This window comes from Copadichromis virginalis, linkage group LG11 (genome assembly GCF_057382275.1).
Source record: "Copadichromis virginalis isolate Kocher_CV1m ecotype Utaka linkage group LG11, C_Virginalis_male_GT1.1, whole genome shotgun sequence".
NCBI lineage: Eukaryota > Metazoa > Chordata > Actinopteri > Cichliformes > Cichlidae > Copadichromis > Copadichromis virginalis.
In genome coordinates, this window is record NC_140628.1 from 29,128,628 (window position 1) to 29,198,492 (window position 69,865).

Consider the following 69,865-nt stretch of genomic DNA (forward strand, 5'->3'; position numbering starts at 1 on the left):
GGCTGAAAATCAAAAAGAAAGAAAAATTAAAAGTAGGAAGTAAAACCAAAAGCTACCAGACAAATAAATAACATAATGAAACAATAAACAGCCCCCCACAGACTTCAAACCATCATGCAGACTTTTGCTTTAAAACCTACAAATACTAGTGGTATCATTGAAATTGAAAAAATTACAGTCAACAAAAAATATAAATAGATTTTTTCCTATTATAGACAGATAGAGATATCTTTTGCTAGTCTCTTAAACATTTTTGACAATGTCCTATGCAGTCTATAAAATAAATAAATAAATCAGTATATTGACAAATGCAAAAGTAAATGTAAAGACTGTTACCCAAATATTTCCTATTTTTACTTTTAACACATGAGGAGATGTGTCATGGTGGAACAGCAAATGATAAAAAATGAAGAGGAACAAATCCAGTGAGTGGATGATGGCCATACATTCCTAACAACAAAAACTCATCGGTGAAGAGAATCAGGTGCCAGTAGTGACCTGCCAGTTTCTTAACTAAAGGATGTTGGACCCTGTTGGTCAGACATGTAAACATAGGTGATCCAGTGGAGATAATTTTGCCACTGTATGTCCTGTGTCGCACAAAGGAGCAGATGTTGTTCCTGGAGCTGGATTGATGGCCTTTTAAAGCTCCTTTCCACTTTCCTTTTGTAACTCCATGTGTCCTAGTACCTCAAATACACACTTAAGACTGCTCTGAGCTGTGTCTGCTCAGAGACACAGCAAACGTTATTCTAATGGCTTGTATTGATGTGGCATCCTAGAGGAACTACCTGTGAAACCTAAATGGGCTGCAGGTACCAGATCATGCTACCAGTAGTGACAAGACACAACTGGTAATGGGGTGAGAGGGCTTTTTTGCGCAAGACAACAGTCCAGCCGCTGCAAGGTACAGGCATAGGCAAAGCTGTGAAAGGAAGCTACTGGATGCAGAAAAATGACATCGACTGACAGCACACCAGCGAAGGCAGCTGCAGGGGGGTGGCTGCAAGATGTCCCCAGTCTGCTACCAGACCCCCACTGGAAGATGAACTGGTTTAGTGGGCAATTATGATGCCAGCTGACAACCCTGCAGTTGACCTGATCGCCGGTGGAGATGCAACAGGCTAAAAAGCCGAAGCAGGAAACACCACCTCACCTGGACAATGAACTTATTTACATAGAACATCTGCAAAACTACACAAGCACACTTGTATGTTGAAGCTACAGAAGATGAAAAAAAATCTAATTATTATTTAATCTAATCATCTAATTATTCTAGAATTCCAACTCCAAGAATGACTGGTTTTTTTTAAGTTTGTTGTTTCAATGTACAGTAAAAAAAATTCAATATTTGATTTTACTTTTATTTTTGTTTTCTTGCATGTACTTCTCATTTGAAATCCCCTTGCAACACTTTCTGGGGTTCCAGACCTGTGCTTAGACCAAGCCTTTTCAAAACCCTCAGTTTCTTCTTTCAGAGGTTCACTTCCCATTCAACTTTAATGTTGGCCATATTGCCTCACTTTATTGTAAGTCCGTTATTGATCAAATGCAGAATTCATTATTGAGTACGTGAGCGTGAGCTTCCAAGTCAGCAAAGCAGTCCATCATGATGTTGTATGTTCACTGGCAAATGGTAGTTTTGGTTTGCCATCAGTAAATAGGTTGTTAAGTTTAATGAAACAAAACTAATAATTTTGCCAACGAAAATCAAATCAGTGCAATCAGTATTTTACATAACTGGTAGTAAAGAATGCTGAATTCGACTTATCAGGCTGAGTGCAGCAGTAGAATATCACTCTTGTAACAGAGGGCAATATTCAGCATTTCAGTATACACGCTTAGCACAATTACAGCAGTTGTGACTGCAGTTCACTATAGTATTTCACTGTATAGAAGCAGACAGATATGAGATGACGTTTACAGCAGTGTCTAATTTGGGTTAGTCGAATTTTTAATGCGAATGAGAATCTAAGGAGGAGACGGCATTCTGTTAAGCATAGGACAAAAACCGTAATCAAACCTAGCAAAGCTTCATCAGTTCAACTTGGCTTCGGGGCCCTCGGCTAATTTTACCGCTCACTGAAACATAGCGTGTAATACCCAGTGGATGGCAAACGCTTCGTTCATTATTGCTGATTAGGGGAAAAAAAGATCAAGCAAAATATGTCAACTCATGATAACCAGTTAATGTGTTTTTAATTAATGCTTGCTTTTCTTTTCTCCAGGTTGATTCCTACCCTAAAACCTACCAGTGCGTGTATTTAATTCCTCCTCCAGCAGCTTCTTGATTAACAGTTAGCTTCCATTATGCTTTTGAGGGCACGAGAGTGACCGTGCAGGGATGCGGCTGTTAGATTAAAAGTGGAGTGGGTGAGCTTGCTGGGTCTCCTTGCATGCAGTGAAATGAGACCTAAGCCACAGATTCATTTTAGAATTTAATAAGCTAATAATCGTGATATGGCAACTAGTTTCAAGTGTCCTTGAGGGGGGGTTCAAGGCACAGTTTACAATCCCATTTAAGAGCTTGTTCTATTACCATGCTGACAAAGTCTTAGACAGGCTCAGAGAGGGAGATGAGTGCATTTTGAAGCTACTTCAAAGGTCACACAAAACACAGAGGGGTCAGCCTGAGCCAGAATGATCACATTCTTCTTGCGAGAAGACTCCCTGGAGTCCGACTGAAGGACAGTTGACAGCTGCTGTATTAGCATCTTCTGGGAAAGTACTGAAAATTCAATTCAGCTGACATTTAACAGCTATAAGTTGAGCTATAATGATTTTTCTAATTACTCCATTAAGAAAAACTGCATATTATTGTGACAAATTAAACAGCCAAAGCCACCTGTAAAAACTTTTTGCTGAGCTTTTAAAAATGTGAATTTGAGCAATGTGAACTCCCCATTCTTCCTTCCCATAACTGGGCCCCATCAGTCACATGTTTCTTCTTGGAAAATAGCAGTTTCACAAATGCAAAACAAGGATGTTGCTGCCTGTGCTGCTTCTTGGCACACACACACACACACGTCCTCAAATCCGAGCTACTTTGAGCCACGCTGTTTCATCTGGTGCTATCAAGACTGATAAGAGCCTCTTGTCTTTCTGGGTCTGCTGCAGCTGCTGTGTGGTGAGTGGCAAGCCTCTCTGATGGCTCTCCTTTATCTTCACATCAAGCAATTTGCTGCTTCTTTCATTTTGATACTTGTGCCAGATTGAAAAGGAAAACTTTGCTAAACTTGTTTCTGAATGAGGTTAAAGCTAGGTAGTTGCATCCTCATCTACATGTAAGTTATGGACCACTCAACTTATTTAAAAAAATCATCTTTAATCCATGTTTAATCTGATTTTCTGGTCCCTCTGTATTGTAGATGTGACATTTATCATCCTTTGTAGTTTAATACCTAATACACACACACTACACACTCTTAATACATTTAGGATTAAATAAGCAATACTAAGATAAGATGGTGCTTTATAGTACTTGAAGCGTATCGTTTGAAACATTTAAAATAAGTTGTTAGATCGTCGCACAAAGGTGTTTTTACCTAAACCTTTGTTAAATTTAGTACAATACCGCAATGTCGCCCAAGTCATCATTGTCTTAAGAGCTTGAAAAAGGCGACTGGACTTCTTTATGTTTTTTTGAAGTTGTTTCACCTCTCACAACTGAAGAAATGTCTTTGATTAAAGGTGAAATGTCTTTAAAAACCTTAAAGAAATCCAGCCGCCTTCTTTTTCAAGCTCTAAAGACTACAGTATGGCAATGTTTTTAACATGTTTTATGACTGCAGTTTTCTTCTAATCACGGGGGCAACAGTATTTTAGTGTATGGAAAACATCTTCTGACAGTTTAAAAATCGGAAGTTAAAAAGATTGATTCAATCGGTCTGGGATTTTAGATACTGCCCATATAAAAGGTCAGAATGTCTTAACAGCCATGATAAGAAAAAACAAATCATTCTTTAACTCCTTTTAAATCTCTTTTCAAAACACACTGTATAGTGTGAGAAATAAAACCAAAAAGGGGAAATAGCGGTGAGTCTGTCATTACACTTTGCAATGTGTGAGGGATATTGCCAAATCCTTTAAGTGGGCGTTCTGTAACCCTCAACAGCAACAGGAAAGGAAATCTACTGAAGTTGTAGAAAAATATTTCTTTTAACATGGAGACATGACTCACCAAGACACAAAAATAAATTCTACATAATGTATTCTCATCTATATGTTCTGAACATAATTGGCTAAAATGCAAAGAATAGCCAGACTTCATTTATTCTGCCTTTATTTTAAGTATGTCATATTGTGTTGTTGACAAAATACACTCCGAGTCTAATACCCTTTTCTGCTCTCCACCTCGTCTCTCTCGCTCACTCTCTCTGTCTTTCCTTCAATTGCCTTTTGTCAGAGCCACAGGCAATTACCTATTAGTAGTAAGCAGAAATTCTAAAAAGGAAAGCGGAGGGAAATGGGGGCCTTTTTGCACAGTGCTGATAAGAAACGGAGAGAAAATTCCATTTCTCTCTCATTGCAAAACGCAGTCTTCACCAAATAGTTATTTTGGACTGAGGGCAGCGATCTAACAGTTTGAGTGATAGTTACAAATTATACAAATTTTAGGTTATATTTCCTCATCCTATGGAGGTGTTACAATGACACTATGAACATAACATTTCTGCTCAACGGTTGAATGTTATTCTACACCAGAAATGCTTTGGATAGTCAAAATCTAATATGTCATTTGTGTCTTTAGCCTACAGAACAAATTGAACTGGACTCTGAGCAGTCGCCTGGTGTTGTGCGCATGCTACATGTTAAGCTGAGGAACAGTGAGTTTCTCAGCTTATTCTCAGAAACAGGCAGGTTGAGTGTTACAAGACCACAGGAAGTTTCTCAATGCTGTACCACTTACTGGTTCTGGGTAGATGTCTGTATGTTGGTGAGTCATGCACGCACACACATTCAGTACTGTGCAAATGTCTTATTTCTTTCCCCATCACATATTTCTTTTATATTTTTCTAGGAAAATGGCTGCAGTGATTTATCGAAACATGCATGTATAAATTGAAAAACAGTATACGGGGCAAAACCAGATCTGACAAGTGCAGTCAAAGAGCGCAACTCCCATGAAGGTCAAAGGCTATATGAAAACTTTTTATTAGATGCTAACGGCACCCTGTTTTCATATCAACACTGATGTTTGACTTTTGACCTTTGACCTTTTAGCATTACATACTAAAATGGTGTATTTTATTATCTTTACCTGTATGCTCGGAGTAGATCTGGCTGAAATCTTTTACTACTATAAACTGTAAAAACTTTAGATTTTAAGAGATATTCATCCATGTGTGATTTTTGCGAAACTACATGGCATCATCGTGATGCCGTAGGGTGTTGGATTAAAAAAATAAATAAGTAAAAAGACTATTGTGCAGCTCTCTCCGTGCTATGATGTGTTATACTCAATACGGTGTCTTGACATTTGTTTTCAAGGTCAGCTTTGACCTCAGGGGCTAACAGTAGAGGTCAAGGTCAAATGCTTAGCCAATCTAGTTACTCATGTCCCCCAAGGCCTAGTTTATTGTTGAAGTTTAAAGACAACCTGTAAAATATTGTGGGTAATTTAAAGTTTTTTTCTGATTTTCATATTTGTTGTGACCTTGACCTTAACCTAACCTTAACCCAATTTTCACCCAAATTAAAGCTGGAACAGCTCGTGGTGTTATTGATCTCTACCATCACACAAAAAATGGAATATGAGAGCTTTCTGTTGTTAATTCAGTTTAGTTTGACTTAGTTATTTATTAGTTTCATTGTTAGTTTCTTTTTAGTTGTTATTGTATGGAGGGGTGTTACAATAAAAGCTGTGTACACAGTTTCAGTAAACACACCAATGAAAGCCTCAACAGGCAAGTTGTAATAAATTTTTTACCAAAATAATGAATATTGCATGAATTATTTCCTCTGTATTTTTTGTTTTTTAGTCTTTAGTCATTTGAGTTATTTTCCTTTTTTTAAAGTCTACTTTTCATTTTTATTTCAGTTAACAAAAATAGGCTTGATGACCATTTTTCTTTTTAAAACAGCCTGAACTCATGTAGGCATGCTTTCTTGTAATTTAAGTAGTCTTCAGGAATGGGTCTCCAGGCATTTTGAGGGAAATTCAAAACTCTTCTTCAAACCTTGTCTGCCTGTTGTTTCATCCTCTGCAAGGATGATCCAACACTGCTTCAGGAATATTGAGGTTCTGGTTCTGGGGAGGTCAGTCCATGACTGATAGTATTCCACTGTGTCTTTTTTCTATACAGGCGTGCTTTTACTGCATTGGCAGTGTGTCTGTCATCACTGTCAAGCTAAAAAATGAAAACACTGCCACTCAGATGTTTTCCAGATGGTATTACATGGTGGAACAAACTTTGACAGTACTATTCTGTGTTCATAGTTCCATCCGTTTTGACAAGATTCACAACCTCTCTGGTGGAAAACAGCCCCAAACCGTGACAGAACCTCCAGTGTGTTTTACAGATGACTGTAGATGACTGATGTACCTCTCTCCTGAACACCTCTGTACATACTGACAACAATTTGAACCAAAAATTTCACGTTTGAATGCCACACTATTTTCAGTCATTTTCAGTTTGTGTCAGCTTTTTCTACCCATCCCTTTCTTAAGAGTGGCTGTCAAGAAGCCATTCTTTGCTTTGAGATCAATTCTGATGTGGCTTAAACAACAAGAGATGAATCCACAGAACTAAAAATTGATTAAAAAGCAGCCAATGTCCAGAGAATAAACCGGAAAACTGCTGTTCTAGACCACTTTAAAAAATTATAAGAAAGTATGGCTTCAGTGAAGCAAAACCAAAAGAAATGAGAGGTGATTCAAGGTTTTTGCACAGTACTTCACATCAGTGTGAAATGTAGTTCTGATGAAGACATTAATAAGGGAATCAACAATAAATAATCTGGCATAATTTTAGATAATTCCCAAGAGGTTTCCTTACTATTGAGTTGCTTGCAGTGTTTAATGAATTTAAAACTCTACTCTCACATTTTTATGATTCTGCTCCCTCGTAATGCTGTTTATCAGTTGCAAACTTTCATTGCCACCTGGTATTTTATTTTATAATATAAAGTGACACCTGTCCAAAGTTGAAATGTCCAGAAATATATGTTTAAATTTTAGCAAACATTTTTAACAATGCACTGAACACAATTCTAGTAACAAAATCCCTATTCTCATGTGAAATATTATTTTGAATGTTTTTATTGTACATACACTGGTTTTAATGCATTAAAATATGCAAAACACATGATTGTGTGAATAATTTGCACAAAGTTTAAAACTACATGTCTATATGTTGGTGTTCATTATACAATTAAATGTTCTTTTAATACCACTAAAAAACTCGATTCCATTGTTTTCTGTTACTTTAGTAATCAGTTAGTATTTGCTTTAGTACTCTAAACTATTTGTCTTTTCTTCCACACAGTACCTTACAGTTGCAGAGATACTGATATAGGCTGTGATGGCATGTCTGGGTGGTGCTTTGTAAACCAGAACAAAGATTTCTGTGAATTTTAAACTTCTGTGTAATGGTGAGTTCCCTAACTGATTCTCGAACTAAAGAGCAAGGTTGACTTTATAGTGCAGTATGTTTGAGAAATGCTGCCAGAACTTTACCAACTAGTTCTCATTTTGCTATAGTCACACTACGGACCGTGACATAGGAAAATTATTTGTCTCCACAACTGCTTGCCATCAATCTCAGACAGAAAAAAAAGAATCATTGTAATGGCTGGATAACAACTGATTTTTTTGTTTTCTTGGTCATAGGAGTGTTGCTGTCATACTTTGACTCTAGCCATTTTGTTTACGTCAGACCAGTCAGCAACCACCTAGCAAACACAAGTCGTGTGAGAAAAATATGACTGGTTTTGACTGGTGGTTGGAAGATGCTGCCAGTTCTTGTGAAACTGATTGCTAAAACCTTACGAACGCAGGTCTAGCGATTGGTCAATGACTCCTCGGTAACCACTGGCCACTAAAAAACAAAGTGTCTTTGAGCTGCTGGAGTTTGTTGGGGGTTGCACCTGGTGACAGCCAGCAACTATTCACCAACTTGCTGGGGAATGCGTATTTTTCCCTGGTGACCAGAGGTTGCCAGCAGGTTATCAACAGTCTCTAGGCCTATGTGAAAAAAGTCCAGTTACACTGTAACAGGTGATACATTTTAATATATTTTTTATTTTTTATTAAATATTTCTCTCAAAATTTAGAAAGAGTTTCATCCGTTTTATTTAACAGTGTAACAATGGAAACTTGATAGCACCTGTGGATGTCTCTATCTGTTTTGTTTTTCAGCCAGCAGAGCTTTAAATGTCACTTCCCCGGTGAACCCAAGATGCCACGAGTGTTGGCTTTTATTTATGTGCTTAGATTTTTATTTAATTTTTATTTATTTATTTGAGTTTGTCAAGTGTCAGTGCTCAGTTTTTTTCTGTGCTCCACAAACGCAGACAGCACAGCAAATCTTTTTTTTTTTTTTTGCTAGAGATCAGGGAGGCAGGAGATGCACAGTGTGTATACTGAAATATTATGCGTTATGGAAATCACTTCCAGACCCTTGAAACACCATTGTCACCACCACCACTGTCAATTCCTCCCTCCCACAATGCACCTTGTCACTCAAATATTGTTTTGACAGAGCATGAAAGTTGGTAATTTACCAATAATGCATTTCATTTTGGCTGCCTAACAGGTTTTATCATCATGATATCCAAATGGATGTCAGTGATTGTCATGCTGGTGACATTTGTGAACGGAGCAAGAAATGGTGAGTGTAGGTGTCGGAGGAAGATGGAAATACCAATTACAATGACAATTCTTACTATCATTTTGTGTCCTTTGCCTTGGAGATTTTACCAAGTAAAAGACTAAACATTTAGAAAAAACATCTGAACAATCTTCACATTACATCTTTGTTTTTGTTTTTTTGTAATTTTTAGAGGATGGCATACAGCCCTGTGCAAAGGTCCACACATCCAGCTCAGTGGTACCTTTGGGATCCCCTGTGACAGCCACATGTGTCATCAGAGAGGACTGCCCTTTGGTCACCGGACAAGCTGTTCATATAGAGTGGCGCCTTGATGATAGGCTTATTCCCAGCAGTCCAGAAGCCAGTGAGAGCAGCAGGGTTTCCAGAGCTGTTATATCAAGCTTCAATCACACCCGAGCAATCCTCACCTGCTGTATCCAAGCCTCTCCTCCTCAAGTAGTCGCAGGCATGGAGATCCGAGCTGGATGTGAGAAGCATTTGCGATTCTTTTGTACATGGATCAAATTAAATTCCATTTAAAAATGACTTTGTTTTTCTTTTTACCTTTAGATCCACCAGAAGCACCGCAAAACCTCACCTGTCAGACAAACCTCACCAACCCCATCACAATCACCTGTAGCTGGGACCCTGGGCAGAGGGAAACCCACCTGCCCACACAGTATTCCCTCCATACTGAAATGTGGTAAAAATATGTAACAAATGGAATACAAATGCAAATATACAAGATATAGATTACAGTGAAAGACTGGTCAAGCAGTAAATATCATACTGGTATCAGACGTGTTATCTAGGCTTTGTCTTCAAGGCTGAACGACTATATTTCTTAAAATGTAATTTCATCATTTCAGGGCTGAAAATGAAAACTATTCTTATAAACTGCCACAAGGAGTCCATCACTATACCATCCCTCGTTTTGAATTTGTGCTGTTTTATGACATGAAGATATATGTGAAAGCTGTGAATGAACTTGGAGAGACAACCTCAGCACCACTTGTTTTAGAACCTGTTAGTTCGGGTAAGGAAAATATTTTGGGGTTTTCTTTTTTTTTAGCATTCTTCAAGCTCTGTTTGTATTATAAGTACTATATTTCATAGACAATACTAAATTGTACTTAAAATCGGTGGGAAAAAAATTATGCATGCTTTTGTTTTTGTCACTATTTCAGCTAAGTTTGACCCACCCAGTATTCAAGTGATTTCTAAAAGGTATGGCTGCCTGAGGCTGAACTGGAATTTGTCCCCAGACCAGGCCTGGCTCCAGTCTTGCGGGTTATTAAACCTGGAATACCGATTTAAGTCTGTTGACAGCACACAGTGGAATGACCCAGTGAGTGCAAATCAACCCTTTGTTGATATCAACTGAAAATGTATCTTCCCAAACATTTGATCCAGTGGCTATAGACATCCAAATGCTGATATTCCTTCCCTGAAGTTCACATTGGATATGCAAGAACTTATGTTTGTACATTCTGTGTCCCTGAAAAATATGCCAGGTCTTGGTTCAAAATGCTAAAACTCCTGTGGACATGTGTCACCTGCTGCATTGGACTCGGTATTTTGCACAGATCAGAGTCAGATACCAGCAGAGCCCCTGGAGTGAATGGAGCAGCAGCCAGTCTGGTGTCACCTTGGAGAGTGGTAAGATCAATTCAGACTGACACCATCAGTCAGTCAACCATTTCCCAATCTATTGCCTTTTCTTCCATTTCCTGGTCTTTTCAATATATGCTAATGTCATCTTCTGCATCTGCCATTACTTTTTTCTATAGCGCAGGTTGTATTGAGCTTTGTTGCATTGAATCCATAAACCTGTCTTGGATGAAAAAGTTTTTATTTTCAAAGAGTAAAAGGAGATGTGAAGGCTTTTGACATGCAACATGCTGACAGGTGACTCTTTCTTTTTAGCTCCCACTGGACGCCTAGATTCGTGGATGGAGATATCTGAGGATCCCCTGCTAAAACAACTCAACATAAGCTTGTTTTGGAAGGTACACACATCACACACGTTGCTTGACACCTGTCACAAATTGATGCATTTTGTCTTCTAGCTCTGGTGGAGCATGAGAGGTCGTCTTTTAAAATATCTCCTCACATTTTTTCCTTCTGCTTCAGCCATCAAAAAGATTTCGTGCCAATGGCCAAAATGTGTCATATATCGTCTTGGTGCAAAAGAGAGTGGTGTGCTCTACAAGGGAGAACTACTGTACTTTCAGTCTTTCTAGGAGCGTTAAGAAAGTGTATGTAAAGGCTGTAAATGCAGCAGGGAAATCTTCTCCCACTGTAGTACAGATTTACAAACATAAAGGTAACTCACTCACAAAACAAATGAATGCATCATATCATGTGACATGTAGAATATGATATGCATCTTTTTCTGTCTGTAGCTCATCCTGTAGTATTAGATGCCACAGCAGTCCCATATGGAAACAATTCATTTCTTGTTCAGTGGAGAAGCATGGATTCCTCAGGACTCAGCGATTATGTGGTGAAATGGAGACCTTTGTTAAAATCAGGCCTCTCCCACATCCAGTTTGACATTGCTGGCCAAAACCAGTCCAGCATTGTTATAACAGGTATGTTTTACAATATTTGTCTTCCGCTTTCCTAATCGGATGATTATCCTCTACAACAAGAATTCGAACAATCACTCTTGTGTAAGATCTTCCTTTTCCTGTGCTTAACCTGCCTCTACACACTGTTAGACTCCTGTGGGCAATGATCCACCCTAACCTCTTCTCACTCATCAACAGGCAGCTTTGAGCCCTACAAGCCCTATGGGATCTCTGTATATCCAAGGTTTACGGATGGGATAGGCCCTCCTAAGACATTTAATGCCTACTTGAGAGAGAAGGGTAAGTCACCCAAGACACAAAGAGTCTCACACAAGCCAGCAGAGGTGTGAGCCAGACTCCCTCAACTTTGAAGTAGTCAGAAGAGCGTTGACTTACAGAATATATATTTTGTAATCTTTCACAGAACAGCTGATACATGATGAAATAATGCCCTCTTGTGGAAAGAAATGAATAACCTATTGGAGTAAAGACCTGGGCTGTCTAATATAATGTCTAATGGTTAAAAACTCTTTCTAGTTCTACTAATCACTTGTGATGTTGTTCTTTTTAAAGCCCCATCCATGGTTCCAAAATTACATATTCAAAAGACCTGGAATTCAGATATTAAGATTACCTGGGATGAAATACCATTAGACCAACGAAATGGAAAGATCCAAGACTACACAGTCTTCTACTGGAATCAGAAGGGACCCGTTAACGGTAGGTTAAATACCTTATCTCTGCTATGTTGTATAGGGTATTTTAAGTACTTGATCCCCTCTAATGTTTAACTGTTCTTCAGTTGTGAACGTAGATACAGAAAAAAGAAGTGTGATCCTTAAAGACCCCAGTGTGCATGGAGCTGTCTTGATGGTTAGCACATTTGGTGGGAGCTTGAATGGGTCAGCAGTTCATTTTGAATTTCAGCCCTTTGGTTAGTACGATCATTTTTTCTTTGGAGAAAGTCAACACAAACAGAATATGATCAGATGTGACATTACGTGTCTTTTCTTTTCTCAGATGAGGTCGCTAGTGCGATGATTGTAATCGGATCAGTTTTTGGACTTTCATTGCTGATTATTTTCATAGTCCTGACTTGTTTCTCCAAACATGAAAGGTAAGCTCATGCTCATACTGTTTAAGCTGGGAAGCTGTAATGCTGTTTATTCTTAACACACTACCCTAATTCTTTTTTTCTTTAACTTCAAGGTTTAAGGGGATTTTTTGGCCAGTTGTTCCAGACCCAGCTAACAGCTTTGTCCTAAGACTGACATCAGAATCAACACAGGTGTGAAAGCGGACATCCGTTAGAGGACAACAGAAATGTTTTTATACATTTATACGTTCCTTATTACTAATGTTTTTGACTAAAGCTGCAAAAATCTGCAATATGTAGAATGAAGAGATTGAACCCTACAGGGAATGACTGTGAAATTCTGCAGGAACAGTTTAACTTCTTCCTTCTCATTATTTGGTTTAATGCCCTGTTAATTTGTTGTTTTAGCTTACAATGCTTTTCAATGGAATTAAGACAAATTTAACAAATACCCGCTAAACACAGAGGTTCATTTAACAGAGAAAGAGGCTGTTTAAGGTCTCCATCAGGATCTGGTGAAAACTAACAGGAGACTTAATTTAAAGCATTCCAACTGATATTAATTTCTAATGTTAGATATTTAAAGCTTGTTTTGCTGCATGAGTGAAAAAAAGACATGACATGGTGTAAAGCCAAGAAATTGATACTATTGTTGTCTCACTTATTTTTCACTTGCAGTATACCCATCCTTCATGTGACAGCGAGGATCCGATATATTTGTCCCACCTCAGCTTTCCGGACATCCCCATGAAACTAAGCAAAGAGGAGGATGATCTTTGGATAAACAGTTCAGAAGAGACCAGTGACCTTGGAGAGTCTATTTGTGGTTCGCCCTTCATCACCGAATACTCTGGCTCAAACAGTGACTCTGTTCCTTATGCTACTGTGGTGTTCTCTGGTTTTTGTAACAGCCCACCACCCAAAGAGCCTCATGTCTACCTGCGTTCTGAATCTACACAGCCCCTCTTAGAGGCAGAGGAACCTTTCACGCCGAAGTGTTACCAGAATCTAGCACTAGGTGGAATGACAGAGGAGCAGCATTTTTTTGGGCCAAGCCATGATTGTGTACCTGAAGAAGTGGCAGACCCAGAGAGTCTTTGGGATGACTTTCCTTTTCTACGAGCATTAGCCATGAATGATACTGAAAATGACTAAAGCACCATTGGCAATTACAAGTAGAACTGCTTTGTTGGAGGCTTACATAGATCTAAGTATGTGCAATGAATTTAATGTGATAACGTACCCAGCTGTAAATAACATGGCTACTAGCTAGAATTTTTTTAAGCTGATAGAAATCATGTTGATATTTACTGATTATCATTGCAAAGTTTTTGTATACTTTGTAAAACTTCTGCAGCAAATGAAGTTTCTTCTTGTTTTTTGTTTTTTACTTTAACCTCCTAGGACCTGATATCCACTTATGATGACATTATACTGCTACTGTTCTATCAAAATTTTAAACGAATATCCTCATGTGGCTCTTATTTTTCTTAAAAACAAAAATAAGGGGGAAAAAATTCTTTGTTTTTACATTCATCGGGCCCCAATATGCCCAAATATCAAAGACAAACTAAAAATGCATGCCGTGGAAGAGTTTGGGTCTTAGGAGGTTAAACTATATTGTTGAGATTATATTTTTGTGGATTACATGTGAATTCTCTGATTGAATGTTTTACACCTTAAAAGTGTTTTCAATAAAATTATAAGTACTTTTTAAATATTTTAATGCTAAATATAGATATTATTTAAAATAGCACACTAATCTGAGATTAGCAGGACAAATTTGCTGGAAAACTCAGAAATGTCACATAAACTGATTTATAGATCCATTTATAAAAGCTGTATAAAGGATAATTAGTAACAGTAATCATCTGTAACAGACAACTTAACAGAGAACCAATTTTAAACCAGTACGTTCTTTCTAGCAGTAATTTGTTGCAAAACATATAATTTGTTTGACTTTAGTTTTGTTTAGTTAAATATATGAAAATTGTCAAAGAGAACAGTTTGGCAGGCATAAAATAATATTTTTGCACCAACATGATGATTCTCAAAGAATTACTGGATGAAAACTTGGCATATCAGTGTCAGCTTTAAAAGAAATCAGAAGACACTTGACTAGTGGAGGACAAAAAGAAGAAGGGTCAGGCCTAAAAATTATCTACAGCAGACAACCAGCATCTGAAAGTCATGTTCTTAAGAAATAGGGGAAGGGGGGACTCACAAAGACTGGACATATTTCTCGAGTCTCTCTGGGATATAGGGAGAAAAGGGGAGAAAAGTTATATTACAAAAGTAATGTTAAGTTGAATTATACAAGAACTGGACTGAAAAATCAGTGGAAATTGATCTTGTAAAGCGGTGAATCCAAATGTAAAAATTTCAGGTTCAAAGAATCTTTAATAGGAGGTCAGAATAGAGAAAATGGAAGCTGTGTCCAGGTTCAGAGCTGCATTTCTTGTACGAATTAGTGGCAGAAATGTACCATCAGATTTTGATCCACCACACGACTCTGGAAAGTGTCTAATTAGCAAAGCTTCATTTTTCAGTATGACAGTGATCCCAAACACACTGGAAAATGCAATAAAAAGCATACCTGCATAGAAATTAAACACAAAATGGATCATCATGCGTCCTGGATTGATCTCTCCAGAGTCCACATCTCAACATTATTGAATCAGTGTGGGATCATCTTGACAGAGAATGAAAGAAAAGGCAGTCAACATCCAGAGAACATTTGAATATCCTTCTGGAAGCCAGGAAAGTTATTCCTGAAGAATACTTCAAACTACAAGAAAGTTTGCCCAAGAGAGTCCTGGTTATGTTGAAGAATGTGGTCATACCAAATAATTTAGCATTGTACAAACTCTGTTTTTGTCTTATATATTGTATTTCCCCGTTTCAATACACCAATTTCCCCTTTTCCCAGCAAAGAAACGGGTAGTATTTTAGGAGGTTTGCACAGCATTGTATGTCAGCAGTTATAAATTGACAGTTTATTACCATCAGTGCTCTTTTTACTGCTTTTTATTTAAAAGTAACAGTAATAATTTTGGGAGGGGGCACTTCTCATTAACTGTGACTGCTTCAATTATTAAACCAAACAATTGTCACTGAAAATAATAATAATAATGAAATGTAACGATGAAAGATTCCAAAAGTCGTTTTACGCTCGTTTTTATCGACGTGCTCTGGGATTGTTATTTTAGCCTAGTACAGCATCTCGCAATCGCTACTCGGCTAGTTTAGTCTAACCAAAATGGCGATCCTCATGTAGGGGTCGAGTGTGATTATTGGACGAATTTTTCAGCAGTTTTAGACAGTTTATTCTCCGTCCTTGTTATCTATACTGTGAGCCATGTTCACAAACATAGGCCTGAGGGCAGTTCTCAAGGTCCAAGCTAGTGTTTTGCGGGAAAGCTCGGCAGCTCTCTGTTGTGCTGCATCAGTCAAACCGTGGACGAACAGGTCGAGTTTACTGTCAGGACCAAACGTGAGAAGTGGTAAGTGTGAGGAAGACAAAACTTTCTTGTGGGTAAATATCAGTCAAAACATGTGTTTCTGTGAGCAGTTCGTAATTTCGCTAGGTCTTCTTGGGAGGTAACTAACACGAACGGCAGGCGGCACTGTTGGCGGAGCTACATGTTACCCTGATAAGCGGAAAGACCGCATACTTGACGTCTGAAACGATTTTCATCATAACGTACTCCAAAGTGTAGTAATCGGCTTTGCACAGCCTCCCTACGCAATTCATTTTTCTATCACACAGTTCTCTCCACACCACCAAGACAGTGTGAAGTTACTGGCAGGTGTTTCGTCAGCTGCTCAGCTACTTGTCATTGAAAACAGTCTTTCACAAAAACCCATATGTTCATATTTCTTTTGTTGAGTCTATGAAAAATGCCAAGTGTGGGATTTCTCATAGATTCTTACAGATTTGTAGAGTTTCAAATGTGTACAACTATGTGTGGCTGATATATATTTTTTCAGGTAGGAGATGATGCCACACGCAAAACCAAGCAGTGTAAACGCAGGGCAGTTTCACAGTCTGAATTGGCTGTTGTTTTAAGTCCTGCTTCCTTTGTTGCAGATTTGCTCATTTTCCCTTCCAAAAACTTTCTGTGCATACGACAGTCTAAAAATATTAAAGTGCGCAAGGATCTCCTGGTGTGCACAAACCGGGTTACATCTTCATGTGGAGTCTTGATTCTCTTTTCATACTTTTCACACAGTCTCAGCTCCCACACAGATCAATAAATACATGCTGTGTGGAAAACTGGGACATCTGAGTTTTGCTTTTTGGGGGGGTTGATTTGTGTGTAATTTCTAAGTAGACAGGATAGCTTGTCAACTCTCAGATAGAGGGACTTTGAAGAGCCTCTCACAGCTCTTTTCACACACCTCCGTGTGCAAAACTGATGCCTGCTAATCAGAGGGTTGTTGCACACACAGGGTGTGAAACAAACAAAAAGAATATCAGAAATATTTTTGACACGAAGCCTCTAAAAGAGGACTAGGTAACAGTGTAGTGCTTTAGCTACTTGAAACTTTTCTCCCCTAAATGTTTTTGTGGTTATCTCCCCTTCTGCACTTCTTTGCTGCTTAATCTGATGCAATATCTTGCTTTCTTATCATAATATCTGGAGCATCTACAGAAGCTTTTCTTTCATTTTCCCCCTCAAGTCTACTAGAATATGACAGCTTTTTTTTCTTTCTTTTTTTTCTCACTGTTGCAGCCTATGCACTGACAGTCACAGGTTTGCCAGCCCTTCAGTGACAGGCATGAATAAGAGCTGTTTGGCTTGCAGGCCGCTTCTCTCTACAGTGCTATGACTAATACAGCAAATAAATACTTTTTAACCCAAGGTTTGTACGCTGTACACTGCAGTCTATCAGAATTGAAATCACCAGCAGTGTCTCAAGAAAAATGTATGCTACCTTGAAATTTTTTACTTTGGTTTCTGCTGTTGATAACTTTAAAATAAGGTACAGAGAATTTCTATTAAACTATTCTCAACAGCAAAGATTACTGCCAGGTGAAAACTCGGTGAAAAGCTCTTTCCTGATGAGTTTCCTTCAGTGGATTGCAATATTAGTTGCACACGTTGGTGGATTTTTGAAGGAGGGCTGAACTGTCGCATAACATTAGAGAGGAAGTGACATCATTTGCTGTTTTGATATTGAAAACCACTGCTCTTATCGCCATCTGATATGTACATAGTTGCGTTTTAGGGTGAGTGTTTGACAACCGTTTTAGAAAGATTATCTTAGTTTTACTCTACAAGTTTCTCCATCAGTCACGCAAATTAAGCTTCATGAGTCGTTTCATCATCCTGTAGATTTCATTTACGTATTTTTTTTGTTTTGTTACAATAAATCAATGATTTTCTGACAACTCAGCTTGCAGCAGAAATGTTTTTATTATGTATTATCCCAGAGAGGTGTTTCTCTACAAATAGGATAGTCAAGTTATCCCAGAACTTAGGGGTCTGCTTATGCTACCCTATTACCTGGTGTGTTTTTGAATCATTTCCATTCATGCTTATAGGAAGGAAGATCTTAGAGTATTTCGGGATAATATTTAGAGGGACAATACTCCTCATAATTTAAAATAGCTTATTCACAAATAAATGTTAGAGATTATAAGTAACTTTCAGGCTTTGTTGTTTTTCATACAGCTCTCTTACGCTCTTGCTGTGTCTTTGGGCTTATTTGTCACACTCATATTTCAGATCATCAAACAAACTTCAATAGAAGATGAGAACCCAAGTAAATAGAAAAGGCTTTTTTTTTTTTTTTTTTAGTGATTTCATTTATTAAGAGAAAAAAAGTTACCCAAACCTACCCAAACCTACCTCAACCTATGTGGAAAATTAATTCATCTAAATCTAAGAACACTGTGTTACCTTTGGCAGTCATTCATTTGCAATAAGTGGCAATGAGTCCTTCACATCATTGTGGAGGAATTTTTGGCTCACTCTTTGTGGAATTCTTTTAGTCACAATGACATGAAAGGTCATGTCAAAGCATTTCTATCAGATTTAAGTCTGGACTTTGAATAAACCACTCCAAAACTGTCATTGTATTTTTAATTTTCTGTTGTTTGCTTTGTTTTGGGGGGGTTTTTTGTTTTGTTTTTTGTTTTTTGTCTTTTCTGTTGTTGTTTTAAAGCCATTCAGAGGACCTGCTGGCTTGTTTTTGATCATTGTCCTGTTGCATAAGCCAAGTGCGCTTGAGCTTCAGGGTACAAAATGATTGCTGGACATTCTCTTACGGGATTTTCTGGTAGAGCGCAGAATTCATAGTTCCGTCGATTACAGTAAATCATTCACCTCGAGAAGGAGCAACAGGAATCAAACTTGACTATTTTTATTATGTGCTTATGATGCTGACCCCAAAGGTTTTTGAGCGATCAGCAAGATTAGCAGCAGTGGTTTCTGCCCCGGAACTTCCCCATAGATGCGAGTGTTTTGAGTGTCTTCCAAAGACCAAGGAACTGATCGTGGACTTCAGGAAGACATTGTGGAGGACTATAAATACCTTGGAGTACACATTGACAATAAACTGGACTGGGCTAAAAACACCACAGCACTTTACAGGAAGGGCCAGAGTCGTCTCTATTTTTTGAGGCGACTGAGGTCCTTCAACATCTGCCAGAAAATGCTGAGGATTTTCTATGAGTCTGTTGTGGCCAGTGCGATCCTCTATGCTGTTGCATGCTGGGGGAGCAGGCTGAGGGTCGCAGATGCCAACAGACTTAATAAACTGATCCGTAAGGCCAGCAATGTTGTGGGGATGGAGCTGGACTCCCTCAAGGTGGTGTCGGAGAGGCGGATGCTGTCCAAGATAAAGACAATGTTGGATAACACCTCCCACCCACTCCATGACATGCTGGTCAGTCACAGGAGCACGTTCAGTGAGAGACTGAGATTACCGAAAAGCACCACTGAACGACACAGGAAATCATTCCTGCCTGTGGCCATCTCCCTGTACAACGCATCCACTTAACACACTGTTTGCTGCTACAACTACACATGTTTCTTTTCCAACTATTTATTTATGAGTGACTTATGTATGTATGTATGTATGTATGTATATATATGTGTATATATATGTATATATTGTACTATTCTTAGTTAGTGTATTGTCTGTCTTGTCTTAATGTTGGTTTAAAATGGAGCACTGTAACAAAAAATAATTTCCCCCAGGGATCAATAAAGTATTCTGATTCTGATTTTGGAATCATGAATACTGACCTCAGCTGAGGAAATTGAGGCCTTTTTTAATAAAATAAATCATTAGCAAAGCAACGATTCCCTTGTTCCCTTCTACTTTCAAAATGAGTTTAATCTCCTAAGCAGTGGCTCTGTAGTGTAGTGTTTTACACATTTGCCAGACAAGTGAACAATCCCCAATTCGATCCCTTGAGGGAGAATTAGATCCCTGGAGGGAGGCACAAATCCTTTCGGGGTTACATCATGAGAGAATCCGGCCAAACCAAACACGTGGAGCTACCTGCTGTGGTGATCTCTTGTGAATAACAACTGAAAGTAACATTTTGAATCTACTAAACGTGAATGTTTGCAGTGATGCATCTGATTTCTCAGTTGCAGGAAGCTTTGCTGTTCCACAGCCAGTGAGACACTATGCCCGGGCTGCAAAGAAGAAGAAGACAGGTATTTAAGAGGAACTCTCATCACCATAGTGTGCGCATGTGAGCATTTATAAATGTGTACATAAGTTAAAGAAAGAAAAATCCAAAAAGTATTTTTCCTCCAGGACCTGAGAGCCAACTCAACGATCTTCCTCCAACAATGCTGAAGATGGATTATGCAGCTGTTCCCCTTGCTCAAACGTAAACATATACAAAATGATTTAAATTCAGACTTTCTATTAATTATTTTATAAAAGTGGACGCACATAGTGATTGGTCTACTCTTCTAACACTATTGTATTTTCTGCTAACAGAACTGATGATCTTGTCAAAAGGCTTCTTTCACTGGAGTTGGCTAGTCATGTAAGTTTGTCTTTTTTATGTACATTGTTTGGCCCTCTTGTGGGAAAGCAGAGGCATAAACAAGTAGTTCAGCGTTAATAACTAATAATAATAATCTCATCTTCAGAAAGAAAAGCTACAGCTAAAACAAGAACAGCTAATTGCAAAGGTCCAGAGAGATGAGAGTGACCGAAGCTCAGAGGAAGTACAAGGTGAGGTGCTATATTTTTCATTATGTTGCACATAGTTTCTTCACTGAAAAAAACACGGGATACAACTTTTATTTATTATGCGATGTTGAAATTCTCCTGTTCTTTCTCTCCTCAGTGGCTATATTGACTGCTAGAATCCGAAACTACCAGGAACATTTGCAAAAACATCATAAGGTGAGAATAAAATGCATTTAAATTAATCAGCAGGTTGACAGATTAAAATGACGTAACACATGTAGAGCACTTGACTCTCACCACTGGAAGTTTCATGTATGAATACGTCTCTCCACATTTCCTCTCTGCTTTTGTGAGGCCTGCATGTGCTACAGGATATCCTGTGTACTCCCCCACATTAAATAAAAAGATGCGTAGCATGGCCAAGGTCGGAAGTTTCCGTGTTACATCATAGCCTAAACAATTTTATTAAAATTAACAACTGTTTTTATGTGGCATGACGAAGCAGCTGTTCCTCAGTAGGTGTCCTGATTTCTAGCGCATGTTGCTCTGTTTGTATTTACTTTCGATATTCTGTGTTGTTTGATGCTAGGATAAAGCAAACAAGAGGCGAATGCTTATGGCCATTGACCGAAGGAAAAAGATTTTGAAACACCTTCGGTTGATTCGCTACGATGCCTTTGAGAAAGTGTGTGAGCAGCTGGGCATCACATACACCTTCCCCCCAGAGTACTACAGACGGGCCACCCGTCGCTGGATGGCCAAGAAAGAATTCTGCATTAAGGTAGCAAATAAATGAAGCTGTTATTTATTAAGTCTACATCATCTCTGCACATTAATGTATACTCATATCTGTTGGGAAAAACTTAAAACTTTCCATTACACACAAGTGTAATGGAAGTGTAGCATATAGAGCATCTAGGGCATTACTCAAGCCTTCTGGAAACTCTTCTCTATACATTAAAGGTGTTATTTTATGCCCCCCACTAACACTTGGTCATATGTGTTTGTGTGTCTGTGTGTGTCATCTCAGGTCTTCAAAGCAGTGCAAAAGCAAAAAGCAGAGCAGAGGCTGAAGATAAAGCAGAGTTCAGGCTCCACAGACACGGAGTCAGCAAAGACAAATGCAGCTGAGATCTAATGAGACAAAAGCCACAATCTGTACACCTTCAGATGTAGTGATGTATCATGTAGATAAATAAATGGTTTTCCCATGCTGCCGTCACACGATTTTACTTTCTATTGTTGTCATTCTGATACCAGAACTGTCTGGAGATGTCAAAGATTAATAAGAATAAAATATCTGAGAAAGCTGGGTTGGAATAATCCTCCAAATTGTAATTGAACTAAAGCATGACTTCTAGATGTATTAATTTAAGATCTCATTTTAGAAAACCAGGAAGCCAGAAACTCAAGTATAGTATTAATATGCTAATTAGAAATAAACCTACACTGCAAATTCTCCATTTTATCTGAGAGGATACTCTGTGTTAAACCACCATGGCAAAAAACTAGCGCTAAAATATTATCACTAGATCGACTCTGTGCGTTATTATGGCTTCATATCAGCACCGGTGTGTGTTTTGTTTTTGTTTTTATGTTTTGTTAATCAGCTGTCAGTGGCAGTTCACCTCATTTGTACCAAGTTGAGGCATATCAGATAAGGACTTCTTCCTGGAAGAGTACTGTTGAAGCAGTATTCAGGCTTTGTGGAAACATGAGATTGACTTAATCCAACTATGTTTAGGGTCATAAAATGCTTGTTGGTAGAATGCAGTATCATTTATCTTTTTGAGTGTTGTTTAAATGTACAGTAAGTTAATTCAAGTTAGAGAGAAATTGTTAAAAAAATCTAATTAAGAATTCCTGACATTCCTGGCATAGTGTTATATTGGTAAAAATTGGTGAGGTTGCTAAAGCATCGGATTTAAATGTACAACATCACGAGGCAAGGTTAATTTAATTCTCATATAGGGTATAACAAGACCGACATTTTCATTAAAAGCTATTTTTACATTATACATTAATATGAAAAGAAGGCTTTAGTTTCGTATAGTTTTGTGCTTATTCAAATCCTGAGTAAATCCATCCCTTCTTTTGCATACTGCACTAGTGATATAGTGTTCTAATAGATTAAAACCTCAAGACAAGAACGTGTTGCATTTGTGGGTGTCATATGAAAGTGTGACCTTAACAATTCTAACTGCATGGCTTCCCTGAAGTCTACTGATCTGTCATGAGATCAGAAAAACTTTAAACTCTCAGTCACATACATGTGCTTGTGACCTTGTGATTTGAGGTTGTACACTTTATCAGACTAAAAAAAAAGAAGCAATTCCTGTTAATGGACTGATTTTTTGCCAGTGAATCGCCACAGATCTTTGTCGTCCCCAGAAAGTGCAGGCTGTTGCCAAACCAGCGTTTCACAGCTCAAGCTCGTCACAATTTCCTGTGTGGTGTGCAACTTGTCATTTTGAGCAGGTGGAGCTCATACTCTCACACTCTTCTGGTAAGTGACACCATTTTTTCCTTTCGCAGCAGATAAACTTAAAAGTTAAATATTCTTAAATTAAACATAAAAATTATATTTGCAATTCGTGCGCATGTTATAGTTAAAAGTTGGCCTTTCCGTTATGGCTGCCTTGATACAAGATAACATGGGCTTTCATTTGTTCTTTGGGTTAAAAACCACATACATGACTCTCTTTCATACGATATTGTGAAAATAGTCCATGTTACACTAACGTATTCCTGCAACAATGTTTTATTTAGAAATATATATTTTACAGGGAAAGTCCAAAAAGTATTTTTTAAATCATAATTAGATTTACCTCAAATGACAGAGTAAACTGTTGCATGCTGTGTTGAGGAGGGTTTTCTGTAAATATGTGATGTTAATTAGTGTGCAAATATCTAATGCTCTCTAATATGTTTTTGACTAGGTACTTAAACCACAGAGCAAATAAACAGACCAAGTAATCCAAATGTCAAACCCAGTGGTCACCCATCAACCAGGTGCTGGCGGCTATGGGACTAATGTTCAAACAGGAGAGTGGAGCACAGGCTTGTGTGCCTGCTGCAGTGACTGTTTGGTCTGTAAGTACAAGGCACATCATTTGTGCATGCACACTTTGTTTTGTTCGTTTTAGACATTCATAAATGTACTCGTGTTGTTTAGGTGCCGTCGGTTGTTTTTGTCCACTGGCACTGAGCTGCTACACAGCAAATAAGTATGGTGAAAACTGCTGTTTGGGTTGCGTGCCTGGAGGCTTAACAGCCATGAGGACTCACATGAGATTAACCTATGGTATTCAGGTATGTTACCCATGCAACTCAATGCAGTTATTATAAAATCCAAACTTCAGAATACCGTACCTTATGCAATTAGTCTTTAGGTTGTAAGTATTGCACGTATGATAGTCTGTTTCAGTCTTGCTTTTATGAAAGACACAGATTTTGCAAACATGGGAAATTTTGTGCGTTTCCCACAATTGAGAAATCTGCAACATTTCTGTAATTTATGCAATCTTTTAACCACAGGGAACAATATGCAACGACGCCTTGATGATCTTCTTCTGTGGACATTGTGAAATGTGCAGGATGGCAAGAGAAATCCGCATCAGGAATGGAGAGATTTCACAGTAACAAGAGTTTTTCATGATGCTCAGCTATTGTGGAAGTAACTTGTTTACCCATGGAGCTTTCATGCAAACCAAAAAAAGCATTTAATGAAGTATGCATTTATGTGTGTATTAAATCTTTGGCCCTAACTTGCAAGAGCAATTGTGTATTATTGTAAATAAAGTGCATTTTCAACAGGCATCACATTTTTTTGAACAACTTTTTGAAATTTGATGGCTCACCTTATATCATTTATTTCTCAACGTAAGAGTTATGCAACTAAAAACGTCCAAGAAAGCTTCTAGAAAAGATTGTTGGGTATTATCGTAAATCAGTTGTGAGCAGCTGAGTAAAAGGTTGATCTTCCTTATGAATTATAATATCGTTATAATTGTCATATAAGTCGAATTGTACTGGTTAGAATGCTTAGACTTGCCATGAAACCACTGGTTTGCATTATATTATATATAATTATATAATATGTATGACTACATGGTGAAAAATGGTCCATCTATCTCTAATCAGTGAGCTCCTAATTTACAACGCGGTTGTACCTCGTCTAATCCCGCCCCTTTCTTTTACGTATTTACTACATAGGGCTCTGATTGGCTATTTATTTCGTGGCCTGGCAACCAGAAGCGGCTTTACCAAACAGACAGACCACCCACCAGCTAAAACATTCGAGCTAGCTGTTTTGTCTGGAAAGATTCAGCTGTTCAAATTCCATCATGTCTTCAAGGACTCTGCCGCTGCTTTTCATTAATCTCGGCGGGGAAATGTTGTACATCCTAGACCAGCGTCTCCGAGCTCAGAATATCCCTGCTGACAAAGCTAAGAAAGGTAGCTAGTTTAGCAGCTTTCCAGCTAGCAACACAATTGTTATCCTGTTCAGAAAAAATATTAATGTTAGACCGCAGTAAGTGCACATGTATGTTGTTCGTTTACTTGTTTCTGTATTGATGATGTCGGTGTCTCTGTCGAATCAGAAAGTCAAAATAAGACATGTCTTTTCGTAGGAGAGTGTGACTGGAAGCCCTGTAAAACAATTGTGTATTGTTGCCGCTCTGTCAGTTTAAAAGATATCACTGGTTTGTTGTAAAATGATATTAGATGATGTTAAGCATTAACCACCAGCACACGTGGCAGTCTTAAAATCAGCTGTTTACTTACGTACCATTTCCCTTTGGATTGATAAAGTTTCTACAATACCTGGCTGGATAGAGGCGGACAGAAAGAGAGGTATTATTACAAGATGCAATGAGGCGCTGATGCATTAGTAGCTCTTTTGCTCTGCTTTGGCTTAGCCTGAACCCATGCCATGCGTAAATAATGAATGAATAACGGATGAGCTGACAAACAATGTCCTGCTTCATTGGTTGTAACAACCTTTCTTATGTGTGTCTGTATTCCAAAACTCCAGTTTTCAAGCTTCCAAGGTGGCGTTCGCATACATATGCTGGACAAATTACTTCACTTCATGAACCAAAGTGAATTAGTCATATACCTTGAACCCCCAGTAAGTTAGCCACAAAATAATGTTACTTTCCCAAACTTGAGTGATCTAAAATGTAAGCACTTTTTAAGTAAACCCTAAAGGTTTAGTTAAGGTAAGTATTGCTCCTGCAATACTGGTAAAAAAAAAAAAAAAGGCAAAACCTCCCCCCACCCTCCAAAAAAAACATCTTTGGCTGTAGGATTTCTGATAAATAGGTCTGCTGCTTTGTTAGGGTCTTTGGGTTTCAGCTCTGGGTAAAATCGTTTTTGGCAATGTAGAGTGTAGAGCGCTAATCTGCCTGCTTCTGAGCTAATAGTATGGGAAGGGCATTTGTCTAACCTTAATTAACATTTTGTGCTTTAATTGCTTGTCTGAATAGTTATGAATGACATCATCACCACCATGTTTAACAAAAAGTTCCTGGAGGAGCTTTTTAAGCCACAGGAGCTTTATTCCAAGAAGGCCCTACGGACCGTGTTTGACAGGTTGGCCCACGCATCCATAATGAGACTCAATCAAGCTAGTATGGACAAGGTAAGACATCATGTATTCATATACAGCCTGTGTGTTTTTAATTTACTCTTGTGCTCCCAATATTTTGTTTGCATTTTTAATTACAAGCATTGACTTTCTATCCATGCACCAGTTACATTTCTTCAAAACCACACAGAGATGTTTTTATCACAGCCTTTTCATTATGCATATTGGATCTACATTAGATTTGCCTTCATGCCAATCAATATAAATCAAGTGTATAATGTAACATTTTTGTTGTGTTTAAGCATAAGGCACATTCATTTACATACTATGTCTCCCTCTACTGTTTATCACTCAACAACAGCATGCATTTTTCTGATGCCTAAGACAATGTGTTGATGAATGTGTCCCTGTTCATAGCTCTATGACTTGATGACCATGGCTTTTAAGTATCAGGTGCTTCTCTGTCCACGACCTAAGGACATCCTCCTTGTGTCCTTCAACCACATGGATGCAATCAAAGACTTTGTGAAAGATACTCCCAGCATTCTCAGCCAGGTTGATGAGACTTACCGACAGCTGATAGAGGTACTACATGTGGGACTTTGCTGTCTTCACATTTGTTACAAGAAAATATAGTCAGAAATATTTTATATTGCTTGTGGGGATTTTTTTTTTCCTGCAGTTTGCAGCAAGATGTATATGGTTTTAAAAAAAGTAGCATGCAAAGAAGCTCCCCTTGGTTAACTACATAAAGATAAATGAAGAAGATAAGAAAAGCTCATGGGGGAAAGAAAATCAAGGACATTCTTAATAAGAGTGTAATCACGTGGCATATGAACTGGTTTAACACTCTTATACTGCAGCTGGTGATGTACTGAGAGTCACTACTTCTCCTCAGGCCTTCTCCTCCAAGACAAAACTCACCTCTTGTGTTAGAAATGACCAAGCAAGCTATGAAGGCCCACTTAAGACAAAGAAAGCCATCTAAGCTAGCGATTTCAATTCTGTGTTGCCAGTACCGCCAGCATAAATAAATGTTTTCATCAGTTTAGATTTTTTTTTAATACCAATATGTATTTTTAGATGTATACGCCTTTGTCCAGTGGTGAATTCCAGCTGATTAGACAAACTCTTCTTATCTTCTTTCAAGACATGCATATAAGGGTGAGTCATCATTTGTGACTTTTTATTATGAAGATGGTATAACTAATTTTTTCCTGCTTGTTCAGTTAATGTTTACTTTCTCTGTGTTTGTACCTTCTTCTATGGCAGGTATCTATTTTCCTCAAGGACAAAGTGCAGAATTCAAATGGCCGCTTTGTTCTTCCCACCAGTGGTCCTGTGCCCCATGGCACTCAAGTCCCTGGCTTGATAAGGTACCACAGTAAAGAGCTCTTATCCCTCAGACCCAGGCAGTCTGAAGTTTAAAGAATATTGTCAATGAGTAAGACTAAATAAGTGGCTTTGATAATATACTCTTTCTCTTTTCATTGAACTTTAATGTCTGCCGCTTTGTCTTGCATATTGTCTCTTTGCTATCTTACTTGGACACCGTAATCTGATTTTACGTAAGCTTATCTGTAGCTAATTGCATTACAGAGGTCTCGTTCAAGAAGTATTTGACTTCTAATTTTAGATACCGTGCATGTTTAGCTTGGATCAAAATTCTTAAGGATTTGCTGTGTGAAACATTTAAGCAGGAAATAAAGGCTCTTTATCATACTATGTACTAAATGCTTTCCTGTCTCTATTTCTCTCGTGTGCGTGCGTGCGTGTGTGTGTGTGTGTCATTTTTTTGTAGGATGTTCAGCTGTACAGGTGAGGAATTCACCAGGCTGAAGTTCAATAATGGAGGGAACTATACCACTGCACTCCGTGAAGGATCTTTTGACATCTTTGGTGATAGAGTCACAAAACTGGGCACAAACATGTACGATGCTGGAATCTTCCCTTATATAAACATGCCTTGTTGTTTTTATGCAGTTTTCATTTTTTGTGATAGTAAGCCAGGACGAGATGGATTTTAAGCACACAAAAGCGAAATTACCCGATTAACCTTTATAAAGGATAATGAAAGGAACTGCAAAAGCACCCTTGAGGTAGTGTATTGTGTTAAGGATCATTATCTTGTTGTGGACAGCATCTTTATTTTTCTTTTCTTTTCTTTTTCTTTTTTACAATCAACTTTTTTCTTTCTTTTTTTTTTTTTTTTTTTTTTTTTTTTTTTTTAAACTAATACTGTGTTTAGTTTCCAGAATTTGCTTAAATTAATTAATTCTTCTTTCTACTAGTTGCACTGGCTACCACAAGAGCCTAAAACATATCAAATTCAACCTATCCTGCACAGCTGGAGAGGGGTGCATTTGATTAAAATCACCATCCTTTTATTCTACACATATACCTTTGCTGAATGTAGCTCTAAAAATGTCAGTCTGTAGTACTTGTTTCCACAATGCACAAGGTTTGGTTTAGGTGTTGATTTGCAAACGTCTGATGCTTAGTTTTGTGGTAAGGATACAGGAAATGTTTTCTTCTGATGGTGGTCACGTTTGCACAGCTGTTGCAGCACAACAGAACAGTTCAGCTTCGTGTTAAATCTTCCCGAAGGCCTTTTGCATTCAAACAACAGCTTTTTTTTTTTTTTTTTAGTAATCCTACAATTTCTCTCTGAAAGTTCTCTTAGTTTTCCAAACCCCACCCTCCGTTTTTGCTAATAATTGATGTGTTTCAGAATGATAGGCAGCTGCTTCCATTGCTTAAGCTGTGAATTGTTCATTAAAAGCTTAAGCAGTGAGTCACAGCTTTGAAAATTTCATCATCTGGCATTTCCTTGTGAAGTATGTGCACAAAGCCCTAAAAACCAAATTTTGGTCTGACACTAGTCAAAACTTAACAGAGCACAGATGTCTTGGTGTGCATTGTTTCCTTTTTCACTTTAAAATTGTACAAACCATTCTTACAATGTTGAAAGACTGTTTCATTGTCAGTGTTTGAACACCATTGTATGTTGACACGTTTTCTCCCTTTTTAAAAAAAAAACAAAACCCAAATGTAGGTACAGTGTAAGTCGCCCAGTGGAAACTCACATGTCTGGCACATCTAAAAATTCTGCTCAGCATACAAAGGTGAAAACTGACAATTTCAATAACGCACAAAACGATTATAAATGTAAAGCATACAACTTCACTTTTAAATTTAACACACCGTTGTGTGTCAACAGGTCAGCGCTGCTCCAAACCCTCTGGCCAAAGAGGAACTGAACCTGCTGGCCAGGTTAATGGGAGGGTTAGAAGTTCAGAAACCAGGAAACGCAGACACTGGCTTCCGAATTAGCCTCTTTGCTACTGACGAAGAAGAAGAGTGAGTGTCCATATGTATCAGATGTAATGATTTCATTACTATTCCAAATGTGAAAAATACTTTTTATTTTCTTTGAAACAATCAGAAGTAACACTGTGACTCTGTTACAGAGAGGCATTAATATCAAGACCCGATGAGCTTTCATATGGAGTCATAAACATCCAAGCAACCAAGGTAAATCTAAATGACCTTAAATCGCAGCCAACTTGTGTAGGAAAGCTGCATATCCAGCATTTTTTGGTGTGTGTGTGTGTGTGTGTGTGTGTGTGTGTGTGTGTGTGTGTGTGTGTGTGTGTGTAATTGGCATATTTATTTACAGAAAAGCAATTTGTCATCAAAGGGCAAGGGTAGACTATAAAATTAAAAATCTCAGTATTGTTGTTCTTTTCAACACTATGAGAACTTTGTTGTTGTTGTCACTGCAGAAACTACACAACTGATTACATACCAGGAAAACTTACAAAATTACACTGGTATTTGTTATGCTTTAGACAATCTGCTTCCCTTTCCCTTCTATCTCTGATGGGGTGCTGCTCTTCTCCCACTTTAACCTCCATATATAAACATCTTGCTTTTCCAGTGAAATGAAACGTATCTGAAAACAGACCTTAGTTCTGAAAAATCTCAATGCATGATCAGGACTCTTCATGGAATTATTTGAATTATAGGACTCATTGTAACAGCCATGAGCACAGCTTTCATAGAGGTTCTAGACTGTTTATTAAAGTAGCATCCGTCAAACAGCAGGTGAAAAAGGATACATTTCAGATCCGAACAAATGCCCTATTGCTCGCCCCTTTGAACCAAGAAGCAAGAGAGGTAAACTTCAAAAAGACTGAATCAAGGCTTCTTATCTCTGACAGGGGGGGGCGGGGGAAATCCAGTCGAACCACTGATGGACTATTTGTTCCTGCCTCTGATAAAACCTTTATTGCACTGAGGGCTAAATGTTACTTATCTCAGTGTTGGGCTTAAGACTGTATAGTAATTGATTCAAGATGTGAGGCTTTGCCAGACCAACCAGATTTACTGTGATGAGGCTCAAATCCCTGTAATGGCCCATCCAACACTCCTGATTGGTGCGTTTTATTGTCTTTCAGGACCAGCAAGCCAATGCAGAGTTGGCCAAGATCATGGGTGAATTTACAGAGTCAGGAGATCAGTCTCCCAGTGTCAGCAACAAAGGGGACGACCTTCTGGCCATGATGGACGGTTTGTGACATGGTCACAGTGACAGAAATGGCCAGGGATTGGGAACATTGCGTTGTCAACAGTCCGCACTACTAAAGACCAGTCTGCTTTCCATACCTGCAAATGCACTACAGCAGAATCGCATGCAGCCAGAAAAACTGCTTGCTCAAGTGCTTTTACAAAGCAGGTGTGAGCAGTTTTGTTGTCAGACGATCAGCTGCATATTTGCATTCAAGAACAAAGAATGTGTGGTGAGGCAAGCATTAAGCTGTAATAGTATGTTTGCTGTAAACACAAAGGTATTTTGGTTCAATGTACAGTTGGCTTATTGTATATTAGTTTATTGACCATGTGATAATAGCAAAACAAGTGTTTATACAGTGCAATATCTTGCAGCTTTTATTCTATTCTATGTAATATTCTTTAAATTATTTTAACAGTTGCAATGACCGAACAGTTTGAGTCAATTTTCAGACTGAGTCCACAGTTTGGTGGTTCTTTATTTCTAATTATTCCCCTTTTGAATTGTATCTTAATTTACACCATCCAGAGAAGAAGTTTGTGAATTCTTCTGTTCTAATGAACAAGTGACTACGTGATGAGAGAACTGGAGGAAACCCAAGTGCTCTTTTTCAGTGTGACATGAATTCTTTAGTCTTTATTTGGTAACAAATGTGTTTATCATACTGTTCTACCTTAAGAGTCTGAGGAGCAACTTGTAAGACATATTCCATTATCCTGTGATGTGTATGTAAAGTATAGAAATGTGCTTATAGAAATGAGTACATTGTTATAGTATAGCATAATGCAATATGACTGTGTAATATGTAAATATGTTTATTGCGTATACTTGATTTTCTATGTAGGCGAGTCCATATTGCTGCTTTTATTGAATGTGCAGTGTATTGTTTGGGGGGTTTGATTTTGGGGTTGTTTTTGTTTGTTTGTTTTTAAATAAAAAAACAAATCTAATCTCTTGAACAGATTATTGTATTAAATGCATCACCAGTTTGGGTTCTGATGCAACAAAGTGTTAATACTGGCATGAACCTTGAAACAGCTTGTTGTAGTTAACACTTTCAAGCAGTAGGTGGCGCGATCTGACTTTGCAACACAGTTTGTATTAAGCAATGTAGCACACGGGACTCCACTTAGTTAAAATCCTGCAAAAAAAAAAAAGTGATCACTGTGGAGGACTCAATGAAGTGCATTTTAAAAGTCAGAGCAATTAAGGCTTTGTATGCTTAAGCATTTACCAGCAAATTTGAAAACTACAATCACCATGCTTCAATATCTCCACAAAACTTCTCTTCTGCAGTACAAACACCTAATGAGAACTGCTACTTAAACAGTTGTCTCTTGTACGTGTTATGTCTGCAGTCAGACTGTGATTGTCTCACACTCACGCACACACACATCAAAATGGAGCATACCATGCAAGAAAAACATGCTGAGACACTTCTCCAGATTGATGTTGGGGAGGAGGATTCTGGTGAGGTCTTCCCAATAATCTTGGCAAAGGGGAGACAAGAAACACTGTATGCCCTAAGGATACAGCCTACTTCCAAAACAAACAGAAACTTAAGCTCATACCAGTCATCCTGCAAGACTCTTTATTAGAATCAGCCACCTGAATCAGCAGCACTTCAGAAGAAACAATGCTTCACCATAAAGCTTTGCAAACAAAAACTGCACTTCTTGTTCAATTGGTGCACGCAGTAATATAAAAAGGGGGGTGATTTTGAATTAATAATGTCCATGCAGCCTTGTCCTAAGCATGATAACAACAACCCTCTAACAGGTTTTCCCATAGACCCCATGTTTGAGTTATTATTCAGTTTCCTCTTTAAAAACTGTGGGCAGGACACTATAAAGCCACAGGGTGACATGCGTTTCATGTGGCTGGGGGTATATGCTCGGCTGAGTCAAGGCAGGAAGACTAGTGCAACTCAAATAAGGATCTGATATTTAGGTTGCCCTCTCTGTGTCTGTCACATCTTCCCACTGGTTTGAAACTGGTACACGTGGGTGGAATTTAAGGTCAAGGTAAGTCTAAATTGAGATAGGTGGGCTCTCCTAAATGCCACTGTCATTCAAGACTGTTTTTACTGAGTAAATGACTAAGACTTTTACTTTTGAGTGGGGTCTACTGGTTGGCTGTTGCTGAATAACATACAGAGAGCCCTTGTCAAGAAGACATTTCTCCAAATTGATCTAGAAGAGAGGGACCAGATATCGTAAATATGTTATGTATTTATCAGATGAAGATCTGAATGAATTCAGTGATACACAGTTTCACTGAGTCATATGGTTGACCTAAATTAAGTGTACTATGTAGGTCATTAAAGAGAATCTGCAAGGTAAAGCCTTATGAAGCAACAATTCAGAGATCTCCTTACGTAATTGTGCACAAAACAGTTAAATGAAAAGTAAAGTCAGTGAGTAAAGTTAAAGACTGCTGTGTTTAATGTAATATTATAAATTATACGGAATTCCCTTTAATGTTAGATTTAACAAATGCAAGTTGTTTAATGTAAAAGCTTCACCCCTATTAATCCCGCTTCATTGTGAGTACAATCTTGCTCAAATAAACAAAGGAAAAACCCATGATTTATCATATTATCTGTAATTAAGTTGCCAGCAAAACATGACATTGCAAACATCATCCTTCAGTATGATTTACAATAAGCCTCTTCAACTCTTATGTAATCATTTTCACTTTGCAACTTTTATGATGCAAAGATAATATTTTTTAAAATGCAAGAAAGAACGCTAATTAAATCTTAGACTGTCTGGCAGACAGTCTTGTAGCTAAACTTCTATTTGCATAGAATTTCATCATCACTCTGAAACGGCTATGAAAAAACTGTCTGCATTGGTCGAGTGCGGCTGTCAATCAAATAAATTGTGTGCGTCATTTCCGTTGTCAGGTGGCGCTGTCGCTGTGGAAAGATGCGATCAGCGAAGAGCGGAGGCTTTTCCTTAATTGCTCATTTCGGTAATAGAGGCTAAAAAAGCCGAAAGCAAACCTCTGTGGTGTCTGCTGTGTAAAACGAGAAGCGCCTCACATCTACCGCAGCGTTCACCGAAGAAATGTCCATGTTTTAAGGAGGCGACACAGATTTAACCCGGCGGTTTAGGCTCGAGGTAAGTGAGATGGTGACTACGTTGCTATCTAGCTTTTTGGCACGGCTAGCCAGCTGTAATGTTACCTACTTTGTTTAAATGGCCTGCCGCCTGCTCTGTAGCCTCGAGCTTGGCGTTAGCTCACATCGCTCGCCAGGAGCAACCATATTTAAACCTCTTGGGTACGCGAGAAGACACGTAAAGCAGCCGTATTTCAGCTAACAGCCGCTCAGTGTAGTTGTCACCGAAATACTAACTCCTTGTTGTGCTGTGTGCCCCCTTTGTGTAGTCGGTAGATCCGTATTTAGCCGAGTAAATCGATCATATTCGCTGCCGTACTAAGTTTGTATGCGTGCCTAACATTGGTTTTATGTCGCTGTCGGTAAGTGTACAATGTAAAAATAACTTGCCTTGTGGTGTTTAAGCAATTGCCGCAATCAAGCATTCATTTATTCGCGCTTTGCAGTCTGGTTTAGATGCGTGTACCTAAACGTTTGAGATCGTTCAGGTAGTTTTTGTTCAAAGAGATCTATAGAAGAGCCAGACATCAGCGTCTGGCTGCTGGAGTACTGAGCTGCCTGTAGAGTGAATTTGTCCAAGTTGCAAAGCATAACGTCAGCGCTTTACTCTACGACCCGTCTCGTTTACAGTGCTTGCTGCCAGGACTGAACGGTGTCCAGTCCAGACCTTGTGGTTGCAAAATGGCACCAAACGACGTGTGCGCGTTTGTAGTTATTTTTGTCAGGTGATTTGCAATGTGACCTTGTGTCCACGACGTTGGTGTATGGTCAAGGGCGTTGTTTTTGCCAGAATCTAGTCGGCTGCATCTAGGAGCAGGGGCAGCGTGTGAACGGATATCAGTAGCATTGCATTTAAGCATAAGGACTGGAGATCTGACCTTGGAGTTACTTTGTCTGTAACTGGCTTTGCATCTGTGCATGTGTTATAGCATACCTTTCTGCACGGTTTTACTTTGTAATGTTTACTACCGAAGTGCCATTTTGCTTTTTCTCCATCTCTGTACTACCTTGCTATCGCAGTTCAGCTTTTCTTGCAGGCCAGACAAGTGGCTTGGAGTCTGGGTGGGTGGATCTTGAGACACCTACGTGGTTGTTTTGTTCTGATACTATTTAAGGAGCCCACATTTCTCGTGGGCACTGGCAGCGTGTCTCTCCTCCTTTTGTGTGATATGATTCAGAGGTTTTATCTGTTCTTGTCCTCCATCTGATACAGGCAGAGGCAGCCTTGCTTACTAGATCATAGGCTGTGCAGAGAGGCACAGCAGTGTCAGAAAAGGAACCGTGTGTTGTCATCACGCTGAAGTAATTTAGGTCAGTGTGGATAAATTGGTTAAATTGACCTTTGCTTTCTTTGATGACTCAGGTTGGCTCCACAGTACTGCAGCTAGTTTTTAGTAAGTACATGAATAGCTTTGGGTTCATTTGTGTGTTGTATCTGCCTATGAGTCATTTTAGTGTTGTAGTTCAAGGTGCATAAGCATTTCGGCTTATTCGGTTGGAAGAGAGAGTTGCTCCATGTACTTATTTAACTCTTGCACTCATCCACAATTTAGTTTATTTTCTGGAAACGCTGGAAGCCCCGTGTACACGGTTCGTTCTGTTAGCTTCTTTGGCGGCTGCCTGAAAAATTAATTTCCTGCCCACAAGTCTCATAAATTGTAATGCCTAATTATCTGTTGCTTTGTGTCCTCTAGTGTAAGATGCTTTCTTACTACTGGCAGCATGACTTGGTGTCACTCTGGCTTGTGCCATAAATGCAGTCAGAAAACCTCAGCTCATCAGACTCAGTGGGTGATGACTAGTGGAGATGGAGACAGATGGGCGAGAGACATGATGATGACACTGTCTGCTGTCTGGGATCACAAAAAGCCTCATGGAAGTGAGAATTCATACCAGCTCTACTGACTGCCAACTGTCCTGCCTCCTCTCTGCCCAAAAAAAAAAATTACTAACTGGCAGTGGTGCACGATTAGTTTTGAAACAGGAAGATGGGCAGGTTCATTAAAAAGAATTTTCTGGAGTTTGTCGGATGCAAGATTGAGATATTCTAAAGCTTTTTGGGTCTCCATCAAACTTTAAAAGATGTTGTATAATATAAGGTTTTTGTGTGTGGGGAATCTCTGCTGTGGCTCAAATATGCATACTACTTATCAGTGACATTTAACGTAGAGATGCGACACTCAGATATATCGCTTGTATGTGGACATTTTGTGTGAGCTTTTCTATCTCTAAGCTGCACCTGTCAGAGGCTTGTGCAGACTCTTATCGGTGTCATCGCTTAGACTTTTAAGGCTCTCTGGACGACAGCTGGGTGAATCATTCCTCTCGGTTCAGGGCACTACTTCCCTGTTATGGGAAACGGATGGGGTTTCATTACATAGGAACTCTGTATCAGTAAACAAAACATGCTGCATACCTCTTGCTCTCTGAATTCTGGGAGGCAGATCAGATCTGCTGTGTCAGTTAACGTAGTTTGTGCAATGATGTGTCACACTCTCTCTGCTTTTTCTGGCATGTGAATAAAGTTACTATCAGGACACTTTATTTTATTTATTTTCCCCCTCTGTAGTTAGAATATATCCGTTCAGATAGTCCTGGCTGTACAACAGATTTAGAGCGGAAGGATTTTCTGAATCAAGTCCACTGCAGCAGGAAAAGCTAAAGATTAAAGTATTAATCGGAAAAGCTTCCATTTTAAACAGTATTGTGCAAGTGGCTCTAATTTATGTGAAAGTGCTAGCTGTTTAAATTGCAGATTTTGGCACATTAACATAGGCTGTTGGAGATTGAATCTGAGGTGTTACCCTTGCCACGAGCAGCTATTAGTCGGAATGGTGCTGTAATGGCCTCGCATTGACACTGAGGTGTCGGTAACTGAGTGTGGAATATTTAAAGGTGGAGGTGCTACAAAGCCTTCCCCATTGTTCTTTCTACCACAGTCTGCAGAACTATTGCTAAGTTTATAGTAGATATGTTAAACATGTATCACTAGTTTTAAAAATACAGACTTGATTATAGATGAGTAGTACATGACCTCTGTTCAATTTGCTTTGTTTTTTTGGGTTTTTTTTTTTTCCCCCCAGTCAGATGCATGCACTTTCCCTTTAACCTGACGGTCTTTATCTGATGTGCTAATCAGATTTATTCCCCTGTAGAGCTCCAGTATGTCTAAGCGGCGCTCGTCGGAGAGGGGGGCTGGTGAGACATCAGGCAGAGCCAGCAAGCTGCAGAGTCCCGGGATATCCGGTAGTAATGCCAAGAGAGCTGGGCCCTTTATTCTTGGTAAGGACACTAGTAGTGTTTGCTCAGTTCTGAAAAAGGTTGAAATGTTGGCTGGATGAAATTTCACCTAGTGTGCATTGTAAATATGCTTCACATGAATACAGGAAATAGGGGGGTGTCTGTCTGTGTATGAAGGGCCTAAGACAAGAATTTGAAGAATTTTTGCAGATCGTCATGACATTGACTAGAAAGGTCTTAGTCTGTTTGAGCAACTTTATTTCCTCCCATTGAAAAAATAATTTCTTTCCTATACTATAAAATGTACATTGGACACAACTCTTCCACTCTTTGCAATACAGACTTCCAAAGAAAACATTACACTTGAGGTGTTAATGGGTAAATGCAGCCTTTAATGAGTGGCAGTGAGAGCACACACACTTCAGCATGTAGCCTTTTGGTCATGCAGCTGTTCCCTTTCGTGTCCTTGCAGGGCCTCGCCTGGGCAACTCACCAGTGCCGAGCATAGTGCAGTGTCTGGCCAGAAAAGACGGCACAGATGACTTCTATCAACTCAAAGTAAGCCTGTCTGGGTAGAAATGTTGTTGTTTTGTGGTGTTTTGAGTTTCTTTCTTACAAACATATGACTCAATTAAGATTGGGCATCTTGTTCAAAACAAAGCTACGTCACCTGTAGACACCTGAACTTTTGACCTTCCTTTTGTTGCTGTTCATTTTATTGCCCTGTTTAAGTCTAGCAGTCAGTTTACTGGGACTGTTCGATGTTTGTTAAACAAGTGGGGAGCTTTACAGTTGAGTGGAATGAGGGTTTGCGCCACCTGTAATGTCAACTTTTAAACCTCACAACCCTCCGTCATACGTATGACACAGAGCTTGTTTACTTCATTGACCTGAGTCCAGCTCGACCCTGTTTACTCCAGAACTTGGTGACTTAAGTCATTAAATGTTTTGTTTTAGGACTGAAGAGTAAGCAATTAAAGTGCGCCTTTTTTGGGGGGGTGGGAACGCTATCTGTGCCTTTAGCCCTTTTCTATTAGTACCTACTCAGATGACTCGCCATAGTTTTCCGGGTTTTCCATTAGGTCATAGTACCTCGTACCAGGGACTAAAGTAGTACCTGCTCAGCCAGGGTGCCAAAGTGATCAGAGGAGGTGGAAAAAATGTGACGCTGTCACCAATTGGCTGATCAGTGGTGTCGCTCGATGAGTCATGAAAGCATCTCGTTCACGAAAATCAAAACCACCTTTTTAAACCTGGAAATCGGGGAAAAGGTTACAAAAAACATTTTGTGATCCCAGAGTCTGACGAGAAGCCACAGACCAAGCAGCAGATATATAGTTGCTTCGACGTCCATCTAGTAACGTTGGTATCGCATAGCGTAACGGGACACTTGGCTGTGTTGCTATAATGACGACCACACACATTAGGTGCTACTCGAAAGGAATGGGAAAAACCTGTCGGGTTGATCCGAGTAAATGCTAATGGAAAAGGGGCTTTTATAAACTCTTGTCTTGGGGCCTAATGTCTGCTCTGTGTGTGGTTACTGCAGATTTTGACGCTGGAGGAACGAGTAGACTCTGCCAAGGAGACACAAGAGGAGAGGCAGGGGAAGATGCTGCTGCACACCGAATACTCACTTCTTTCTCTGCTGCACAACCAAGATGGTGTGGTCCACCACCATGGCCTCTTTCAGGTAGGCTGAGACTTGAGTTGAGTTGCTTTTTGCTTTTGTCAGTGTGGAGGGATAAAATGTTTCTTAGTTAATGTTAGGAATATAAAGTTTTTTTGTTGTCTTTTTGTTTGTATGTTTTTCAGTCAATATTTGCTTTAACTGTTGTGCAAATAAGATATGCTAATGGCATCAACCTGTGTCGTCTATTTTGAACCACTTATTGATTGGTCCTTATTTGGCATCTAGTTATGGCTGAATTTGTCCTCATTGTAAAGAGGTCTAAGAATTTAAAACGCTTTATTGATTTATCTACAGTGAAGTTTGTTTGGCTGGCAAAGAAGTGTCTAATATCCAAAACTATGAAAACTTTCTGCCAAAATGTTATTTTAAACATTGCACTGGCCTAGAACCTCACAAGCTGTGCATTAGTCAGCACTAGGTCGGCAGGCATTCTATATGTGGAGAGGTTTCTATCACTTTCTATTCATTTTAGAATATGGTTTCATTATGCAAGTACAAGTAACGGCATGCACTTATCAGCTCAGTGGCAGCAGTAAGCTTGTCAGCCAGCTGTTATTCTCTTATCCAAGTGGTTTCAAAAGAGAAGTGGGAGTGCCATTAAAACTATATTTATCTGCAGTCATCTTCTGTTTACACTCACATTTATTCATAATGACCCCCACCGCCCACCTACCTTTTCACCTGTCTTCCCGTCGGCGTCCTCTTAACGTTGTTATTGTTAAATCTCTGTCTCCGTTTCCTCTTGTCTCTCTTTCACATCCTGTCTCTTTCATTCTGCCTGTGTTCTCAGAATAGCTGCATTGAGCCATGCACTCTGATTCATTTAGGCTTGTGATATTGATTGGATTATTATAGTGCATCTGTGCTGTGAGAGGCTGGGTTTAATGTACTGTTTAAGAGGTGCTGACTGAATCTTAAAAAAAAAAAAAAAAAAAGACAATCTGATACAAAAATCAATAAAGTGGTGTCTCTGCTAGGTGGTGCTGGAAGATGGAATCGCCTATGCTGGTCTATAGCACCCAGTGTTTCAGGGTAGATGTTGTCTTTATCTTGGGTACAGGCAGGCTGTTAATGGCTCCTGCGCTGCAATCTTTATTTCCAATCAATCTGTTAAATCTATTTGATCAGCTGATAGCAGAAAGCCCTTTTGTTTGCATGTGGTTTTGTTACCCCTTTTTGACTGGATATGCTGCATATTAAACGCATTACCTTTTTATTCTCCAGGATCGAGCCTATGAGATTGTGGAGGACACGGATGCTAACAAAATGCGCAAGATGAAAAAGCGTCTCTGCCTCGTGCTGGACTGCTTGTGTGCACATGACTTTAGTGACAAGACGGCAGATCTAATAAATCTCCAGCATTATGTCATAAAGGAGAAGCGCTTGAGTGAGCGGGAAGCCATTGTCATCTTCTATGATGTGGTGCGTGTGGTGGAGGCTCTTCACAAGGTAAATCTAAACGGATTGTGCTCGACTCATCGAAGAGCATTGTAAAGAATATTTCCCGTTGCACCACTCCAGTGTGTCTAAATGAAACTATGATTGTGCAATTTTCTGAGCAAACAGTTTGGATACTGCAATGTTTTGTCAACTGTTTAGAAAATACTTTTTTTTTTTCTCCCCCCCCCCTTCTATCATCATTTCTGATTACCGTATTTTCACGACCATAAGGCGCACTGTGCTAAAAGGCGCAGTCTCAGTTATGTGTGCCCTTACTGTATTTAACACACACATAAGGCGCACTGGACCATAGGGCGCATACAAGTACCGTATGCGTATTTAAAAATAAAGCGGGAGCAAACGTGAATTCGGTACCTTACTCACATTTCTATTGCCGGTAATCGTCATCATCAACAACACACAAGCATACAAGTGTGCATATTTAAAAATAAAGCAGGAGCAAAACTGAGTTTGGTACTCACATTTTTATCATCAATTAAACCCATCGAAGTCCTCATCCTCTGTGTCTGAATTGAACAGCTGCGCCAAATCTCCATCAAACATGCCAGGTTCACTGTCTTCACCGTCAGAGTCACTTTCCGTGCCGTGCGGCTCCTCGAAAACGATGCCGGCTTTTGCGAAAGCTCGAACAACAGTGCCAGCAGACATGTTAGCCCAAGCATCTACAATCCATTGGCAAATTGTGGCGTAAATCGCCCGGCGCTGCCTTCCACTCTTAGTGAAACTGTGGTCTCCACCGGTCATCCATCGCTCCCAGGCCGCTCGCAGCCTTACTTTGAACGGGCGGTTCACACCGATGTCCAGCGGTTGGAGTTCCTTTGTCAGGCCTCCCGGAATGACAGCAAGCTCACAGTTCATTTGCTTCACAAGTTTTTTCACATCGGCTGTGAGATGGGCACGCATAGAGTCACAGATCAACAGCGATGGTGATGCGTGGAAAAAACCACCTGGTCTCCTTACATACACCTCCCTCAGCCACTCTTTCATCATTTCCTCATCCATCCAGCCCTTTTCATTTGCCTTAATGATGATTTCTGCTGGAAACTTCTCTTTAGGCAAAGTCTTTCGCTTAAAAATCACCATAGGCGGCAGTTTCTGTCCATTAGCATGGCAGCCAAGCACAACAGTAAAAGAAGACTTTTCATACCCCGTTGTGCGTATCGCTACCGTGCTGGTCCCCTTCTTCTCCACAGTGTGACTCACCGGGATGTCAAAAGTGAGCAGGACCTCGTCCATGTTTGTGATGTGGCTGGGCTGGATGTTTTTGTCGCCGATGTGTTTGCTGCAGTAGGAGCGGAAGATGGCCAGCTTTTCCTTATAATCCGCTGGAAGTTGCTGCGCTATCGTAGTCCTGGTCCGGATGGAAAAATGGCACCGTTTCATAAAACGAAAGCACCAAGACGGACCTCCTTGGAAATGTTCAATGTTCATCTCTTCAGCTAGTGAAACTGCTTTTAGCCGAATGGTGACCGTCGAAACGCTTCTCCCGCTCGCTCTTTGCTCGATGATCCACCGCTCGAGTCTTTCCTCCAACTCGGGCCACCTCGCCTTATGTCCGCGGAAACTCAGCTGCGTTTTCTTGACCTGCCGGAGCTTGTTTTCCAGCTTCCTCCATTTGCGAACCATCGATTCGTTTATCTTAAATTCTCTCGCCGCTGCTCGATTTCCATGTTCCTCCGCGTAGCTGATGGCCTTCAGTTTAAACTGTTCTTCGTAAGCGTGTCTCTTTGCCATTTTCAGGGTTGTTAAAACAACGATGTCCTGCATAATGCACATACCTGTTCTTTTATACAGGTATGTGCGATTGTCCCGGTATATACGATCAACGCCCACACTTCACCCTTTAACGTTCTCATGGTGTTCTCTACTACGTCCTCCTTACAACACATAGGGCGCACTGCGCTATAGGGCGCGCCGCACTTTTTGAAGAAAATCTAAGACTTTTAAGTGCGCCTTATGGTCGTGAAAATACGGTACTCATTTCCCATGCTCCTGTGCCACTCCTAGAACAGATTGTTGTGATACGAATGATTCACAAAGCACAACATAACCTTTTTTTTTTTTCTTTTTTTTTTTTTTCCCCCCTACTTTTTCCTGCTTGCAGAAAAACATTGTTCACAGAGACCTCAAGCTGGGAAATATGGTGCTGAACAAGCGGTAAGATGTGCAGCTTTTATTTCAGCACGGCATGTTAGTTGGCCAGTAATTCCTCCCATTATAGTGGGTGAGTTACTTTAGTGTGCCAGGCTTCATTCTCTCGGCTCACATGTGCATTAGGTCTAAACTGGCTCCAGCAGCCTGCTTCCAGTGTATATCTGAACATCAGTACAACCAGAGGTCGTGTTCTTAGATTAAGGGCAACATCAGTATCAGGAAACGAAAGCCTCACCATTTTGTGCTTAACACTTCACCCATGTGTGTGACTTCCTATTGCTGGATTTGTATTTCTATTTTTTTTTTTTTTTCCTTTCTTAAAAATGAGAGGCAAACTGGGCACTGGTTATGCAGCATGCAGGACCTTAGGTGCACCTCAGGTCAGATTTGCCATGCAGAATGAAAAACTACTCATCTGTAAACCATTCAACTGTTTAGAAAAGTGTATTGAGGGGTAAAACTGCCCCCCCCCCCCCCCCCCACACACACACACACACACACACACACACAATGGAAGTGCTATTTTTAGAGTTTAGACAATTGCAAAATGTTAAAGATGCATAAAGTTGTCTCAGAAAAAAGTTAAACATTAGGAGGACACAAAACCTCTTTAATTAAGGACTGAATGACTAAAGCTGACAGTGTTGTTCGGCCATGATCTGCAACTACTTGTACTGAGATGTCATGTACTTGGTTTATCTGCTTTATTGCACACTTTTTCATCTACTGCATCAGCACCCATAACAACCTGCAGTAGTAGTGATGAAACAATGTTTAGACCAGGGTAGGAGGGTGGTGGGGAGAGGAGCAGACGAGTGGAACACTCCGTCCCAGCTGGAGACAAAGGAGAGGCCTGCCAAAGGCCCATAGCTCAGAGCTGACTCACACCACCATGTACTGCACACACAGTCATCATTTATTTCATTATTTACACTACAATCCCTTTTCTGCATCTGTTGTCTGATCTATGCCCTTTTGTTATATCATTTTTTTTTTTAATCCATCGTCCGTCCGTCCGTCCCCCCCCTCCCCATTTTAGGTTAATATTTTTATTTATATCTGTAGGTTGTCTTGTCTTTTTTCCTCTTTGCAGTAGAGTCACCACTTGTATTTACAAACAATAGACTTCATAGCATACAAGTGCATCATACTTGTTGGTTGGCATGTTTCCTCATGACCCCACCCTGAGTACGTATGACTGTAATGTCAGTGTGCGATTTCAGTGCCAGCTGTTAACAGTATATTATGAATCTGTATTCAGGGTCACTATATTTAGATCTATAGGAATTCCTAATTTTAGATTCCATAGGCGTATGTGGATATGAACTACATAAATGTGTCTTTTTAAATTCTGTAAAAGCTGACAAACTCCTACTATAATCGATATAATAAACTGAAAATACAGTTGTATTAGACATGTAGTGGCTTTTGCATTGAAAACATTTTGTTACACAAAAACCTGGAACTTGGTAAGACCATTCAAATCAGTGGTTCCCATAATCTGCAAAATGAAAGTCTCTGAACAAGTTGCCCAGCGTGTAACCTCTTCTTGTCAGCTGGTGTATTATGATCAGAACATTGTGGGGAAGGAGAAGTCATGGGAGTTATTTAGGTTTCTGGTTTCCTGACTTGCCCTGGGTCACATGACCAGGAAGCAGAGATGATGTGGTCTCTCTTGCGTCCTCAGGGACCCTTGCCTCACGAAGCAAACATGCAATTTCATTTACCCAATCTCCGGTGCAAGAATAGAAGCCTGTGTCGTGATGCACACAGACAAAAGGACAGATCTCTCTATGAAGGAAGCTTTTATGTTGAGGGTCCTTGAAGCATTGCCCTCTGTTCCTTTGGCCTATCCTTGTGCAGATCACAAGGCTGCTGTGTGGTTACAGTGACTTGAATTACAAAAGCTGTTAAAGGGTATTGATAACATAAAATTCTGAAAATCAAATTGCGACTTTTTCATAGGAAGATTGGAGGATTTTAGTCAGAGCGTTTAGCCAGAATTGTCATGGGAATAGTGAATGAAAAACGAGGCAGGGTGTGAAAGTGAGAGAGAATAGGGGAAGCTGTTGACCTTAGGCTTTTTAGAAAGCGGATGTGGGTGAAGAGCATGATCCAAAGGACCCGAGCTAGTACACGATGGCTGCTTTTGTGTGCGAGTGCGCCCCCCCCCCCCCCCCCCCCCTTAGCGTGTTAGCCCTGGGAGTGATCGTGTGGGTTTGAAGTTGTTTGTGTACATATTTTAAACTTGAGCTTTATATATTCATTTAACAGCCCATCACCATGCAGGCTTAGTCATCGAAACAATTATTCTAAACCACAGGTTGACTCATGTTTGTCAAAGTGCAGCTTTGCTTTTTGCTTTTTTCCCCCCCTTCCCTCTCTGCTAAAGGAACATAGTGCACAGTCCCTCAGTTTGCTCATGGCAAATTTAACTGCACTGAATCAAAGTCTCATTGGAGAAATCCTAGTACTACCAGGGAAGCAAAGTTAATCAAACCTGTAAAAAGAGTGAGTCTCTGAAGCACCACTGTATCTGGACTGATGTTGTTCTCATAAAGGCTGTAGGCCAATAATAGCTAACACCATACCATCGGTGCTTATTTGTATTAAGTATTAGAGCAGGGCGATATGGCCAAAAATATTTATCACGATATATATTTGAAAATTTGCGATAACGATATAACCGACGATATAATTGATGCGAGACAAAATACAACTCCACAACATTACTAGCGCAAAAAGACAACCTTCCATTTATTTTCACTTAAACAAGAAGCTGGTTTTTATGTACATTAAAGCTTTATAAAAATGTAACAGTGCAAATGCAAATTCCTTGCTGAAAGTTTAACCAAAAGGCATTTCCAGTAGAAATGGGCTGACATATCCTGAGCATAACCATGTATAATATCCACTGAAGTTAAAAAGAGGTGCTTTGCAACATTAAACTGCAGTGTGCAGTACGCATTTTTCGGACCATAAGGTGCACGGGATTATAAGGCACATTAAGCAAAACAAAGCAGTCAGATAAATCAAACTTTATTAAACTCATTCTTCTTGCTTCCTCCACTTCTGTACCATTGATTCATTAATGTTGAATTCTCTGGCAGCTGCTCTATTCCCATGTTGTTGCAGTATATTAATAACTAACCTCGTATTGTGGATGGATTATCTCAGTTGTTCTCCTGACTGAAGTTTGGTCCGTTTACAGCATCCTGCCATGCGATTGCATTTGTCTCTAACCATGAAGAACCTTCACGTTAACTTTTATAAGTGGAAAAGTGTTAGTGTTCGTCCTCCAGCTTCACTGTTTATGTTATGCTAACATAGCTGTGTCGCTAGCGATCACGTAGCACATCATTATATACCAGCTAGCCCAACTTCAGTAACCCTACAAACGTCACTGCTGTTTAGTTTCCTGTCTTCATTTATGTTGGAAGTGATAGCAGAGCTGTACGTTTGATTTTTTTCATAAATCTCTCAGTCAGAACATGCAATATCATGCTTAGGTAACTAGCGAAACTAGCGAGCTAACTTCCGCTAGCTTCCTGCTAACTTCTAACTCCGTTAAATGTAATAACTTTTGTTTTCATGGATGCCTGGAAGTTAAACTTTATAGTTACACCTGGTAAAGCAGCAATGCTGATCGTTTTATTAAAGATGAAAGAATTTAGACAGTTTTTAACTCTAAGTGATGCTGCAGTGTTGTTTGACCTGAAGTATACGGAGTTTAGGACCCAGATTACTCCCAGATTTAAGAGCATCTTAGTCCGACAAATACGACAATAACGACGGCCGCTTGCATGTTCTGCAAAAAAATGTGCTTTGTTGTGTATCTGACGGACAAACACCAAACCAGTTCCACATCACGGAAGTTGCACCATTTTTACAAACCAATTCTGGTTCATCTGTTTCACTCAACAATCGGCCATGTGCGTATGAAAACAAAGGCACTGCGCATGCGCGTTTTACTCCCATTCTATCGCGATATTTCATTTTCCTATCGTTGCCTAACATTATACCGGTATTACCGTGAACGGTATAATATGGCCCAGCCCTATTAAGTATATTAGCTTTATGCATGGTTTCAAAATTGAGATTTGGCTACAGTTTGTCTTTGATCCAAAGTGTTCTGCAGTTAAGCCCTGTTGCTCTGAGCATAAAGTTGTTGTTTTTGTTTTTTGTTTTTTTGTTAAGATGCCAATACTGCATGTAAAAGCTTTCAACAACTTTTGCAGAGCTTGAAGCCAACTTTATCATTTGTTGTATTTTTTATTTATTTAAATCAAGCCTTAGGGGCAAGACAAGTCTTTATTCCGTTAACTGAATGTGTTGTGTTAAGTCTGAACTGTGTTTTGAGCAAGATTGTTGAGAACATTAAAAAAAAAAACAACAAAAACCCCCCTATCAATGGGAATATTGTGTTCACCGTTTGATTGAAAGCATTAACAAGTTTGTTTTGCATGTCCTCACAGGACTCATCGAATCACCATCACAAACTTCTGCCTGGGAAAGCACCTGGTGAGTGAGGATGACCTTCTGAAAGACCAGAGAGGAAGTCCAGCTTACATCAGTCCGGATGTACTAAGTGGTGAGTGAGGGTTTCAGGCATGGATTGTTTTTTTTTTTTTTGTTTTTTTTGTTCTTTGACCAATTGTACCAACTATCAGAAGTGAAATGGGTTTGCTTAGTGTGGGTGAAACAAGTGTGCAGGGTTTTTTGTTTGTTTTCCTTTTTTCCCTCCTCCCTCCAAATGCAGACTAGAAATGTCTGAGTAAAATTATGGAATCGTGATTCCTTCTCTGAAGCCAGATAGGAACTTTGTTTTTGTGTTGTTGGTTGTTTTTGGTTTCATAATGCTTAGCAGTCAGGTCTTGTGTTGGATTTTCCGGTTATTGAGCAACCCAGAGGTATGTTGCAATCCTGGACTGGCAAAAGCAAGAAATGGCCTTTTTGCTTTTATTTGAGTAATCGCAGTGATGTTGCATCCTACTGCTGTATGGTATGCATCTGCAAGGGGAAGCTACTTCTTTACTCTTGTTGCTCTGCTTTTTTGGCTTTTTTCCTTTTCCCCAGCTTGATGGTGCTTCTGTTAAAATTGCACACCCAAGTGCCACTATTAACGCCAATTCAAAAAGAACTTTAATTACTGATTTCCAATGCAAACTCTAGGACAGAAAACAAGAGAAGTATAATTTCAAGCGCAGTTCTTTCATGTCCAACCAGTCAAACTGTAGATAAAACCGCAGCGTGTATATCAGCATAACGTGACAGGCACACAATTAAACAGAGCTTCAGTGACTCATACAGTGATGACTCACTAGAGGGAAACTACTCCCATCTACCCTTTCCCCTCCCATCCCCTGCCTGTGTGTCACAAGCTTTAACATAATTGCCTGCTGCTGTTGCTGCCGACTCCCTGGCTCTAACAACAACACTGCCTATGGTCATGCACAGCCATGACACTCCACCCTCGCCAGCATCAGCTTCTCATTGTTGTTCTTCTGATTTAATGTCTCGTCTGGCTTTCAAAACATTTTTTTTTTTAAGGTGCTTCTATTGGAAGTTTCTTTGAAGTACAACAGATGTGGAGTATTTGCTTATACTGTTAATCATTAAACCTCGTGATTTGATGGCAATTTAACTTGCTGAACAGTTGGTTCCTCCTCACAGGGCAAAAACTGACATTGCACCAATTGTCAACCTGTTTTCTGTTTGTCATGCATGCTAAATAGACCCTTATCCCCTCCTTCCTGCTTCCAGGTCGACCATATCGTGGAAAACCTAGTGACATGTGGGCGCTTGGTGTTGTTTTATTCACAATGCTGTATGGCCAGTTCCCCTTTTATGACAGCATGCCTCAAGAACTCTTCCGCAAGATCAAGGCTGCTGAGTACTCCATCCCAGAGTGAGCATTTATCTTTGTGGAGATTTAATTAAAGTGATCACATTAATATGACATTTTGCTCTGTTATTATTCTTTCATTCAAATTTGTTCTGAGATACAATCTTGCATTGTCTTTTGTTGTACTGCAGTAAAATCAAGGATTTAAATGCATTTGCTTTCGACAGCATTTTGATATTTATTTCAAACCTGACCTTGTAGAGGTTTTTGTTTTAGGTTTTTTTGCTTTAAAGAAAAATCTTGTCCTTTTCCCTTACACCACCATTTATAGGGATGGCCGTGTGTCAGAGAACACGGTGTGCCTAATCCGAAAGCTACTGGTGCTGGACCCTCAGGAAAGGCTGACTGCAGGAGAGGTGCTGGAGTCCCTCGGTGCCATCATTGCCTCATGGTAATTGCGCCACCTGCTGGATGTTTGAGTGAATCAGATGTTTTGCATTTTGTTTGCAGAGAAACGAAAAAATTTGACTTGCACTGCTTTATTTGCACATTTCCTGGTATTGGCTATAAACCATTTGCAGACAGACAGTTCCTAACGATTAATGTGTTATGTTTAATCACAGGCAGTCAGTTTCAGCAATGAGTGGCCCTTTGCAGGTGGTTCCAGATATTGATGATCAGGTCAATCACCCGGAACAAGAGGTAAGATCTTGGAGGAAAATTACATTTAAACTTAATAATAATGGATTGGATTTATATAGTGCTTTTTAAGGCACCCAAAGCCAAAGACCATACCACTATTCATTCACTCTCACATTCACACACTGGTGGAGGCAAGCTACAGTTGTAGCCACAGCTGCCCTGGGGCAGACTGACAGAAGCGAGGCTGCCATATCGCGCCATCGGCCCCTCTGGCCAACACCAGTAGGCGGTAGGGTAAAGAGTCTTGCCCAAGGACACAACGACCAGGACAGAGAGCCCGGGGATCGAACCGGCGACCTTCCGGTTACAGATGCGATTCCCAACCCCCTGAGCCACGGTCGCCCTAGGATACACAACTCAAAGGATACATATGCAGCAGGAGCTACATACTGAAAGTGGGTCTTAACAATATTGTAGCCACAGACCATAGGGAATTTGGGTGACCCAAAAGTGATGAATCACTTCCAGTTTGGACACAGCCAAATTGAGCGTCCTTGATGCAACTATCAAAAGTTGAATATTAAATTTTAGTTACAAAAATCTCTTTACACAATGTTGACTTTTTGCTACCACACTAACTGCAGCATATTGAACTGGATGCTTTCTTTCCTCAGGCCAAGGTGATAGAAGAGTCTTCGCAGTACGAGTTTGAGAACTACATGCGGCAGCAGCTGCTGCTAGCTGAAGAGAAGAACACTATCCATGAAGCCAAGAGCTTTCTCACAAACCGTCAGTTTGGCAGCATCCCACCTGTAAGGCGTCTTGGACACGATGCTCAGCCTGTCAGCCCACTAGATGCTGCCATCTTGGCACAACGTTTTCTGCGGAAGTAATCCCTCAATGACCAATTCTGGACTCTGGCCTCCCAGGAAGTAAAGAAACCTGCAGAGTCTAGAGAGGACTGGTGTAAACCCATTCCCCTCACCCACAAAATTGAACTTGCATACAGGAGGCCTGAGCTGATGTACAGACGGCCTTGTATGTAGGTGGGGTTTTGGCAGTCTAGGTGGAACAGATAGAAAGTGGGTACCAGAACAAACTGCCAACCCAGAACTTCACTTCTCCTGTCTGAATCCTCTTGTGAAACATGGCAAGGCCTGCAGGAAGATCTGAACCAAAGGTTCCTGTCTTCAAGTCGCCCACAGTCAGATCTCACTGTGCAGCAGACGTGATTGCATAGTTTCACACGGCCCCAACACAAGGCTCTGCCTGGAGTGTTGAAGAAACTATCAACCCTGTGTTCCTCCTCTGTCGAGGATGCCCTACTGTAACACTTCCCTTCCCAACCAATTCTGGATCCCCTGAGCAATACAGGACCAGAATCATGTAGCAACCCCCCTTTCTTCCTAGTGGTAATGGTATTGCCTCAAGTCGGATCACTTGATCACAGATGTCACTTCTGTATACCTCCATTCCAACCTCCTCTCCTCACTCCTTCCTCTCAGTCTGTTTTCCTGTAATGTTCCTGTCTGTAACTCTGACTTCAAATCAATCTACCTCTCTGTCTCTCTTCTGTTGGTAAACCATGCTCACTGTTCTGAGACAAGGGATTGTAACAATTGAATCTTGATGCCACCAGTGACATAGCATTAATGTTTTCTGTCAGTGATAATGCTTTGAAACCTTGTCAGTGGTTTCAAAAATTCAAATAAGCTTTTTTTAAATCATAATTAAGTAGCATTTATCCCTATATTTGCATTGAAGAAAGAACTGAAGATCAAAGTATGTACAAGCATCCTTTGGTATTTGCAGAATGCATTGTCTCCCGCTTTTGCTCATCCCTGTGGAAATCTATTTTTAGCATCTAGGCAGCTAGTGTGAGGTACCTGGAAGTTACAATGCCAAGAACTGAATGGGGGGAAAAACTGTTGGCTCCTCCCTGCCAAGGCATATTGATAACGCTTCCACAGTGCCAGTATAGTGACGATCGGGCACTGTCTTGTTTCTATTGCCAAAAATCTTGCCTTAAAGTGCCCCTATTATCCTTTGTAGGTTTCCCTGTCCTTTTAGTCTTGCATGACTATTTCCATACATGTGAAATGTCTGAAAAGTTGGAGCCAAGTGCAGTTCAAGGGGAATTATTTGCAACTGTGGAAAATGGTGCTGATGAAATGCCTGAAACTCCTTGCTTATATTCCTCTTTCCCCCCCTCATCTGCATTACTATGTAACACACTGCCATTGTGGCAAAGGTTTGGCATGACCTCAAAGGTCGAGCAGCTGTCTCAGCTACATGCAGACGCAGCCAGCTGCCTCAGTCATTACTTCCTTGCCAGAGTCGCTCCTGCTAACTAAAATGTCACAGCTATAAGCAAAGCACAACAAAAGTTCAGTTGTTCGCTGCAAGCGTGAAAACCGCTTTCTTTGTGTACTCCAGCATCTGAAGAAATTTGAACTTTTCTTCTTAATATTCACGCAGCCATAACGGTTAGGAAGTCGTTTATGTGTTTGGTGTTGGCATGGTGCCCGGCTAACTGTACTTTCCATTTTCTTCTCTTGGGCTCTGGTCATACTAAACTGTATTTTAATGCAGCTGTTTTCCCACTAAACATGTTGTCATGTGAACATGTTTCTGTTGCCACAAAATGGACTGAGTATAAATGGTGTCACAAACACAACCCCCGTGTGTAAATGAGCTGTCACTTTAAAGCCGTTTTCTGACCCCTGCTGCTCTGTACTACAGTTTCTATAAGCGCAATGTCATCTGACCAAAATCCCCTTTACCCAAGTTAGGCATGCATGTGATGGTTGCAAATACTTTTTCCAAGCTTTCACGGAAAAGAAGCAAAAATGTGGCTAAAGCTTTGTTACCACTCAGAACAGGCATTTGTCAAGCCAACTGACCAATGAGCAGGCTTAAGGAAAGGGGGCAAAAAAGGGGTTTCAGTGTAAGTAATGTACAGTGTGAAATTTACCAACCCATCCCACACTCATGCATGTGTGCGTGTGTGTGTGGACCATGTAAACCTGTTCTGTGGGCACTCCCTCTTTAAGGCCTGTAAATAAGTCTAATAGGGGCACTTTAAATTTACTTTTAGCCAAGGAAACCGGTACCCACAGGCTCATTCAGAATCAAATGGCTTCCAGGTATTTAACTTCCCTGTTTCTCTTTATAAAGACGGATTTGGGATAAGTGTTTCAGTATGAATGTGAATGTTTGACGTGTCCATGAGTGCATGTTGTCTTTTGGGCCAGGCGAAATGATGGTCTGAGGCTGTTAACTGTCTCAGACCCTTTAAGCTATCCTCCAGTCATTGTGTTCTGTTATCTGGCCTGCCTCAGTGGCAGACACTGTGAAAACTAGTGCAGGCTTTGCTAAAACCGGGCTTGACTGAATGTTTTAGGGGATGACATTAATGCTTTAAGATTGGAAATGATCACATATCTGTTGCCATTCTCAGGCCTCTCTCTTGTACATGCTTGTATTATCTTATGGCGTAGGCTCCTGGCTGGTAATGAATACTATAAGTCATAGAAAAATTCAAATACAGACTCAGATTTTAAGTTTAGTTGCTGGGTTTTCTTGGCATTCTTAAGTGTTTCTTCAAACCATGGCAAAGCTACTAACCAGTGACTGTTAGGCATTTGTGCACTGCAACTTGCCTTTGCATATTGGTACCTGCTTTCTAGGCTTATTTATATTCAAACTGATTGCATGAACTTAGGCTCTTGAATACTTTCAAATCTTTACTACTTCCCCTTGTAATTTCATACTTTTATTCACTTGTGTAGACTTTCTCCCAAATGCCTCCACTGGAGCTTGCATCACAGACATTGATTATAGATGGTCCCAAAAAAATTAAGTGACATTTCAGACAGTGTCACTTAACTTTGGGTCTGTTTCATTGATTTAGACCAGTGAAGCAGACCCCACATCTTTGCTTTAAGCGTCAGCTCCAACAGTGGTTCTGCTTTAACCCTGTTATTTTGATCCTTTTCTGCCCGTTCATGAAATGGTAGCATTTCTATTTTGTTTCCATTCTTTGTATTACTAAGTCTTTCTTTCCATTTTGCCATAATGTCTGTGATCACCTTAAGCTACACTAATGAGACTGACTTTTGCATAGTTCTATTTTTTAAAGAAAACAAAATGATACTTGCATGTTTTCCTTATTTTATAGGAGGGGTTGTTTTGTAGTGTTTTGTTTTTTCCTTTTCTTATATTTACCCCCCCAAAAAACTCCCTACACTTGCTGGTCAGTATGTAAATAATGCACCATCATGACTGCCCCAGTCATTGTATCTATTCCACCCCAGTGAGATACCAGCTCTGCTTCAACACATGGGATTGATGTGTGCTTTAGCTCACGTTGGCCTTCAAGTACCACATCTGGAGGCTGAAATGTGTAAAGACAGTTGTTGGCTTTCTCCCACCTCAATGTGAATTCCATGGGTTATACAGCAGTATTGTAGTAGTAATAGCATAGGTTCAGTAGTGGCTGTGGGGGTTTTCTTAGCACCATAACTACTGCTGGATTTTTACATTGATACTGTGGAAAGTGTCTTAACACCATCTCCAGTGACACGTCTACAGTTTAGTAACTCAAGAGTTGATGTTATGTCCCCTGAATCAGTGTTTCACTTTCTAGCTAGTGGTTTTTACCACATTCAATGTGTTTTACAGAGTTGTATTGGTAGATTGCATTGTGGACTGAAAGCATGGAAATTGTGAGAGAACTCTGTGTAAAAACACGTGATTATTGCAGGATATTTGGATTTGCCAGTAAAACAAGTTGTAGATGATTGGGTTCCAAAAAAATCTCAATCTAAATTGAAAATCAACCTCCCCAACTGAAAGTAAAAATTTTATACATTTTTTTTTTTTTTTTTTTTTTCCCCTCAAATTTAATTTTACCCTAGTTTTAAAGTTGTCAGTATATAACTGATGTATAGCTGACTGTTTCAACTGGAAACTTGGTGTAGGATGTGTGGCGTAGTTTAAACCCAATGGGAAAATGTGTTGTAAGCTGCTTGGTTGGACATGGGCATCTAAATACAGAAAACTGCGTAATTGTACAGATGAGAACGCGTTTGTATAAAAACATATTTTTCTACTTCATCAGATCTCTACATGCATGTCAGCAATAAACTTTGATATGGAAACATCCAGCTGTCTCATTCTTTCCCACTAGGTGGAGCAGTTAAAACAAAAACAAGACTGCAGTAGGGGGATTGTATTCTAAGTAGACCCATAAAAAGACTACCTCTCCTATATATTCTACCAGATTTGGACAAAAGAAATCTATAGAAAACTTGTACAACTGTTAGACGTCTCTAGATGTGCGGTTTCAGTGCGCCACCCGTGTTATAAATGACTCCCTTTGTACTGTCTCACTCTTGCAGTGACTGTGGTTTTGGACGACACTGAGGTAGGCTTTCTCAGAAAGGAAGCCTCCTGCTGGCTCTGACAGCATTACAGTACCCTGTGGGGCTGGTCTTCCACCTCACCTCATGTCACACCCTCATGTCACTCAGGCCAAAAATGCTACACATGGAAAGCCTATTTTAAGCAGACCATAGACTCATTAAATGTGATACTGACAAAAGTTACTTTTTTTTTTTCCTTTTTTTTTTTTTTTTTTTTTTTTTTTTTTTTGTTATGTAATGTATACTTAACCTACATTTTACAGGAATGACTTTTACAGCAGGCCGTTTGTTGTGGAGTTTACATGTGTTCTCTGGATGCTCGGGCTTCCTTCCACAGTCCAAAGACATGTACAGGACTAAGTTAATTGGCAATTATAAATTAACCACAGGTGTGAGTGAGAGTGGTTGTCTAAATATTAGTCCGCTGACAGGTTGGCAAGCTGTCAAAGGTATATCTCTCACCCTGTGATCGCTGGGATTGTGTTCAGCAGCCAAAACCCAGAACTTGATAATGGTTTGGAATTTGTTTTATTCTAATGGTCTTAAAAACTCAACAAGTAGTGAGCAAGGACACAAATGCTGTGCTGACTCATTGACAAGAATGCCTAAGCTTTAACCTTTCCAATATTTGTTGTCTTTTAGTACATTCACAGAACGTCAGGATGGAAAAGTCCAGAACCTTTAAGGGACTAAGCTCTGCTGATTTTTATTCCCTGTAAGCTACAAGCAGCTGGCCTTGAGGATGGCCCATAGATTCATGTGTCACAAACAGGTGTGCATTAAAGACAACATCAGACATCTGCAATGTTCTTGCTTAATTACCTTGGAGAGCATTATGTATCTGATTCCTCTAGAAAAGTGCAAGAGTGGGGTTATGCAGCTGGATGTGGATAGCAACGGCTAAGAGAGTATCCACATTTCCAGATGTGTGAATGTTGCAGTGTTGTCATAACTTTCTGTCTGTTTTAGTGGTAGCAGTAAATTTAAGTGTTTTGGAAATAACTGATTTAAGTTCCCAGCTGCATCAGCATTGTAGTCATTACTGTTTATGTCTTGTAGGGACTGTGAATGTGTCTCTATCAAGCACTGACTCTTTATGGCTTCTCCGGGCAAGACACTTAAGCAAAACACACTAAAGAAAACAAAAATGTAGCATTGGAATTAAAACAAAACATGATTTTAAACCATAAATGCATCAAAGCTCATGGAATGCTGAATATGTGCCTCTACTTCATGGCCCAGTCCATATCTGCTATTGTTGCAAAGGCAAAATGATCTCTGACTCGCTCTCCTAGGAACTGAACAAGTAAGGTAAATATGTGTAAGATGACTACAACGGATAGTCCAGGACAGAGCTGGCCCTCTTGACCAGTTCGTTGGTTTGGCTTGTATGTGGGGTGGGATATATTAGGGAGCAAGTAAATATTTTGTCCTTAAAGCATCATCAGAACTGCAGCTCTTTGTCCTCAGTGGTCAGTAACTATCTGGAAGCTTAGAAAGGAACAGTGGTGAACTAGCAACGGGGTCATGGGAAGTCACTGATACACTTGGGGAGCAACAGACAAGCTACTGTAGCTCAGATTCCTGAAAAATGTAATGCTGTTTCTAATAGAAAGGTGTCAAAATACACAGTGCATCAGTTTGTTGCGTACAAAGCTCCAGACCAGTCGGGGTGTTTGTGCTGACCCCTGTCTACCGTCAAAAGCAGCAACAATGAGCATGCAAGCATGGAGCAATGGAAGAACATGGCCTGCTCTTATGAATCATGTTTTCTTTTACATCATGTGGATGGCCGTGTGCCTTGCTTACCTGGGGAATACCTGGTACCAGGACTCGCTATGTGTAGAAGGCAGTGTGATGCTTTAGGCAAAGTTATGCTTAAAAACCTTGGGTCCTGCCATCAATATGGATGTTACTTTGACATGTACCACCTACTTAAGCAATGTTGGAGATCATGTACACCCTTTCATGGAAATGGTATTCATTGATAGCTGTGGCCTCTTTCAAGAGGACAATGGGTCCTGCCACATTGTGGCAATTTGTTGACTTGGCCACCATATTCCCAAGATCATAATCCAATTGGGATGTGCTGTACAAACTAGTTCAATCCATGGAGGTTCCACCTTGTAACTAACAGGACTTAAAGGATCTTTTGCTAACATCTTGGCACCGGATACCACAGCACACCTTCAGGGGTCTAGTGGAGTGCTTGCCTCTGTGGGTCAGGACTGTTTTGGCAGCAAAAGAGGGGACCAGCACAATTTTAGGCACGTAGTAATGTTATGCCTGATTGGTGTATCTGTGCTTTAGATTTGTTTTAAATATGAATACAAGTTCATTTTTGACTAAACAGCAATCCAGTATTGATCCCTAGCTCCTAATACTGTAAAAGTAAAATCCAGGATCTGAAGAGACCAGTATTGTTAACAAAGTTCATTTTAGGGGAGAAAAGCAAAAAACTGGCCTCAAAACAAAATATGCACATGGTACCCATATGAGGAGTGAAAACAGCTGGAATAGGTTTTACTTTAATTGTTTTAAGTTTGTCTTTAGTCGTGTTCGTTCTTAAAATGCATGATAAGCAAAACTTCTGACATAATCATAGTACTAATAGCCACTGTAGCAACAAAAGCAAATACCTTCCTTTTTTAAATATCTAAAAACAAATTTCTTTTTTTTTTCTTGTCTTCATTTATTTTGGACATATGTTGTACTACTGTAAGCTACACCGTTTAAAACAAGTTCCCATGTTCTGCTGAACCTAGAAAGCACTGTTAATGTTCCACTCTCATATGACGATAAAACAAACGAGGTAACAAAACCACTTGTACTCATATTCGTCCCACATTAAAGAATCAACTTAATTCCGTCACAGACGGGCTTAGACGATGCTATAAAACTGGTGCCAGCAGGAAGAGACTTTGTTGTGGTGCCGTACACATGGTACTGTACTGCCAACAGAGAACAGAACAGACAGAATCTAATAATGCTAACAAATAAAATAGTTTTCTGGTAATAAACCTTTTTTTTTTTTTTTTTTTTTTTGTGACACATCTTGTGATTCCCATACAGACTTAAGTACAGTTAGAGCTGAGACCAGACCTTGATTTCATTTGACTGCTTTTGAGTTCTCACAAAGCAATACATTTTTTGGAAAAAGACTAAGACCAGGGGATTCACTGCTATCATTTTTATACCTGTGTTAAGTGTTGGAGCTGGACACTGTGCACACTTGCTAACACCACCTAAATTTAAAATGCATTTGCAAGTATGCAAATGTCTTTTTTTAGGTTCTAAAACAACAAGCGCCTTAGGTTTTTTGATAGGTTGAGATGTGTTGTGTTTTGGAGCTTTGGGAGGGATGACAGTAACTCACTGCTGTTCCTGCACCTAGAGGGCACATTCCCCTATATGTATTGTTTTTTGATCACTATTGTTACTTTTTTTTCTTTTTTCTTTCATGGGCTCTCATCAGTCTGGTATGTAATGTGGGTATGAATCGTACCACAAGGTATTTCTAAAGCTTCACACACACCCGGGGCATAACCCCTCTTACTCACAATCATCTGAAACCTATCAGTGTGCATGTGGTCAGAAGGTTGTTTACAGCCTCTCTGTTTCTCTCCATGACCTTGTCCAGTTCTCAGAGAGAAACACCTCTGCTTCTCATCTCTTTCAGGACGGCATCTTGCGATATTCTTTAAATTACTCTTTTGAGTGCATGTGTTTGACGTTCCTCGCACATTTAGCCTACACATGGGTTTATTCAGAGTTAAGAATGCTCGACATAAAAACTCAAGAGAAGAGCCGGGCCAGCTGTGGGTGGAGACGCTCTTGTTCATTTTTTTGTTCACTCCGTTATTTCAGGTAACATTTATATATTTTCTAAGAAAAAGCTTTACTACTAAGGTAGCACATTCACATTTCATTGAATTACTTTTGCCTGTCTTCACCTCCTGAACCCGTCCATCAGCAGATGAATGGGAAATCCAACGTGGCTCAAGAATGAGTGTCATTTTCAAACTGCCCGCTAACTCTGAACATCTGGTCCGGGGAGGGGAGGAGGGCAGCTCTGTCAAAGGGAGCCCTTGTGTCCCCTGTCAACACCATGAGAACAGCACACCGCGAGGCGAACAAGGAGGCGTGTGTGCACTGTTCATACTGTAATGTCTTTAACAGGCACAAGTTAGACTCATGAATACTGTGTATTTTTGGAAAGAGCTACAGTAATATGAATGGATGTTCTTTTCTTTAATTTGCCTTGAAATAAACTAAATAGACTAAATAAAAATTACCATGTGTTCCTTTGGATTAGTAGTCTACAATTTTTATTTTTTAAATTTTTTAAATTTATTAATTTATTATTTTTAAAAAAAGCAAAATGCGTTGGTGGCTTTAGAAGGATTTTTTTTCTTTAGGTGTAGTGCAGAAAGGTTTTTCAAAATAATATGGGAACATTATACGTTTTCTTTTTGTTTTATTACTGGAGCCTTTCTTTAGGCCACACATAGATGGCGTCAATAAAACATAGTCTGAGTCAAGAAAAAACATCTGATGCTACAACCAAAAGCAAAATCAGGAAATTGGAGAAAGATTTTAGGACTGAGTTTCAAGAAAACAATACTTAATGTGTTTGAGATATCCTAAAATTACCACTGAAAAGATTTATGGAAAGCTGGAAACACATAAAAGTGTGCTATTTTGGAAAACACCATTTGAAATGAAATAAATCCCATTAATTAAAATTCCCCGGAGCTGGAAAATTTATACCCTTAGTACAAAGTCCTGTTTTAATTTCAGCAATTGCCTTTTGTTTTTATTCAAATTGGCAAGATTATACGACCACTTCAGTACTTTAGAGTAAACTACAAAAAAAAGGACTCGCTAAAGTTTCTGTAAGCAGACGTGCTCTTTTTTTAATTTTCTCCTGATCTTGTGGTTGTTTATGCCACCAGATGGATCTTTTTTAGTTAATTAATTCAGCGTCTTATTGCTGCCACCTGTTTGTGAAGTTGTGTCTGACATTAATCAAGCTCAAGGGGAATGTTTCCCAAAAGATCTGTTTACCTAATGTGTTTTTCATACAAGTTTTAGTTGCCAAAAGCAAAACTTTCATACAATCACATTTTTCTTTACCGCTATTCTATTTAATTTTCAATACTTACAGCAGCAGTTACAAATTATAGTTGAAAATGTGAAATGATGTGCATAATATTATGAAATATAAACTTTGTACCTCATATTCCTCTTTGTCTTACTAGGTGGCTATAAAAATATTTTATTAAGCAGTCCATAATGTTGTCATGATTGAAAAATCTTCATGTGTTACTCCCTGTGGAGCATGATTTCATGCCAGAGAGCAACATTTGATCATGTCATTTGATAAATGTACTATTAAGTGCGATGGGATTCTTCTCTGTGTGATGAAGCCTCTTGAGATAAGGTATTTTTCTTTGATTAAATAAACAAAACTCAATCAAATGAGATTAACAGTCGGCTTGAGATGAACCCAGGAAAGATGTTGCTTTGTTTGATGTAAAAGCCACATGTTGTATGTATGACAGAACTGGGTCCTGGCCTCTGGGATCATTTTGCAAGGGAAAACTGTACCTGCTGTCCAAAAACAGAGCCAAAAAAACTCAACAAAATGTGAATGAGCGCAATCCTCAAAACGATAATCGGTGGTGAGCAGAGGTGGTATTAGCTTGGGAAACGGTTGATGGTGATTATGACTCCTGCAGCTGTCTTCACTCAGCGCAGCCAGAACTCCAGGAGCTCTGCTGATGTTAAATGAACAGCTCAGAGAACTCAGCTGTCTGTCTGCACCTTTCCTTGTCTAATGACGTTTGGCCTCATACCACAGACTCCCTCAGATCCAGAGATGTAAACAGTAGAGACACGTCGTTAAATCTCATACTGGACTTTTCTGCATATGCTCAAGAGTTCAGGGTGATGTTTCAGTTTTAACAGACATAAAGACCATATTAGGAAAAGAAGGTTACCTCTATAGTGTGCTCTGGGATACTCAAAACTTGGCATTTGTTTTATATTTAAAGTGTTCTTACTTATATGTACTATTCACCATCATAATGATCATAGCTTTTTGTGTGTAGGGCTTTTTTATTTTGTCTTTTTAAGGTTTTGTTTATTTCTGTAAGTATATTCTGTGCTGACTGAACTTAAAGTTTCTTAACATTTGTGGCTCATGAATAACTGGATAGCTGTTAACCAGAGCACAGAGGAGCTGAAGTCTTTAAGAAATGTCAGTTTCTGCCTTGTCCACTGCTTTCAGCACCTAAACATACCACACGTCTTTTCAACTAAACATCACTATAGAAGGCCACTGAGCGTATTCAGTATAGTAAAACCAGACAACTATATCTGATATTAGGTTTTGGCATCAGGGATTTTTCTTGACATACGACAGTGCTGTGGAAAGTAAAGCCCATCAGCAGTATGTTCAGAAACCAGAAGGTTTCATGTTCAACAATATTCCAGTAAAGAAACCAGATTCGTCAAAATGCTGAATAAACTCTGACTCTCACATCCTCCTCTTCTTCCTCTCAAGTGCATCCCACTCCTTCATCCTGTATCTGATGATGGCAAACAGTACCCTGTATTTCCTCTCACTGTCCCTTCAGTAGTGAACTCTGGTGTGGGCGGTCAATGCTCGTCTCCGTCTCTTTGTGTGTGCTGTAAATATTTTCTCCAATCAAAGAGTCAAACTTCAGAGCTCGGTGTAATCTCTGCAAGTCCATCAGCAGGACTGACATCAAAGCACAGGATGAAGCACTCTCTTAGTCAAGAGTGCACGCCACTTCTACTCAGCTAAGTGTTTTTTCATGAAGAAGGATTTTATTTTTAGTTTAAATTATCACAGGTTGGAGAGAAACACTAAGTATATTTCTTCTCTCACCCAAACTGGTCGCAGCAGATGGCCGCCCCCTCCCTGAGCCTGGTTCGGTTAGAGGTTTCTTCCTATTAAAAAGGAGTTTTTCCTTCCCACTGTTGCCAAAGATACTATTTTGGAAAAACATAAAATAATACTATCCTTTTCCATCCCTACCCAGATGTTCTAGGTATGAGCCTAAATTTCCCACACAGTATAAGATCTGGTCAGAAGGGCAGACCTTTGAAAATGAGTCTATAAGCAGCTATATTGCTAGTTAATAATAAAAGGTGTTAATTAGAAGAAAAAAACAAATTCTTGACTGATTATACAGAAAAACTGCAAGAATTTTAAACAACTGTCAATAAATGAAAGTATGCATAAAAAGATGCATGTGTCAATACTTTGATTCATTGTGAAGCTTTTATTTTAAACACGCCTACTGTTATCTAAAAATACCCACTATGTTGATCGAGAAAAAGAAAACAGGAAGACAAGCAACCCACACAGATCATATTTTTTTCAACTGACTCTTTGTCTCCAAGCCATCCCACAGAAAGCCAAATAGAGCCAGAGGTGGTCATTACTGGTGGCTTCCCAGGGCGATGCTTCACCGAGTATCCTGGTCTATTCTCGGTCGGTTCGGGTAAAGTTGGTGCACAGCGGTTCTTATAGTGGAAACAGGGTGACAGACATTCATATAGGGTGTAATTCTTGCGGTTGTGTCTTCAGCCCCAATGAGGCATGGGTGGAGTACCACTTACTAAAACCAAACCAAGATTTCCCAAGTGGTGCCAGGCACCCATAGAGAGGAAACATGTCTGGACCAATCTGTGGCTACATCCTAGTCCACATGAGAAATTTTTGGCTGCTGTTTTGCTTTGCAGCTACATATTTTTGTGTGAAACTGTAATAGAAGCAGCACATAAGAACTGGGGCTTAGGTCTACAGAGGTCTGTCATCTGCACACACTATATCCATGTTTGGAGCTGCTGCTTCTTGCTCTGTTTTGGCTTTTTCGCATCGTTTTATCGCATATGAGTCATCAGAAAGTTTGCAATGTGTTTAATTTATTTATCTATCACAGAAAAAAAGGAATACAATGTTTCTAAAATTAAGAAATTGATAATTTAACAGAATAGATTTCATTTATGCAGACCCAGGGTGTACAAAAAAAACCTCTTTTGACTGAGAACATTAAGGCCCATTTTTTCAGGCCTGGGCTTCCTTTTGCACGTTGTTTTTAAAGGCAGCAGGCAGCTCGAGGTCCTGACAGGCTATCATTTCCCCTGAGAAAATGAATGTATTTTAAAAATATGGCAGCGAGCCTCTATAATTTTTTTTTTCTTAAAGTGACGCAGAGTGCTCTGTGTGAAGTACACTGAAATAACACGGATAAAGAAAAGCTTCAGAGGCCTGAATATTACACTGATAACATCTCTTCCTGTGTTACTTAATTTAAGATACCAAAGTAGTCATTACAGCTCTGGGAACACTTTAACCTTGTGCCCTTTCTTATGCTTGATATGGATGCAATCAGTTTTATATTGTAATCATCAATTTGAGATCACTAAGTGGCTATTCTTCCATCCAGGTAGTGAGCACGCGTAAGCCCACTGAAATTTCCGTTACAGAGCAGAAGCTATTGCTGTGTAACTTTCAAAACATCAGTGCTCCACCTTCAAATACAGTTAGATCACAAACCAAGAAAAAAAATCTTATGCTTTGGCATTCATCAATTGCAATAACAGTCAAGCTGCAAAATAAAAAACACAGTTTCCAAAGAAGTTTGGATGCTCAAAGCAAAGAATGAATGCAATGACTCATGAATCACTGAAGTCCTTCATTTAAATAAAAACTGCTGAAAGAGACGCTGGATGTGGTTTAGGCAATATGTTTTAGAAATAGGCACAGCCCCTTCTAAAGACAAATATCTGTTACTCAGGAGGACCCTGCATATATTGTTTATCATTAATCATGATTTCACAGAAGGAAGGAAGTTTCTCATGCCACTAGCGGTTATGCACTCCTATACTACTGTGGAGGCCAGCATTGAACTGTGTGCTGATGACTGGATAGACACAGCACCCGTGGTTTTCCAAAAACTGTAGAGACTCTAGAGCAAATGATCATACTCCATCTGGTCATGGCCCAAAACTTCTTCTGCTGTGTCCCAGTTGCCCTGCAGTGCACAGGCGTAAACAGCTGGTGATGCAAACAGAAAGTGCTCTGTAATCTAGACAACTGCATTTAACAACGTAGTTGTACAAAGGCTTGGTGGATCACACCTTCAAAGGATCTCCTGAATTGGGATAAAATTAATGATTCCTTCCTATATAAGAAAGATGTTTTAAATTAAAATCATGTTAAATTTTTATTGCTGCCTTGAGCTTCTATTACTGTTTATCTTGACTGTATATCTCTATAGGTTTCATGCTTTTTTATCACTAAAAATTAACTCTTTGTTGAAAGGCAGCCTGTGCTGTGCAGCCTGTGCCTCCATCCCATTCAAATGGAACTTTGACTCCCAATTTTACAGGGGCTTCCTGTTGTGAGCTATCCCCTTTACTTTAAAATGGGTTCTAAATGGGCTTGGCTGTTATTTATTAAGCTCTTACCAATCTCAGTCCTCCATCTCTGAGCTGCAGGTTTAGAGAGTTTTATTTCAAACACCCGGTTCATCAGAAGCAGCAGCAGAGATCCAGACAGCAGATGGAAAAAGCCAGAATGTCCTGGGAAAGCAAAGGTTCATTTACATGGAAACTGTGTAAGGTACGATCATTTAGATCGGTTTTTGATGTACACATTTAGCTGATTTTATATGAGAACAAAAAGTGCTAAACTGCTTCCTTTCACAAACATGTTTCTATCCACAAAGTGTGTGATGTGCTGGCAAATAAGTAAATTTTTCTGTTCTATTTTGATGAAATTTTTGCTGTTATAAAAACCCAAACCGAAACGGGGCTTCAAGCTGTGTTTATTGCTCCCGGTAGACACTTGCATGCATCATTTCTCTCTCTCTCGCTCTCTGTTAAATGCGCACGTACACACACACACACACACACACACACACACACACACACACACACACACACACACACACACAGAGAGAGAGAGAGTCGTGTTTTCATGTCTTTGTGGAGACCCTAACCCAAACCCTAATTGACAAAATGCTTTCCCAGCTGCTTACCCTAACCATAAAAAATTAATGCCTAACTCAACCAACTGTAATCCTGACACTTAAATCATAATTTGAATCTCAAAAATGCCTTCAAACTCGTGGAGACAGGGATTTTGTCCCCATAAGGGCTATTGGTCCCCACAAGTAAACTTCCAAATTTTGGTCCCCTCAAAGACATGTAAACATACTATTCACACACACACACACACACACACACACACACACACACACACACACACACACACACACACACACACACACACACACACACACACACAATACTTTTTGAGGCTGTAATAGTTTATTTTCTTCTCTCAGTATGTCCCATGGTGAACTCAGCAGTCAAGCTCCTCAGAATTCTTGTCTGGTCTCCCAGAGCCTCCAGGCTAAACATTACCCTCTGTGCTATACTGTCCAGCCAAACTTAGCTGTTGATGCTATTTCTGGACACTGAAAATGACACGATAGTGAGTCAACCTCAGCTAAAAATGCTGAAAACATGAAGTAATGCTGACAAAGAACACAACTTTAATTTTAAGCTTGTGTTTTGAATCCATCAGGTTGACGTTTGGAACAGAAACAGGTGCGTGAAATGGGAGAATTTCTACAAATACTACATTAAATGACAGATCTTTATATTTAATTCATGCTCCATGTAATTAGAGAGAACTGTTTGGTTTGGAATCCATGCAGAGGAATGAGGAACATTATTCTTGGACTTTTTACTCCATCTATTTAATTTCCCGTGAATTCATTGACGATATCCTCATGTTGCAGCTAATGCTGCAGCTCTTCAGATTAGATCCAGAAGAGATCTGGTCAAAAAGAAATGGTAGGAGACTGCGTGCTGTGTGAGAGGTGAACTAGGGGGCCAGGCAGTCTTGATCTGCTTGCTTTGTAGTCAAATGCCACAGCCGCAGCCCTGGAATTTCATTCTCTCCGAGGAGATGTTTATTACATTTCACCCAGTGGAGTTTAAAAAAAAGCAGATATTCTTGGAGTGTGTCTTGATGGTGTCGGGTTCAGTGTAAAAAGATGAAAAACAATCATTTTTCACCATTTTTTTCTTTTTGCATGTCAATTAAGATTAGAAGCTCAATTAAATAAACACTCTAACATTTCAAGTTTACTCAGCAAAGGAGAACTAGTGAATTGTGCAGCATTTGCATGCAAGCAAAGCAGTTTGGTAGTTTCCAGATTGCAAGTCACTCATTTCATCAGTGATAAGCGTCACACTACCCTGAGACCATGTAAACTCTCGGGGACTGAACAGAAAACTGATTTATGAAGTCTTGCCCACTTCTTTTTTTTCTTCTTTGTGGCATGCAGCTTTAATGTAAACACCCTGACACTGCACAAACTGATTACAAGTGAGGCAGATGGTTTCCACTCCAAGGGAGTCGTGTTTTTGCATACCCCTGTCAAGAGAGTTGAAGAATGCATGTAGCACACAGGCAAACACGTATTCACTCACATATACTATCACACATCTATCCACAGCTATATAAACAAAAAACAGACAAGGTTGATGTATTATATATTTAAGGTGCTCATATATTAGACTTAAGCAAAGCCTCTATTAAAAAATAACAAGTCTGAAAAACATCCAGCAGAAATTGTCAGGGTGGATATGTTTTTTGTTTCTTTTGAGTGATTTTCCAGTGCTCCCATATTTTTTATCCTTAGAAAACTGTAGGTCATTAATTTCCATATATATATATATATATATATATATATATATATATATGTGTGTGTGTATATATATATATATATTAGGGGTGCAACGATACACAAAATTCACGGTTCGGTTCAATACTTTGGTGTCACGGTTCGATATTTTTTCGATACAAAAAATGTTCATGCTTTTTTAATTTGTCATTTATTAAAATTATAAATATATATTTTAACTCAAGAGTACAGTTTTTAAATTTAATGTTGCTGAAATAACAAAATAATAAAAAAATAAATAAATCTATCTGATCGAGGAATCACTCATCTTTGGAAAAGAGAGTTTATTACAGAGAAATGGCTCTTTCCAAAATAAAAGCTATACTATACACTTCTTCTGGTGTATACTCTCAGCAGCATATTAAACATATCAGGTCCCCATAAGGAGAATCATGTGCTAACGGCTGTCTAAATGACTCGGGTATACTTGTAGCATGTGTGCTTGTTGTTTTGGTCTGCTTCCACTTGTCTTTGCACTAGGATGATGTCGGCGTAAATGTGCAGTTATATTCGTTGTGTTCCCACTAGTGCTGTCAGCGTTAATCTCGTTGAAATGACGTTAACGCCACAACATGGCAAATCTCCGTTAACGAGCTCCTGCGGATTGCCCCGTGCGTGCGGCTGGACGGCGTCAACACGTTAACAAGCTAACTGCGCTAACGCACTAGTTTCCACTAATGTAATTGAGCATTGCGTGGCACATCCCAGATACTGTTTTACTTTTGTCCATGACGTGCTTACCTTCAGGGTCATACTTCACATGAAGACCAAAATAGTTCCAAACGCCAGATCTGAATTAGGGTGGGGGAGGTTCAATTTGCCATGTTGCAACTAGCTTTGCTTCTGTCTAGCTAGCTTGCCCTGCGCTCAGTGGATCTGCGCTTGACAGTGCAGCCTAGGCAGAGTAGTCGAACGCAGATCCACCGAGCGCTCAACACAGACAGCATCGTCAGAAGAAAAGTTGATAAATTAAATAAAAAAATTTGTATTGTTCGATACATATGCGTACCGAACCGAAAGCACTGTATCGAACGGTTCAATATCGATACGAATATTGTTGCACCCCTAATAAATATATATATATATATATAGCAGCTGGATAGCGTAGTGGTTAAAACTACACGCCTTTGGAACAGAGGATCGCAAGTTCGATTCCTGCCTGGGGCGTCTGTATCCAGTAAGGGTCCTAAGGCTAGACCCCCTATGCTAAGCAAGCCTACCGCAGACATGAGCGAGACAGATAAATATGAAGGCATGCCGGCTCGGACGTCGCCCGGATCAACAAGGTCCGCGTCAGGTGTTGAGGAACCAGGGCACCCTGACGAAAAGTGGGCTACTGGAACAAGAAGGCATCGGTGGGCAAGGGACGAAAACAGGGCATTGTTGGAATGCTACTACGCAAGTAACCCCGGCGGAAGGGGCTACATGAATAGGATGAGGGACCTATGGATTCTTCGATACCCAACATCCACAATGACGGCGAAACAACTAGTAGCTCAGTGTTCCAACATTCAAAAGAAGGGACTGCTCTCACAGCTAGAGATTGACGAGGTACAACACAAATGCTACGGCAAGGAGGAGTCAGGACGCCAGGTCAGGGGGGAGATATCATCACCCCCACCCGAGATTGGGTACATAGCCCCAAGTGCGATAGGAGAAGGATCGTTGAGTGCGAGAGGAACTGACCTGAAAAATAGGATCATGGCCAAGCTTGAAACCTGGATCCCGCGTAGCCGGTTACCAAGATTACGTGAAGTACCCTCAGAAGGTCTGCTAGATGATGTTAATGCAGCACTACGGGCAATACCTACAACCACGATTACCGACACTAACAAGCTGATCTACAATACGGCAACAGTGATCAGTGAGATGCTTGGCTACAAGTTGAACAGCCACAAGGGGCAGTACCCTCCATGGAGAAGGAGGCTAGAGGGCAAGATCAAAGTAGCACGGAGGGAGGTTAGCCAACTAACGGAGTTGCGACAAATAAGGTGCCTAAGAAATACAGCAAGCTGTCCATACCTGAGGCCTTGGAAACTGCCAAGCAAAGACTCACAGCCTTGGCCAGCCGCTTGAGGAGGTACACCAGAGAGATAGAAGGCAGGAGAATAAACCAGCTGTTCTCCACAGAACCAGCAAAGGTGTACTCTCAGTGGCAAGGGAACAATAAGAGAACAGCACCACCAAGGCTGGAGATGGAGCAATACTGGAAGAGCATATGGGAGAAGGATGCAACCCATAACGGCAATGCTCAGTGGCTAGTGGATCTGAGGGCAGACCACAGCGACCTCCCTGAACAGGGTCCAGTAACCATCACAGTGGCAGATATCCAAGAAAGGGTCTCCAGTATGAAGAGTTGGACAGCACCAGGGCCCGACATGGTTCACGCCTACTGGCTGAAGAAGCTGACTGCACTCCACGAGCGTCTGGCAGCACAAATGAACCAGCTGCTAGTTAACGAGAGACACCCGGAATGGCTAACGGAAGGCCGGACGGTCCTGATCCCCAAGGACCCCAAGAAGGGACCGGTCCCCTCCAACTACCGACCAATAACCTGCCTCAGTACTACATGGAAGCTCCTGTCAGGCATCATATCGGCTAAGATGAACAGGCACATGGGTCAATACATGAGCGGGACACAGAAAGGAATTGGCAAGAATACCAGAGGTGCAAAACACCAGCTACTGGTAGACAGAACAATCAGCCGAGACTGCAAGACCAGACTGACCAACCTGTGCACTGCCTGGATTGATTACAAGAAGGCCTATGACTCAATGCCCCACAGCTGGATACTGGAATGCCTAGAATTGTACAAGATCAATGGGACCCTAAGAGCCTTCATCAGGAACTCAATGGGGATGTGGCGTACAACACTAGAGGCCAACTCCAAGCCCATAGCACAAGTTACCATCAAGTGCGGGATCTACCAAGGAGATGCTCTGTCCCCACTGCTGTTCTGCATAGGCCTGAACCCCCTCAGTGAGATCATTAACAAGACTGGCTACGGATACCGACTACGGAACGGAGCAGTTGTCAGCCACCTCCTGTACATGGATGACATCAAGCTGTATGCCAAGAGTGAACGAGACATCGATTCACTGATCCACACTACCAGGCTATACAGCAATGACATTGGAATGTCGTTCGGACTGGAGAAGTGTAGTCGGATGGTAACAAAGAGAGGGAAGGTAGTCAGAACTGAGGGGATTGAACTACCAGAAGGCAACATTGCAGACATAGAGGACAGTTACAAGTACCTGGGGATCCCGCAGGCAAATGGGAACCATGAAGAGGCCGCTAGAAAGGCTGCAACCACCAAGTACCTGCAGAGGGTCAGGCAAGTCCTGAGGAGTCAGCTGAATGGTAAGAACAAGATCCGGGCCATCAACACATACGCCCTGCCCGTGATCAGGTACCCTGCTGGGGTAATAGGCTGGCCAAAGGAGGAGATAGAAGCCACTGACATAAAGACAAGAAAGCTCCTGACCATGCATGGAGGGTTTCACCCCAAGTCCAGCACCCTGAGGCTGTACGCTAAGCGGAAGGAAGGGGGCCGGGGACTGGTGAGTGTCAGCACCACAGTCCAGGATGAGACAAGGAACATCCAAGAATACATTGGGAAGATGGCCCCAACTGACCGAGTGCTCAGTGAATACCTCAGGCAGCAG

At 40.1% G+C, this 69,865-nt stretch overlaps 5 protein-coding genes across 9 annotated transcripts; all 5 read left to right on the forward strand.

The window, feature by feature from the left end:
- Positions 1 to 3,019: 3,019 nt before the first annotated feature.
- Positions 3,020 to 14,200, forward strand: csf3r (colony stimulating factor 3 receptor). The gene is made up of 18 exons (XM_085471883.1): positions 3,020 to 3,127; positions 4,751 to 4,936; positions 7,488 to 7,593; positions 8,757 to 8,831; positions 9,004 to 9,300; positions 9,384 to 9,516; positions 9,683 to 9,849; positions 10,001 to 10,161; positions 10,328 to 10,472; positions 10,740 to 10,822; positions 10,947 to 11,139; positions 11,219 to 11,407; positions 11,585 to 11,686; positions 11,960 to 12,106; positions 12,189 to 12,320; positions 12,407 to 12,503; positions 12,596 to 12,674; positions 13,161 to 14,200. Exons 4-18 carry the CDS (start codon positions 8,768 to 8,770, stop codon positions 13,635 to 13,637), a joined length of 2,466 nt encoding a protein of 821 aa, XP_085328009.1. The 5' UTR covers positions 3,020 to 3,127; positions 4,751 to 4,936; positions 7,488 to 7,593; positions 8,757 to 8,767; the 3' UTR covers positions 13,638 to 14,200.
- Positions 14,201 to 15,712: 1,512 nt separating this feature from the next.
- mrps15 (mitochondrial ribosomal protein S15) lies at positions 15,713 to 21,870 on the forward strand. Its single transcript, XM_085471898.1, has 8 exons — positions 15,713 to 15,985; positions 20,090 to 20,158; positions 20,262 to 20,337; positions 20,451 to 20,499; positions 20,606 to 20,690; positions 20,806 to 20,864; positions 21,238 to 21,429; positions 21,679 to 21,870. Exons 1-8 carry the CDS (start codon positions 15,841 to 15,843, stop codon positions 21,784 to 21,786), a joined length of 783 nt encoding a protein of 260 aa, XP_085328024.1. The 5' UTR covers positions 15,713 to 15,840; the 3' UTR covers positions 21,787 to 21,870.
- Positions 21,871 to 21,933: 63 nt separating this feature from the next.
- Positions 21,934 to 24,467, forward strand: LOC146698979 (cornifelin homolog). The gene is made up of 4 exons (XM_085471901.1): positions 21,934 to 23,154; positions 23,588 to 23,741; positions 23,824 to 23,960; positions 24,186 to 24,467. The coding sequence occupies exons 2-4, from the start codon at positions 23,630 to 23,632 to the stop codon at positions 24,288 to 24,290; spliced, it is 354 nt and encodes a 117-aa protein (XP_085328027.1). The 5' UTR covers positions 21,934 to 23,154; positions 23,588 to 23,629; the 3' UTR covers positions 24,291 to 24,467.
- A 331-nt stretch (positions 24,468 to 24,798) lies between these two features.
- Positions 24,799 to 31,773, forward strand: oscp1b (organic solute carrier partner 1b). 3 transcript variants are annotated; one of them, XM_085471896.1, is made up of 10 exons: positions 24,804 to 25,106; positions 26,141 to 26,295; positions 26,719 to 26,826; positions 27,325 to 27,405; positions 27,514 to 27,617; positions 28,043 to 28,171; positions 29,297 to 29,366; positions 29,462 to 29,601; positions 29,712 to 29,775; positions 30,702 to 31,773. In XM_085471896.1, exons 1-10 carry the CDS (start codon positions 24,995 to 24,997, stop codon positions 30,819 to 30,821), a joined length of 1,083 nt encoding a protein of 360 aa, XP_085328022.1. In that variant the 5' UTR covers positions 24,804 to 24,994; the 3' UTR covers positions 30,822 to 31,773. The 3 variants fall into 3 exon arrangements, with proteins under 3 accessions (XP_085328023.1, XP_085328022.1, XP_085328021.1); XM_085471895.1 differs by having other exon boundaries at positions 24,806 to 25,106; positions 26,659 to 26,826; XM_085471897.1 differs by lacking the exon at positions 30,702 to 31,773 and having other exon boundaries at positions 24,799 to 25,106; positions 26,659 to 26,826; positions 29,462 to 29,624; positions 29,712 to 29,776.
- Positions 31,774 to 33,715: 1,942 nt separating this feature from the next.
- On the forward strand, positions 33,716 to 54,139 carry stk40 (serine/threonine kinase 40). 3 transcript variants are annotated; one of them, XM_085471891.1, is made up of 12 exons: positions 33,716 to 33,939; positions 35,633 to 35,817; positions 37,094 to 37,220; positions 37,651 to 37,736; positions 38,728 to 38,871; positions 40,096 to 40,320; positions 42,437 to 42,489; positions 46,962 to 47,077; positions 48,250 to 48,394; positions 48,663 to 48,782; positions 48,955 to 49,033; positions 49,648 to 54,139. In XM_085471891.1, exons 2-12 carry the CDS (start codon positions 35,812 to 35,814, stop codon positions 49,864 to 49,866), a joined length of 1,320 nt encoding a protein of 439 aa, XP_085328017.1. In that variant the 5' UTR covers positions 33,716 to 33,939; positions 35,633 to 35,811; the 3' UTR covers positions 49,867 to 54,139. The 3 variants fall into 3 exon arrangements, with proteins under 3 accessions (XP_085328017.1, XP_085328018.1, XP_085328019.1); XM_085471892.1 differs by lacking the exon at positions 35,633 to 35,817; XM_085471893.1 differs by lacking the exons at positions 33,716 to 33,939; positions 35,633 to 35,817 and adding an exon at positions 33,958 to 34,830.
- The last annotated feature ends 15,726 nt before the right edge of the window (positions 54,140 to 69,865 follow it).

What these genes read in the sequence shown, in the direction of transcription:
- csf3r (XM_085471883.1), top strand. Translation starts at nt 8,768, where the DNA reads ATGATATCCAAATGGATGTCAGTGATTGTCATGCTGGTGACATTTGTG. An exon ending in CATGGAGATCCGAGCTGGAT is followed by an intron (nt 9,301 to 9,383) that starts GTGAGAAGCATT and finishes TTTTACCTTTAG; the next exon opens with ATCCACCAGAAGCACCGCAA. An exon ending in TGGTGTCACCTTGGAGAGTG is followed by an intron (nt 10,473 to 10,739) that starts GTAAGATCAATT and finishes CTTTCTTTTTAG; the next exon opens with CTCCCACTGGACGCCTAGAT.
- mrps15 (XM_085471898.1), top strand. Translation starts at nt 15,841, where the DNA reads ATGTTCACAAACATAGGCCTGAGGGCAGTTCTCAAGGTCCAAGCTAGT. An exon ending in AAGCTCAGAGGAAGTACAAG is followed by an intron (nt 20,691 to 20,805) that starts GTGAGGTGCTAT and finishes TTCTCTCCTCAG; the next exon opens with TGGCTATATTGACTGCTAGA. An exon ending in AGAAAGAATTCTGCATTAAG is followed by an intron (nt 21,430 to 21,678) that starts GTAGCAAATAAA and finishes GTGTCATCTCAG; the next exon opens with GTCTTCAAAGCAGTGCAAAA.
- LOC146698979 (XM_085471901.1), top strand. Translation starts at nt 23,630, where the DNA reads ATGTCAAACCCAGTGGTCACCCATCAACCAGGTGCTGGCGGCTATGGG. An exon ending in CTGCAGTGACTGTTTGGTCT is followed by an intron (nt 23,742 to 23,823) that starts GTAAGTACAAGG and finishes CGTGTTGTTTAG; the next exon opens with GTGCCGTCGGTTGTTTTTGT. An exon ending in GATTAACCTATGGTATTCAG is followed by an intron (nt 23,961 to 24,185) that starts GTATGTTACCCA and finishes TTTTAACCACAG; the next exon opens with GGAACAATATGCAACGACGC.
- oscp1b (XM_085471895.1), top strand. Translation starts at nt 24,995, where the DNA reads ATGTCTTCAAGGACTCTGCCGCTGCTTTTCATTAATCTCGGCGGGGAA. An exon ending in CAAGTCCCTGGCTTGATAAG is followed by an intron (nt 27,618 to 28,042) that starts GTACCACAGTAA and finishes ATTTTTTTGTAG; the next exon opens with GATGTTCAGCTGTACAGGTG. An exon ending in ATTCTGCTCAGCATACAAAG is followed by an intron (nt 29,367 to 29,461) that starts GTGAAAACTGAC and finishes GTGTGTCAACAG; the next exon opens with GTCAGCGCTGCTCCAAACCC.
- stk40 (XM_085471891.1), top strand. An exon ending in ATGACTTCTATCAACTCAAA is followed by an intron (nt 37,737 to 38,727) that starts GTAAGCCTGTCT and finishes TGGTTACTGCAG; the next exon opens with ATTTTGACGCTGGAGGAACG. An exon ending in CAGTCCGGATGTACTAAGTG is followed by an intron (nt 47,078 to 48,249) that starts GTGAGTGAGGGT and finishes TCCTGCTTCCAG; the next exon opens with GTCGACCATATCGTGGAAAA.